The sequence below is a fragment of the Dendropsophus ebraccatus genome, chromosome 1, assembly GCF_027789765.1.
Source record: "Dendropsophus ebraccatus isolate aDenEbr1 chromosome 1, aDenEbr1.pat, whole genome shotgun sequence".
Lineage (NCBI taxonomy): Eukaryota > Metazoa > Chordata > Amphibia > Anura > Hylidae > Dendropsophus > Dendropsophus ebraccatus.
Window position 1 is genome coordinate 53,363,870 of NC_091454.1, and position 72,089 is coordinate 53,435,958.

The 72,089-nt window shown below is 41.1% G+C and overlaps 1 protein-coding gene across 1 annotated transcript; it reads left to right on the forward strand.

Annotated features, from left to right (window-relative positions):
* Positions 1–1,436: 1,436 nt before the first annotated feature.
* Positions 1,437–59,646, forward strand: TGFBI (transforming growth factor beta induced). Its single transcript, XM_069970772.1, has 17 exons — positions 1,437–1,660; positions 1,915–2,013; positions 18,458–18,522; positions 22,134–22,291; positions 22,434–22,598; positions 27,874–28,020; positions 28,730–28,874; positions 30,067–30,279; positions 30,510–30,647; positions 34,911–35,056; positions 37,677–37,813; positions 39,617–39,747; positions 46,053–46,177; positions 47,236–47,335; positions 56,825–56,901; positions 57,866–57,890; positions 59,085–59,646. The coding sequence occupies exons 1-17, from the start codon at positions 1,542–1,544 to the stop codon at positions 59,135–59,137; spliced, it is 2,043 nt and encodes a 680-aa protein (XP_069826873.1). The 5' UTR covers positions 1,437–1,541; the 3' UTR covers positions 59,138–59,646.
* Positions 59,647–72,089: the final 12,443 nt, after the last annotated feature.

Here is a 72,089-nt window from a genome sequence, read left to right on the forward strand (position 1 = left end):
ACAGTTATCTAATCCACTGAATTAAAGGAACTTTTAGGATTGTGTTTGTCATAAAGCTTGTTGACTGTCTCTAATAGCATCCAGCAGAATAAGGAATTCAACAGAGGTCTACGGAGTCAGGATTAACACAAATCAGTAATTTATTGAAGTTGCATCTATGTATGAACATACATTTTTTTTGCCCATTAGTTTGTGTTTTTGTGGAATACATTATATTGTTTTAATGTCATTTTTGAACTTTGGGGTACACATCAATTTTATGAAGGTTTTTTTTTTTGAACAGTGTGTGACTTTAAAAAAAAAAAAAAAAAAAAAACATCTACTTTTCAGCTAATGCATTTGCTGTAAAGTCCATGGGGAAAATCTGCAACAATCTACATATAACCGAGTTCTATCAACTGTAGGTAAATTTTTCTACTGCTTTTTTTCTGTGTGTCATAGTGTCATAGCTTTCATAGTAACCCATCAAATTGTGGGCATGCCGACTGCCTAAAAGGGGGAGCCTTTTCTGTCTTTTGAACTCCTTAGATGCCATGGTTGATATCGACTGGGGCATCAAAGGAGGTAAATGGCTGAGAGTTAATTACAATACAACCTATTGCAGACAGGTGTCAGCTGTACAACACAGCCAGCATCTGCAAGTTATGTGTGAGAGTGCCATAAGAATATCAGTTCAGGAATTGCAAAGTTGTATGGATGCACTATGGTGCAAAGCAAGAAGGCACTGATGAATGCTGTGTATTATGTGTTTTATAGTCAAGTCCTTTTGTGGGATATGATTTCATGTATGTATGATATAAAGCTGACGTACAGCTTTCATTGACATTCATATGGACAAAGAGCAGGATTCTTACTATTGAGAAGAGCTTGTTTTGAAAGCCAAATGGAAGGTTGACACACTTTTCAGTTTACTTCACAGTCCATTAGTGGAAAGCCTTCCCACTAAGCTGAGCATTTGCTTACACAGATTCTCTGGGACTCCCCCCATACACACACATCTTACTTGGGGAATATGTTTGTTTGTTTACTTATGCATATATCCTCCACTAAATAAACCATTCGCTTGTAATAGTTGTGCTCATTTCGCACATAATACAAAAAAAGAAGATTAAAAAAAATTCTAAAGTAAAAAAAAGTTCATATAGAGCCTGAAGGGACTGGAACAAGATGGAAAAAAGGCCAGCCTAAGCAAAACATTTTGGAAATATAATCTGAAACATTCATGAGAAGCATAAATAGAAATATGCAATGCTAAATAGTGGCTGAAATAATGGGCACATTCTACACAAGGGGTGACAGCGGGCAGCACAGGCCAGTCCTGAGAATTGTACCTCTGAATTTCTAAAACTCTTTCAGACACACAGCCAAGAGGTTACATATTCCCCAAAGAGTCAGCCTGGAAAGTCAGGCTCAGATTGCAGCAGTAGCTTGTTTTCTCCACCCATTCCAGCTCTCGGTCTATTTAACACAGCACAGTTTATGTTTCCTGGCTTTTAGTTCAGAGCAGTGGGAGTTCGCAACCTGCACTTACTCCTCTCAGAATGAATCGCATTGTGCTGCTCGCCTTGACTCTTACACTGCTGACCACATTAGTAACTTCAGCAAGGTATCCGTATCAGAAAGTTCTGCAGCACAGCAGGATCAGGGGCAGACAGCATGGGTAAGACCTGTCTTATGTTAAGCCTATGGTATATGATCCCAATAACTACAATTAGAATGTGCTATGAATGATTAACTGTAACAATGCTAGAATTGGCTATTGATAATGCTTTTATCTACTTTTTAGTAGTTTTATGTTTTGCTGCTTTACTTGGATCTCTTATGGAATAATCTTTACTACCACGATGTGACGTTGGCATGGCCTTTTCCTATGTTATTGTATTATTTACTTTCAACCCTTTGTTCTTATCACAGGCCCAATGTGTGTGCAGTGCAGAAGGTGATGGGGTCCAACAAGCAGTATTATACTAACTGCAAGCAATGGTACCAAAGAAAGATATGTGGCAAGTCAACGTAAGTCATCTCGTGCATTGTGTTAAGTCTCTCATTGACTTCTAAGGCTCTTGCCAGACTATCATGTGATCACTTTCTGCAGAGCTGCTATGCATGGTGGGAGATATGGCTACTGTTTGCTGAGTGCTTGGTGCTAGGGAATTTGGACAGTAGCTGTGGAAGTGCAACTACAAACACCATATTAATGCTAAAAGCCTCACTGAGAGGACAGCACTTAACACTGTCCTGGTAATAAAAGTTCAGCAAAATTGGTAATATGAATGTTGCAGATGACATTGAATCTGTAAGGAGGGGCTGTGTTTTATATTAGCCAGCACATCCTTACAGCACAATTTATTACATTACATTGTAAGAAATATATTACATTGCATATAATGAATACTGTACATGTAGTTTATTCATATGCTGTGCAATACTCTAATACACCATTGTCACATAGTCATTTTTTAAAGGAAATCCATAAGAATGCACATAAAGCTTTCACCAGTGTATTGTTACAGCTGTGTATACATCACACAACTAACATACAGAACTTTAAGCTATGTACATAGTATTCTACCTACCCTGTAAACTATTTGTTATACAGTATTTGAGTGATGATCTGGGGCAAATTTTTATCCATTGGTTGTAACCAATGACGGTTCATAGTCAATAAAGGAGACAACAATATTAGACACTGCAAGGAGTTAATACTGAAAATACTGGATATTACATTGATAAAACAAAATGGCTTACTTAATATAATAAATCTGACACAAGACTAGAGTTTCCTCTCTGTCACCAAGATAGAAAGCAGAAAAGCAGAAGAAATTTAATTGTAATGTCCCTTTTTGACAAAAATTCTTATACATTTTGCTTACTCTTACTAGACCCTTACACCTTACTATTGCTTTAGAGAATATAGGTAACTTATATATCCATTGTGCATCAAATATACATATTTCAAAAACCTCTTTGTAAGGAATTGTATGAGACTGGAAAGCCACTGCTGTTTCCTCCAAAAAAGGGTCATTCTTATTCATATGAGAGCCAGCCCTTGAACAGCAGAGGCGCTGTTTTTGCAAGTAGGCAGCTTTATTTCTAATCTTATACAGCTCTTTTAGTCCTTTTTCTTGTTTCTATTAGTGAGCATAAGCTTATATTGCTTTTACATGGATGAAAGCACTTTCTACTATATACTAAATTAACATCATACTATGCTAAAACTAAACAATGTGTTATACATGGTTTTTCCATGGCTCATTGCTCCTTGAGAACTTACAGATATGTTGTTGTATATAAACAAGCAGGGCCAGTGTTCGCTAGAATTCATTTGACTAACTGGTATTACTTTGGACTGTGAGAGGAAACTTGAGAACTGAGAGCACAGCCATGAAATTTCAAAGGGAGAATACAAAAACCCCATGTATTTACCACCCAGAGTTGAAATGATCCTAAGTGACTTGGGGTCAAATTGCTGTATTGATGTCTTACCCTGTTGCTCCACTCCCTTCAGAAACAGACAGCTATATTCATATGAGGAGGTTGGCTTTTAATTGCAAAAGCTGACTTGTGCTATATCTTCAGTTTTACAGCTGTGATAACTTTCCGTATATTTCGGCTACATACAAAAACAAGACAAAGGGTGTCCAAATAGTAATTCTCCAATATTTTTTATTAGAATCGGTACTAGGCTCTTTACATTTTTATTTTCTGCCCATTGTTTGATACCTTAAACAAGGGCCGTTGTTTTGAGTATCAAATAACGTCCGTGGTTCATCAAGCTTCAGTGCCCGTCAGTGCAATGATAGCCACTGTAACATTATTCTACTTTAGGTGGACTAATTGCCCTTTGGGCGTGTCTTTAATTTAATTGTCTTGAATTTAATCGTAAATGACGGTGGAAAAAGAAAAGAAAATTGTGAACAACTAAATAATAATGTTTGTTGTTTGCAAAAGACATCCACGAATAATTGTCATGATCATTCTTTTGACGTCCACGCAATTAACGTTCGTTATTTAATATACCGTGTGCATTGGGCGGCCGTCATTTCATTGACTTCAGTGCATTGCTAGAGGATAATTAAAATGCAGTTATAACGAACCTTATTTAAAAAAGCGGACACCATTTTTCTTTTCTTTTTTTTTTTTTACTTAGTGTGTGCCAAAGTGGTTATGCACCTTGAAAAGTTGTCCTCCACATTCACCAAACCAAAACATTTAAAGTGTAACTTCTCAATGAAAAGAGGAGGAGTAAGTTGCTGTCTCATAGCTCTGGCAGTGGCTTACTTCACTGAGAACAAAAGGGTCAAGCAGTCCAACATGTCTGAACATCTTCTTCCCCAACATCATCTGTCAGAAGAGAGAGGTGGGAGGTCCCAGCACACCTTAGATCACAGGTGTGAAATAGCCCTCCAGCTCTTGCAAAACTACAATTCCTATCATGTCTGGACAACGGAAGCTTAAGCTTTGAAGAATTGTAGGTTGACAACAGCTGGGGGGCCCTTTCACACCTGTGCCTTAGATAGTTGACCAGTCCTGAAGGAGTTGGGGGGCTTTGACAACTTTCAACTAAAGTATATGGGTACCCTAACACAGCCAGACATAGAACCCTACAGAACAGATGCACGAACTGCACACATAAACTTCTATATGGTATTATATTATATTTCATAATATGTTTTCTCTATAATATTTTATATGGCTACCATGTGAGTACAAATTGGTATAAAACCTTCTATACCTTACCTATTGTGTGCTGTTACAGGCAATAGGTAGAAGAATCTTCTGTATATTTTAGGCATATTGGGGCATTCCACCCAAATTGTAGAATTACTGTATTAGGAAATCATAAGCTATTGTCAGAACTTAGTACATTTGTTTCATTTCCAATCAGAGATACTGACATTTCACTAGATAATACTAGTAGAAATTATATAAATGTTCCTATTCTGATGAATGATCCTCTATTACCTGCATGGCATATAAAGTATTAGAGAGAACATTCTTGGGTCAATGTACTTCTCATCTTAGTTGTGACTTCTTGTAATGTGCAACATTTTTCCACTCATTGCCTACTGGACCCGATCCAATACTGTAATCTCTTTGTCAGTTCAGAAGTAGAGAAAACCTCAAACTATTTCACAAAGGGGATTTGATTCTTATTTTCTTTGGCACACATAGGATATAAATATTGCTCTCTAGCTGATCTGTTTACTAAGCCGAGTAACTTGCAAGAGACTTTTCTACCCATTTAAATGGAAACAGTCCATATTTCTCCCATACAGTGACAGCCACAGCTTCTTAAAACCACTGCCAGACAGAGCAAGCCATAATACATACTCAGGGCGCCAAACAATGACAGTTATGTTACCACAAAAAGTGACATCTACATTCCCTATGCAGTGACAAGCACAGGTCCTGACTTATCACCTTTACCATGGTTGTTTTCTTCTACACATTACCTCTAGGGTCTCCTTTCTGCCATATAAGAACCATTAAGACTTGTGAAACCTGGAACTGTCCAGCTTGACTATAGAACATGAAAATTCCATATTAACTTTGTCGACTAAATTCTCCTTTACTTTCTCAGTTTATATCAAAGGGTTGTGACAAGACTGATAAAAATGAAAACCCTGTAGAGATATCAACCATATTGCAGAAGCAGATGTGTCTACATTTGAATATATGCATAGGGCTGGATTTCTTGTATTCAACCTAAAAAAACAAATGAGGAGCCATAAGGCAGAGTAGTGCTACCGTATACTTCTGTTAGCCTAATATTCAGCGTAGGTGTAAATACTTTTTATCAAGAACACGAGGGTGCTTAGCTAAAATCATGAGCAGTGTCGGACCAGAGAATCTTCCGGAGGGCCCCACGCTTCAGAGCCTGTCCTAACAGTGACTGACGTCATTTCTCACTGGTTCTTCGTTGGTGGGATCCAGATACCCCAGTCCGACACTGATCATAAGGTCATGGGGTCTGAAGTTACCATACACTACTGTAAAAAATAATAATAATAAATATAAATATATATATATATATATATATATATATATATATATATGCCATAATAGTTCATCAATAGTAAGTACTTGACTGTAATTATAAAAAATTAAGAGAATATTTAATAGCATCCACTGTGGTGGACATAAAATCTGTTAAGATAAGATAAGATAATGCTTTAATAGTCCCGCCATGGGGAAATTCAGTGTGTTACAGCGGCATGGATATTACACATACTAAAAGGTAAAGTAAAGGCATTACGATTAAAGTAGATAAAGAGAAGAAAAGGTAAAAAAAGATACAATAAAAACATTAGACTATTTTAGTTCTTTTTGTAGAGTGATCTCTGCATAGGTCGGTGTAGGTTGTACAGCCTAACCGCTGCAGGAAGGAAGGACTTCCGATATCACTCCTTCTTGCAATTTGGGTGAATTAAACGGTCACTGATAGTACTGCCCAGTGCTATCACGGTCTCGTGCATAGGATGGGAGTCATTCTCCAGTATGGCGCTGACGACTAACAAAATCCTTCGCTCCCCCACCACCTGCACCGGTTCCAGCGGGCTTCCAAGGACAGAGCTGGCCCTTCTGATCAGCTTGTCCAGTTTGTTCCTATCGCTGGTTGATATGCCGCTCCCCCAGCAGGCCACTCCGAAGAAGATGGCTGATGCCACTACAGAGTTAAAGAAGTGCCCACTCAGACAATGAATGAGAAAACTATCCTGTGTTTATAGAGCTAAACTTTAGAAACAAATGCATAATATCAAAGCCTCAGAGTTAAATGCAGAGTTAACATTGCCTGATTATCAGGTAAAAGAGCTGCACCTCGCCCTGATCAGGGATAGTTCGGCCTGGCCGTGCAGTTGATTATGCCTTTAAAGGCTCTACGGAGAGACACCAGTCAGCAAGTAAGGGCGCTCATCATAGACAACCCATTGGCCCATTATAAAGGGTCCTTAGGAAAAGTTAAAGAGGTTTTAAAGCCTTAGAAAAACGATGGCTTTGGTCATTCAGAAATAGCACCACTCTTCTCCAATGTTTGGGTTCCATTAAAGTGAATGGATACATATATTATTTCATGCACAGGAAAATCTATTTTAAAACAGAAAAGAGTACATCTTTGTGAGTTGTAGTTATTGCTGAACCACTATGATCTTCTCTATATTATGTTTAACACAGTGTTGAATAGGAGCTGGAGTAATGCACCTTAGGATTGGTCGCCCAAATCCTGTAAGTGAACCTTGAAGGGTTCAAGAAGTGCACATATGTAAAAAAATAATGCTAAATTATATTCAAAAACACTGATGCTGTATAAATTTGTAATACTGCCATGTAATCTGTGTATGTAGTGTCCAAGAAAGAATGCCACACAGTTTCTGTACGATGATGTTGTACTGTTTTCACATAGTACTGCCATAAAGTTATTAAGTAATGGCACCATCATGTTAGGCTGCTTTCACACAGCATTTTTGCAAAAAAAACCTCAGGCATTAGTGTGCATCTGTTTGGGTCCATTTTTTCACTTCTTTATTAAAAAAAATAAATAAATAAATCAAAAGTTTTTTTTAAGCGTACACAAAGACATGGTTTTGATCCGGTTTTTTTTTTTAATGGAAGTCAATGAAAATATACATCTAAACAAATGCATTAGTTTTTTCATCAGTTTTTCTCCATTAAACGGGTATTAAACAGACAGCAAAAAGGCAGTGTGACAGGGTTATCCAGTGTGGCAGGGTTATCCAATCCAAAGAATGAAATGCTCCCAAGCTGTTCTTACTCACCATGTCCACCTGAGTATTTTGAACAATCTTCCGTCTTTCTAAAGTCCCATTTATACAGGGCAACTGTGAGGAGCAAACAAGCACTGTCAGCGCTTGTTTGCTCCTCGTTCCCCACTCACTGCTGCTGCTATTACACACGGCAGCAGCGAGCAGGATAGAGCTGGGGAGGCTGCCTGGGTGATCGCTAAATCATTGGGGCAGCCCATAAAGAATAGCGGCGGTCTGCTGCCGCCGCTCCTATTCCACTAAGCGATGGCAGCAGATCGTTGCTATATGAGTCCTTTGTCTTTCAACATGCTGAAAGACAAACAACTACAATGATCAGCCGACATAGTTCATGTAGGCTTATAGTTGTGTTCTATTACACAGGACGATTATCGGCCGAATACGGCTGATAATCATTCCCTATAATAGGGCCTTAACTGCAGCAGTTCCTGAGTTACAAGTTTTTCTAAAAGCCAGTCTAAATCCAAGATAAAAAGAAAGGTCAGTAGGTCGGTTAGCGCCTGGTGGCTTTGTGGGGGTTGCATTTTATAATACATAAGCTGTATATTTTATTCACGTATAAGAATTAAAGGGAGTATTCCTATCTGATTAAGTAATCCTCTATCCTGTGTGGCGACTTAATTGGTCCCATAATAAATGGTGGTGCACTATGTATGTATGGACAACATTTCATTTATTCTCTGTGGGGGTCACTAAACATTTCTAGGTGCCAAACTTGGCTCCATAGAGCTTGAACGGAGAGCTGGCTATGCCATTCATTCTAGGAGCTGACAGAAACTGCAGGGAGCATGAAGGAATGAGCAGGGCATATGTGGGCACAGTATAGCAGCACTCTCTTTCCAGGGAGCGAGGGGTTACAGCTATGAAGGGATTACCTCCACAGTCCTGTCCCCTAATGCAAGCCCCAGCCTGAAGTGGATCTGCTATGATTTGGAAGGTGAGGGAGACTTCCTGGGTCAGAGTACAGTGCTGTAGACCATGTTATGCAGCCCATACCCCTCCCCCTCCCACCCACTACAAGGGAGCTCTTAAACCGAAGCAATGCTCTTAAACCAAGTTACAATTTTTAAAAACTGTGAGCTCTTCTTGAAAAGAGCTCTCAATCCAAGTTACTCTTAAACCGAGGTACCACTGTATTTAAAATGGTGTAAATAGTTTTACAGTATATAATAGTATGAGATGCTACATGACTTTTATGTTGTTTTATAATAATGTAATTATCAGAAAGGATATCAGATTTTTTTTTTATTGTAGCTTTTATAGTCAGTGGCCCACATTTTAATGCATGAATTTTTAACAAGCATCTTGTATACTAAAAGACAATTTACTATTATTTATTCTGCAGCCATTTATCCTGTCTGCTTGAAAACATGAAGTAATATAAATACATGTATATTAAGCATTCTATAGATGTACTCTGTGTTCTGTCGAACTGAGCTGTCCCCATAGACAATGAAAATTATTTCTTTGTGCAAGCATTTTCCACACGGAATTTTCAATGTCTAGACTAAATGAGTCTGGTTTTGTATTGGAGTTTACATTATGAAAGTGTGACACATACATTTGTGTCTGCACCACAATGACTCAGATAGTAGGAGCACCAATTACATAATTTTTTTCATCATGTAGACTAAATGACTAGAAATCCAGCAAAAGTTTATTAACATGAGTTTACTATTGTAGTAATAAAAAAATTTATATCTTTTAAATATTTTCATGAATTCTTGATACGACACTGATACACTTTAACAAATATTAGGTAAATATATTTTTATTTTATTTTTATTAAATTATTTGTTGAAAATAAATCTGTCATTAAGAAATGGTAAAATGCCTGTTAGTGATATACATGATCAATAATCTTGACTAGGAACAGGATGTTCATGACGAAAGTGCTCTTATTGGGGTCGTTAAGTAGTACAATCTAAGAGAGTTGTACTTTTTGCGGTGTGTGACATAGCCTTATTTTCAATGGGATCCCGGCCGGAGCGTACACACATCGTATACGCTCCGGCCGGGATCTCGTGCAGGGCCGCAAATAACTGACATGTCAGTTTTCTGCGGACGCAATTCAATGAATTGCGGTCGTAGTAAACCCTGTCAGTTCACACAATGTGCGCTATGGGAAGCTCTGATGCGGGCGCGCGCTGATGCACCCGCATCAGATCTCTGCGGCCAGAAAGATCACCTGGCCGGTACTTAAGTACCGGCCGGGATGATCCGGGCAGAGACTGGCGGTTCCGTGACCCAGCCGGGATCACGGAACGGCCGGTTGTTCACGTTGTGAATTAGCAGTGTTCGATATGATTCAAACAGCCTTGCCATCGATGTCATTTGATCACCCCATATATACATGCTTGGCCTAACCTACCATGCACATGCTTTCAATAAAGAGATGGGGTAAGCCGCTGCCAGACTCCTCAGATAGCAGCTTAGTACCTGAAAACAGAAGGATTGTTCTATTGAAATCCAACTTGCTCGACCTTTATCTCGAGAGAGCCGGAGGCCATCTTACACTTTATACAGTTGACCGACCTTGTCAAAATCAGTGTTTTGCCTGACAATTAGCTAATGTTTCACAATTATATGGTTATATTTGTATGTATCCATATCTGTTCTTACCCTTGAATTATCTTAGCAATTCAAGATAAAAATGTCTCTGGAAACTAATAACAGATATTTTTTTCAGCCTATTTTTTTAGTTTCAACAGAAAGTGACCCTTTGGTTAATTCAGGTTTTTATCTTGAAGTCCCATGAAACAAAAAAATCAGAGGCAGGCAGGGGGGTGCGGAATCATAATAAAGAAAGTATACTTACCCATCCCCATGTTCTTGCAGCGATGCCTTCCTGATATCTGCTAGCTGCCTGCCTCCAGCAGCTCTTTCTGTTGCAATGACACATAATGGATTGCCTGATCAGCCAATCAGTGACTGGAAAGAGACACTGCTGCAATCACTGGCTGGCTAAGCGGGCAATCCATCAGGAAGCTATGGAGGCACGGAAACAGGTAAGTATACTTTGTTTTATTATGTTCATGCACCCCCTGCCTGTAGTGATTTTTTTATTTTCATGGGACTTCCTCTTCAAACAGGACCCCCGGATAACTGGAGCACCAAATTTTAGGTTTGGTAATCCAGATTCCAGCCTTTCCCCTCCCTTCACAATGACATCTGCACAGGGCATCCAACACATACAACTAATGAATATCTGCCCTTTAGTGTATTGTTCCTATGTACAAAAAAAACTAAAACATAAAAATAAAAAATAGGTGATACAGACTCTTTCAGATATTGCAACTACAATATTTGTTATTATAAAAAAAATCCTAGTGGACATACTGAGATCATTTACATAATTTATTTTTTACTTTACAAATGAGTTTCTTTTATATAATATCATTTATGTAACTAATTATTAGAAACTGTAAGCTGTTTATAACCTCCTAAATATTTACCCCCCAAGCTTTAAGAATGACTGTCAGGGTACAAACCCACTTGACGTATTTGCTGCGTGAATCAGTCTTAAAAATAAGCAGGCAAAACGCAGGTTGGCTTTATACAATTGTTCTGTGTTAAAATACGCAATTGCGTATTTTTGAAGCATGAAGCTACATGCGTTTTTCGCACAGGTTGTTAACAACTGATGCTTTGCTAACAACAAGCTTCACGCTTCAAAAATACGCAATTGCGTATTTTAACGCAGAACAATCGTATAAAGCCAACCTGCATTTTGCCTGCTTATTTTTAAGACTGATTCACGCAGTAAATACGTCAAGTGGGTTTGTACCCTCAGTCCATATTTGAATCCAAACCCATGTCTATTTGGGCAAATACATCTATCAATACACTATACAGTAGCGAATAGTAACACTCATGTATCCTTGACTATTTGTTAAACTTTTCTTGACATATTGAATTCATTTGGTGACACACAACTAGAAAAGAGGATTGCTAAAGTATTCTTGACAAAGCTTGGAAAATTCTACTAAAAATTCGGATAGTTTGCTATAAACAGATTGTAAGTATGAATAATTCCCTAGAATATAAAATACAGCAATGTTTATCTTTCTACCAAAGTGTAACAATATGCTGGGGGCGGCATGCTTACAGTATTACCTCAAAGAAGGACTCCAGGATCATTTATTATGCTTATGTAGTACAGCATAGGCTTTTGTTAGATAATGTGGGGGTTCTTGCGTATGCCTTCTGCTGACCTGTTTTTATCAATGGGGCAAGCATAGGTTATCATCCATATTTACTTCATATTTCTAAAATGATTTGGGCTTTGCAGAGAGAAGGTGGGGAGTCTCATCACTAAAATTCTTTTAATGAGCTCCAATAAGATCACCTGGCTATCTGGTGGAGTCCATAAGTGAGTCGGTGCCAGGGCCGTCTTAACAGCATTATGGGCCTCTGGGCAGAACTATAAACTTCCCGTACCCCCCCCCCCCCTTTCCAGACGCATCCGAAGCCACTCTGCTCCTTCCCCTTGACCGCCCTAGCCAATAAAATCGCAATAAAAAATGCACATGTCACACCAGGCCTTGCCTGCTCGCTTCCCTGCATGGCTCTAGGCTATACCCTTTCACTGATTTTGAGGACCTGCGTGGTGCACGCATTCACAATGAATATGATTATGTAATTAAGTGCAGTGTGTGGGTCTCTCGGCCTCTTGTTGCAGAGATTTGTGACGCACAGCACAGCCGGCCTAACCCTCCTCTCCCTATAGTGAACAAAGGAATGCTTGTCCATGCTGATCGCTCCTGTGTATGGGGAGGATGGGGGGGGGGTGCAGTTATTGAAGGTATATTGGGGTTTAAATGGGGATGATTTGGAATACTAGCCAGAACCCAAAAGAGGACAAAAGAGGTGCTGATTTCTAATCTTGGACACTTTATCTTGGACATTTATTTTATGGATATGGTCATGCACTGCCAAAACAGAAAGAAGCTGTAAGAAGTGCCCCATTGGCTTACAATAAATGGTTGATGGTCAAAAGAGTCAGATGCCCTTTAAATAATGTACTGTAGTAAAAATAGATTGTTCAAAACAGTCAACAACTTCAGTGTCTTTCTTGAACTATGATATCAAGAATGTCACAGCTACATTTGCTTTCAGATTTGTAATCAAAGACAGATGTGTACTCCATAGAAATCCTATTATTGATTAATTGTACTTTTGTAAATACACCTGAATTGAGAGGATGACATATGTATGTACATTTATACTGATTGGTATGAATGCATTCTGTCACCTCCTAAGAAAGGCTATGCCACATACTGGGATAAATAAACTCCTGTGAGTTAGTTGAAGTGCTGTCTCCAGACCTATTTCTTGCATTTAATAGACTTTGGTCCAATCTGGTGAGGAATGCATTCATGTTGTGTTGCTCTACATAGCGTGTTTCTTGAGCTGCTGTTATTAACCTTTTTAGATGCAAGCATCAGGAGGAACAGCTAGTACAGTAGATTACAACATATACAGATAAAGTGAACACATAGAAAACTTTCGAAATATCATAGAGACATGTAAAACATTTGATCCGTCCAGTTCTGAGTGTTCTGGCCCATACTAATCCCGTCTCTGCATAATCAGTCAGGCTCCATAGACTTACATTACATAGCCTTCTCCCAGGCTCATTCTCCCAATCGAACATGTCAAAAATTGTTATGGTGATAGTGACACTTTAAAGTAGACACAGGTTGTGGCATTCAATACTGTAAATAATGCATAGTTCAATACTGGACCTGATCTGTAAAGAAGCATACAGTAAGTATAGAAGCCTATTATTAGTATTACAGGTCTGATGGGTACTGGGTTTTGCTTCAAGCACTAAGCCTTGCACATCAATAATGCAGGGCAAGGAGGCATGAGAGACGGTGGAGACATGCATGCTGCAGCTCAGCACGGCCTTTATGACCCTTGAGCTTGGAAGAAAACATCCTTTAATAACTTTGCAGGAAGCCATCAGTTAACGGACAGGTATGATTTGTTTTATCTCTCAGTCAGCTATCTGCCCATGACTGTCGCTCTGATATATGAACTAGGAGGATTTTATTTGTCTAAAAACATTTTGAACACTAAAAAAAGAGCAGAAAAAAACCATTGTAGCAAAATACTAATTAACATAGTTTGAGCTTCCCCTTTTTAATCATATGAGAAGGTGATGCAATTCATAGAAGAAAAAAGGGAGACCTTATCAGTTTTAAAAATTCTCAGGATAGGTTGTCAATAATAAAAAGATGTGAGACACCCTCTACCCTATGATCGGCTGGCTGAAAGGGTCATCTGAGGTTTATTAGACATAGCCATATATATATTTTGACGCTGACATTACAGCTTTCTGCAGATCAGTTTCATTTAAGTGAATAAGAGTGTCAGTAGGCATACCCCCACCAATATTATACTGATGACCTTTTGCAAGAATAGGCCATCAGTATCCCGGAAATCCTTTATAATATTACAGATATATAACAGACATTGGCCATTATGTAAGGTACTGTAAAATATGAGCTAGCAATATGTAATTGTGCCAGAACTAGGGCTTGTGTAGACCTGCAGTTCCCAACACAGCCATTGGTGCCCGCTTTAACCTGAAATAATCAGGACATGAACATGTGTTAAAATAGTGAGATACTTAGGGCATAAATTTGTCCTTTCAAGCTAGTGTTGATCTAGAGACTGTGTTATGTATTAAGTTGTCTGCACCCTGATCCCTCCTCCCCTATCATCCATGAGCTTTAACAGAGAACTTCTAGCAGGCAAAAAGAGGTGCAGTATGTGCTTCTGAAAGGTGAGTAAGGTGCCATTCCCATCTATTAATTCATGTTACAAAGTTTCCTTTTTTATATGTTCTACCAATTTCTGAAGCAAAGGCTTAAACTGGGCTGTCATAAGGTGAAGCTGAATTTTGCAGAGTTCTATAGATCTTGGCGGCTACTGTTCTAGGAAAAGGGTTACATCATAAGTGCAATAAACTAGGTAAGGTAGCATCTTTAAAGCATCTTAAGCGCAGCAGGAGGGACCTACTGTTGGAGCCTTTTAGGTCAAAGGTTTGAAACCCCATAGAAAGTAATATACCAAAAACTTCAGCTTTATGCCAGAATCCATACCACTCTGAATGCATTAAACTCTCCTTGAGCTGTCATCTGTAACTATTTATGTGCATGACATACTGTAGAATTACAGTTTTACCCAAAAGGTTTAAAGAGGCCCGGATTAAATAAAACAGAGTCTGTTGGCGTGCATTGCAGCCTTTCGTCATTTGTCTTTCCCTCCACAACAGAGCTTAATGTTAGTGTTAAACACATCTCAAGAAGCGAGATCTCATCTAAACAATGAAATGTTTATGCACACAGCAGGCCACTTAGTAATATGTAATGGAATCTTAAGTCACATCTCTTCCAACTATTATTCATCTTCCATCATAAGTTTGCTCCACTTTTGGCAGCAAGTTAGAGTAATATTCAATACCTTATACACATGTGTTAAATGTGATATGGATATTGGCACTGATTCCACGCCAAAATCCATGTTGAATCCAATGATAGTCTGTATTCCAAGCATGTGTATAGAGTTTCTGCAGCCTCATTTATATGCTTTTAAAAATATCCGTGCAAAAAAAAAAAAAAAAAAAGTTGCAAGAGTAAGTACAATGCAACTTATTTCTCTGAACTCCCCTCTACTGATCTTGTAACAAAGTACTGGCTGTCAGATACAGGACTGAAAAACACAAGGCAGGTGAGGCCCTAGCACTGACACCCGCCTCACTGACCCTGCCTGCTTACCGCAACTGCCCTAAGTGGTAGCAGATAACTGGGTGACAGTTCCTGGCCTGGCCTGGTGTAACACAAAATGCAGAAAAGATGAACAAACACAATAACTCGGAAAGCAAAGTCATTAACAAGCGGACAGCGCAGTACAAAATTGTTAGTCAAAAGGGGAGGAAGTAAGTCAAAGCCAAAATCGGAAGCCAGGAACAGCAATCAGGATAATTGCTAGGTCAAGGGACACTTGGGTACTGAGGCTCTGTCGCAGGCCAGGAGGAAGGGGAATAGGCAGGTTTTATGGGAGGTGAAATCCCAGCCCCAGAACTGATTGGGGCCTCAGATTCCATCTTCCTAAAGAGATCCAAAGCTAACTGGCAGCTGCACCTGCCAGTCAGCATAACGGTAACCAAGCACAGCTGAACGCTCAGCCGGGGAGTGGTGCCCAGTGTGGTAGCTAAGGACGTGGCAGGCGTTCCCCCTAGCAACCATCAGGGCTGATTACCAGGAAGCTGTCTCACAGGCTAGAAGCACGCTCTAGCAGAGCCAGGAGCTGAGCGTGCGGCCCAGCTTATGACACTGGCATGCTAAATTTTAACAGAATTATTTGGCAGTTGACGACATTCTTGTGTCAGTAAACCCAAACAAATGCTTACCTATGGATCTACTGTATGTTAGGAAAAGAAATCATTTTAAAACTACTTGTCAAATGTTAAGATCAGCTAGGGTCTCAGCAACGGAATTTACTACACAGTTTGGTGCTAAGTCCGATTGATCATATGAGACAGATTTATATTGGAGCCTGTCTCCTGCAATGAGTCAGTTTGGGCAGCCAAGATTGGCACTCTCTGTGTGACATGTCAAAAGTTAGTAACAATGTACTTGTAATATCCAGTGGCGTAGCTACCATAGAGGCAGGGCAGGCAGTTGCTATGGGGCCTGTGCAGGAGGGGGGCCCCAGGGGAGAAGTTAAGAGCATTTGTCCTTCTGTTTAACCACTTATGTACTGCAGTGTGTACGTGACCCAATGTTTACTTACATGCTGCAACACAAAAAAAGGGTTAACAAGCAGAAGACCGAGATCTCTGCTTCACTGATCTGATAACCCCTGTGTGCAGTGCTTTGTGTTGTGTTTAGGGGAGGAGGGCCCCTTAAAGATTTTTGCTATGGGGCCCCGTGAATCCTAGCTACGCCCCTGATAATATCCCATTCTTTCCCCAAATACAGTCCAGTGCATCTCCTCTAACCAGGGTGCACCTGAGGTTTTTTAGAACAACCTCACACTTTTATATCATGCAGTATATTTTTTCCATCTTTAAAAGACTTGGACCTCTAAATATTTTAATAAAAACACATTAGGAACTTTTTGTGAGAAATATAATAATATATAGAAATATAGAAATTTATTGAAGCTGGAGGACCATGTAAGCAATAAGCCAATACATTTTTTTTACTGTTAAGGGTGTCCCTGATTTACCAGTAATTCAGATGGCTTGTTGAAGAATGTGCCATTAGCTACAAACAGCATGTCAGACGTGATGTTTTCCCAAGAAAATTAAGCTGCAAACTAAAAATCAATGTTATAGCTGCTAAAAAAAAAATGAAGTTGTTTTGTTCATAATTTTTTTCATTGCTACAGCTGTCATTGTATAAAACTTTGGTCCTTGAGTGGAAACTATATCCTCGACCTGTTTGTGTCCAACTTTTCTCAAATAAAAAAGAGCATTTCAATAAATTAAATAAATAAATAAAATAAATTGTATTCCAAGTGTCTTCTGTATTTGTTTTGCCCCAGACTACAAGCTGATGTATGTTTGCTGTCTGGGAATTTCAAAGCAACCACAAAGAATTTGAAATATCCCTGGCTTCATTGTTGTATTCCGGATTACTTAAATACAATGCCTCTCCAATAAAAATGTAAAATATTGTGCAGTATAAACTCTCTTTGTAAATACTTAGCTTGACTTATCCTGTCATACTTTGGATTTACATGATGCAAAGTTAGACAGTTAGAACCCTTGTATTAGGGAGAAGTAACATACCAAGAATGATGCTGTTATATTATGTTTGTCAGTGTGGAGTCAAACCTCTGTCTGGTCTGATGTTTTACCATTAAAATGGACACTTTTATTGGTTGCTCATCCAGTTGTTCACATGTGCTTTAGATCCTGACTGACTGTCTGTAGCATTGTATGTTTAGTCTGCTCTCAAGTTACAATGGTCCAGAAAATTGAACAGTATATTGAATATAGTGTAACCTAAGGCCATTGTAAGTTCCCTCAACTTAAGCCCCTATTACACGGGGCGACTGAAAGAAGCAAACGAGAGCTGACAGCGCTCGCTTGCACCTTGTTTCCCGCTCACTGCCGCCGCTATTACTTGGTCGGCAGAGAGCGGGTGAATACAGAGGGGGCCGCAGGGAGGCTCCCCGGGTGATCACTAAATCGTCCAGGCAGCCTATAGCAGATAGCAGCTGTCGTTGCTACTGTATAGTAGTCATTTGTCTTTCAACATGTTGAAAGACAAAGGACTGCAACGATAAGCCGACATTGTTCATGTCGGCTGATCGTTGCCTTCTATTACACAAGACGATTAACGACCGATATTGTCCGAATATGGCAGATAATGGTTTTGTGTAATAGGACCTATACAATGCTTCTCACCTCATTTTGATAATGAGGTGAAGATTATAGTGCAGTGTAGATTATATCATATAATCAGATTATAGTGCAGTGTAGATTATATCATAGTTTTTTGATTCATAAAAAGTAATAGTTTTGCAAATCTCGGTCATTATGTATGCTGTGACTTTTATGTGTATGTGTACGGGTTATGACAATAATGGAATCGTCTTGTATTCTAAATATATTATTTAAGTAACATCAACTTATTTTTCTATCTTGACAGTGTAATAGTCTATGAATGCTGCCCTGGATATGAAAAAGTACCAGGAGAGAAAGGCTGCCCAGCAGGTACATCAATAAAATCATCTCTAATAAATGAATCTCCATTTATTCATACTAACATCTTATATGTACTGTTCCGTTTAATAAATTCTATATATTAGAACCTCTACAACCTCTTATTGAGATGAAAGGCCATCGTTTTTCACATCTTGGATAACCCCTGGATGTTTTGAGTTGCGAGATATTGGGTAACTAATAAAACACCTAGGTTATGGTCAGGGGAGGGTGTCGGAGTGTGCAGTGACTGGTCTGCTGAGGAGATCTGTGTACCAAGAGTGATTGTGTAACACTAGCTAAATAAAAATCTAAAGCATAATTGTAATGTTAGATGAAACATTATTATAGTGCAGAACTGTCCACAATATTCATTTTTCTAAATTGCTTTTACTTAATATTCAGCTTTTTAATAGGTGTAAGAGGCAGCTGTAGTCTATGCCACTCATAAGTATGCATTAGGGGAGGATATTGTCTGCTTTTTGCCTACAGCACCCATAGCCAATGCAAGACCTTGTGACATTGAATTCTACATTGCTGGATCTCATGCTGGCTACAGGTGAAAGAACAGGTCACTTTGTCTCCTAAGGCATAGTTATAAGCAGCTGGAAGCACAGACACCAGGCGCTCCTTACACCTGTTTAGAAGCCACACAATAAGTGAAAGTAATACAGGAAAAAATATTGTTTACTACAATCATTGGTTGGTTCTGGACTATACAGTAATTTAGGAGAAGTATTGTTTAGTTTTCATTTGGACTTTTGCTGCAGAGGATGCTTATTTCCGTTATCATTTCATTTGTGCTAAAGACAAGCTGCATTGTCTGTCTGAAATGACAATAGAAATAAGCATGCACAAGCCCAATTATTCACATGTCAATACCAGTGGCTGAAGAAGTGAGATGCAGCCCCAAGGCTGCCTGGAAAACATGGATACAGCCATAGGCTATGTTCACACTACGTAAAAGTTGCCATCGGCAACAATGGCTGAGTGGAACAATGCCTCTGCTTCAATAGGATCCAGGCCGGAGCGTATACACATCGTATACGCTCCGGCAGGGATCCTGTGTGGCGCCGCAAAGAACTGACATATCAGTTTTCTGCGGCCGCAGTTCAATGAATTGCGGCCATAGGAAACCCTCTCAGTTCACACAGTTAAGCGAGCTGCTCCGGCCGCTCCCTTCACTGTGTGCTATGGGAAGCTCTGATGCGGGCGCCTAAGTACCGGCCGAGATGATCCGGGCAGACACCGGCCGTTCCATGACCCGGCCGGGGTCACGGAACGCCCGATCCCTTACGTTGTGTGAACATAGTCATAAGCTGTATCCATGCTTTCCCAGACTGAATCCAACTTCTTCAGCCACTGGTTTTCAAGCACGGAACGATTGGACTCGATCATGCTCAAGTTGTGCTCATTTCTAGGCAACAGCAATCATATAATATATTGACTACTGAAGTATAAATGAGCTAATTCAAGGGATTATCCAGGGAGCAGAAAAGGCACTACCTGTTCTTTTCCGCAATGCTCCACTTTCTCCGCCTGGATGTCTCATAAGTGAGTCAAGGAGGGTAGATGCATGTTAGCAGCATTGCATGTAAGCTGAAACAATATATTTGTATGTCAGACGCTGGGGAAATTAGAGCACCAGAGAGCAGAACAGTTAGGGCCTTCCCAAACATCTCAAGTGAGAAACTGCTCTCTATGTTCATATGCCCTAGTATAGCATATGGATAGTAATTGTTCTCATGAAACAACTCCTTTAAACCATCCACATACTGTACATAGATACTGTACATGCCCTTTGGGTGCTTATTTGCCCAACAGCTGCTTCTCCAACCATTGTGTTCCACAAGATATAAGGCAATCCTACCATATTATACAGTATGGACCACAGTGCACAGTGCTACATCTGTATGTAAGATAAATTAGCTAACATTTTAAAAGCATGTAAACAATATATATGGTGCAACCCTTGCATAGCATAAATATCTTTATTTTACATGTAAATATATATGTAGATAGAGGAAAGCATTGCCTGGGAGCTATAGAAATCTTTGATTTATGGTGTATAAACAGCTTGATGAATTAATATTGATTTTGGAATGTGAAGCATTTTAGTGAAACGCAAAATAACTTTACTGTTTATTTGCATAAAGGACCTAAATGCAAATCCTAGACCTGAGTTAAGCAGAGCAAGATTAAAGGACTATTCATGCTATGATTGTAATTTATGTTGTAGTACTAAAATATTACCCTTTAGACATAACTAGCCAAAGTATGCATAATATTGGAAAGTCCCCCCTGAAATACGCTATTCATATCATTGTTTGACACTGTTGCCACTTTACCACCCTGCACAGGTGTTCCAGTACTTTGTGTGCATGGACTTCACTATTCTGGTGGCCCTGTATGGCCTCATTCAGCGTAAAGTGCAACTCAACTCTTGCCACAGGGGCCACCAGTGAGAAAAAAAACTCAGCTTATTTATTAGATCTTTAGGAGATATGTTCATTCTACCCAGTAGAACTGAAGACATTAGGATGTGTATAGGAAATGTAGTTGGACAGAACAGGTGGACAGAGTTTACCTACCTCTCCCTTGTGAAGAAGAAAATGTTATGGAGCAGCAGGGGCATAACTATAGGGAGTACAGAGGGTAAGGTGGTATCTTGGCCAAGGAGCCTGTGGCCTCTCTTTCCTATATGAGTAAACCATTTCTAAAAAATTAAGCATTATAGATGGTCTGCTGGATGGATGCTCTGTTACTTATTTTTAATTGGGACCCAGTAACTTCACGCTATGCCCCTACACAGGGGTGGAGATTTTTTTTTAATAAGAGAATCCATATAGCAGGTGATTGAACACACAGCAAGTGAGCTTATGTCAAAGTAAAATATATTAGGAAAAACTGAGGCCCATCCTCAGAGGATCTCATTAGCCCCTTTCAGTAGGGTTAACCTGAGCCATACCTCTCAACTTTTTGGACGACCAAAGAGGGACACTTGTGGTTCTGTCTAAAATTTTACAGACATTTCTATACTTTTTAAGGTAAGGATGCATACACACGTACAGTATACAGGACCTGCTGCAGAGTGATGCATTTAGTTACATTGAGATCTGCAAATCTGCAGCAAATCCTGTATGTGTGACTGCATGAAACGTATACGTTAAACTGACTGCAAAAACGCAGTGTGAACCCAGGCTTTCTGTCCACATATGCAAGGACCAACTGATTCAAATAGGTGATTTTCATTTTTTTGGGGCATGGATCACGTCCCCAAAACAGATCTGTAACACCTACAGATGTGTGCATGGGGCCATTTGAATTGCATGTGTGAAGGGACCATAATGTCTCTTGATTCATCTGAATATAACAATTTTTGTTGCTGGAATAATATGCAAGTTTGGGTCTCGCATATTAAAAGTTAGTTAAAAAGAGGGACATAAGGGGCAAAGAGGAACAGAGGGACATGGGTCAAAAGTAGGGACTGTCCCTCCAAAAGAGGGACACTTGGGAGGTATGCTGAGCCCTGGTCTATTGTTGCAGAATATGCAAAAATATGATTTCAAAGGCAGCAGAATTAGTATAAAAATCATATCATCTACCTTTTGTATCTTCTACAGCCCTCCCTCTTTCAAATATTTATGACACACTGGGAATTGTTGGAGCAGCTACAACACAACTATATTCGGACAGAGCCAACTTAAGACCTGACATTGAAGGACCTGGAAGTTTCACTATTTTTGCACCAAGCAATGAGGCCTGGGCAGCTTTGCCAGCTGTAAGTATGGAAGTCTGTCTCTAGAAGGGATAAAGTTTGATTATTGTGCAGCGAAAGGGAACAAAATGACTTCAAATAACACAAAACATCTGTACATTCTGGAGATGTGTCTGACATATTTATTGCTAACAATGTCTTACAGGAAATATTAGATGCTTTAGTGAGCAATGTTAACATCGAGCTTCTTAATGCATTGCGATATCACATGGTGGACAAACGTCTTCTCACAGATGAAATGAAGCATGGAGTTACTGTGCCATCAATGTACCAGAACCTGGATATTCATATACATCACTATCCAAACGGAGTAAGTGACTTAAAAAAAAAGAGTAGTTATATAAACCAATTTAAGTCGGTCTTCTCTTAGCTGACGGTTAGAGATGAGCGCAACTCGAGCCATAGACTGTATCCATGTTTTCCTGTACTCCCTTGGGCCATCTTTACATGGCGTAAGACACCGTCCATTCTGTGACCTGGCCAGGTCACGGAATGGCCGGTGTCAGAGAAGATTATCCCGGCTGGTACAGCAGTACCGGCCCGATCATCTTCACTCTTGATGAATTGGGATGCGGGCGCATCCGTGCACTACCGCATCCCAATTCACTGCTGCACACAATAGAGCGTGTGGCCGGAGCCGCACGATTCATAGTGTGCACTGACAGGTTTTCTGTGGCCACTATTCAATGAATAGCGGCCGCAGAAAACTGACATGTCAGTTTTTTGTGGCGCCGCTAGGGATCCCGGCCGGAGTGTATACTGTGTGTATACACTCCGTCCGGGATTCCATAGACGGCAAACCTACGCTAGTTCCGTAATAATTACGACCGTTGTTGCCAATAGTGTTGCACGTAGTGTGAACATAGCCTAAGTCCGCATCCAACTTCCTTCAGCCACTGTGATTCAAATGACAGACGATCAGACTCATGGTCGAGTTGTGCTCTTCTCTACTGACTGTCTAACACTTAAACTGACCTTATTGACTTTTGTAGCCAATCAAAACTCATTGCAAGCATTCATGTCTTAAAAGAACAATAATTTTACCAAGCTCTAAAAATACACTACCGTTTAAAAGTTTGGGGTCACCCAAACAATTTAGTGTTTTCCATGAAAAGTCACACTTATTCACCACCATACGTTGTGAAATGAATAGAAAATAGAGTCAAGACATTGAAAAGGTTAGAAATAATGATTTGTATTTGAAATAACATTGTTTTTACATCAAACTTTGCTTTTGTCAAAGAATCCACCTTTTGCAGCAATTACAGCATTGCACACCTTTGGCATTCTAGCTATTAATCTGTTGAGGTAAGCTGGAGAAATTGCACCCCACGCTTCTAGAAGCAGCTCCCACAAGTTGGATTGGTTGGATGGGCACTTCTGGCGTACCATACAGTCAAGCTGCTCCCACAACAGCTCAATGGGGTTCAGATCTGGTGACTGCGCTGGCCACTCCATTATCGATAGAATACCAGCTGCCTGCATCTGCTGTAAATAGTTCTTGCACAATTTGGAGGTGTGTTTAGGGTCATTGTCCTGTTGTAGGATAAAATTGGCTCCAATCAAACGCTGTCCACTGGGTATGGCATGGCAAAATTGAGTGATAGCCTTATTCAAATGATAGCCTTCCTTATTCAGAATCCCTTTTACCCTGTACAAATCTCCCACCTTACCAGCACCAAAGCAACCCCAGACCATCACATTACCTCCACCATGCTTAACAGATGGCATCAGGCATTCTTCCAGCATCTTTTCATTTGTTCTGCGTCTCACAAACGTTCTTCTTTGTGATCCAAACACCTCAAACTTGGATTCATCCGTCCACAACACTTTTTTCCAGTCTTCCTCTGTCCAATGTCTGTGTTCTTTTGCCCATCTTAATCTTTTTCTTTTATTGGCCAGTCTCAGAGATGGCTTTTTCTTTGCCACTCTGCCCTGAAGGCCAAAATCCCGCAGCCGCCTCTTCACTGTAGATGTTGACACTGGTGTTTTGCGGGTACTATTTCATGAAGATGCCAGCTGGGGACCTGTGAGGGGTCTTTTTCTCAAACTAGAGACTCTAATGTGCTTATCTTAGTTGTGCAACGTGGCCTCCCACTTCTTTTTCTACTCTGGTTAGAGCCTGTTAGCAATTTCTCACATGGAATAGCCTTTATTTCTAAGAACAAGAATAGACTGTCGAGTTTCAGATGAAAGTTTTCTTTTTCTGGCCATTTTGAGCGTTTAATTGACCCCACAAATGTGATGCTCCAGAAACAAAATCTGCTCAAAGGAAGGTCAGTTTTGTAGCTTCTGTAACGAGCTAGACTGTTTTCAGATGTGTGAACATGATTGCACAAGGCTTTTCTAATCATCAATTAGCCTTCTGAGCCAATGAGCAAACACATTGTACCATTAGAACACTGGAGTGATAGTTGCTGGAAATGAGCCTCTATACTCCTATGTAGATATTGTACCAAAAACCAGACATTTGCAGCTAGAATAGTCATTTACCACATTAGCAATGTATAGAGTGTATGTTTAAAGTTAGGACTAGTTTAAAGTTATCTTCATTGAAAAGTACAATGCTTTTCCTTCAAAAATAAGGACATTTCAATGTGACCCTAAACTTTTGAATGGTAGTGTATATCCCAGTAATTCTGCTTTTATCTTCTTTTCTTTGATTCTATTTTGTTGTATATAATTCAATGAAAATTTAGAAAAAAAATATATAGTTAAATCGTCTTTATTTCCTCAAGATTAGCCATTTTCCACTCTACTGCTTCTCCTTAAAGAGGTTGCCCGGCAAGCAGAAGACAGCTAAAGCCTTATGTTCACAGGCTGTGAAACGTTTCCCCCCACCTTCCAAGATGGGGGTGGGTGAGGCTAAGTTGTGATCATTGTGTGCAGACGAAACAGAGTAGGCAAGGAAAGGCTTCTGAGATGTGGAATCTAAGAAAGAGATCCCAGGGAGCAGAAGGCTTCATCCATCTTCTGCTCCCCGTACAACCCTGCTAAGGTCTTGTGTCTGGCTGTAAGACACTGTACTTCCCCTCTTTTTCCCTTTCTGCTGAAGCAAACAAGGATAGCTAAGACCCTTCTGCTAAACTAAGCCCTGCCTAACCTGAAATACTAGCTAAACATTGTGAACAAGGGTAGTTTACACTTTATACATTTTGGAAAAATAAAAAGGCAAGGCAAGTTTTAGCAATTATCTAATAAATTTCTATAACTTTCACAGTTTCAGTTATCCATGGAAGCCATCTGTAAATGGGAAGACTTCTACTGATGGCCCTGATTTATGGCGGCCTATAATGTGCAAATGGGACAGGGACTATAGACACCAAGCATGGAATTAGAGGAAATTCCCCACACATGTTATTTTAGGTCATACAATAATTATAGTATGGATTAGGGCACAGGTTTGCTATTCACTGGAGGTATAATTACCATAATGGGCAACCTAGTGGTACATATTTATCAACCTGCACCTGTGTTAGAAAACTACTTATTTATCAATCCCTGTGTCACTTCAGTTTTGACACGTGTCAATGTTACATGAATTACTACTTATTCACACATACTCCCACCTGTATTCTACAGAGAAAAAATGTGAAAGCTATGACTAGAAAACGTGCTGAAGCTATGTAGGTGTGCTGTAATTTTCCATGGGGGTGGGGGTAAGGGGTACACCAGTACTCATAAATATGGTTTTGGTTTTTTTTATTCTGCTTTATTCTTTTTCACTATTCAGAATTTCTATTTTTTACCATATTGTTTTGTTAGTAACCAACTAAAACCACTACAGAATTGGAAAAGTGTAGAGAAATTGTATATTTGGTGTACTGCTGAATTAGAACTGCATATAGCCGCACTTACAGCAGATTTTTATTTTGTACTGTTAGGGGAACAGGCGGTTAATAATCTGTACTAAAGAAATATAGCACCAATCTTTAGAAAAGTGTTATGGAACAGGCTTGATTTGTAATGGGGATTATAATGGAAAGTACTCATTAATCTTTTTTAATCTCAAAGCGAATGTATCATCAGGCATCCTTTTTTTGAACCGCGGCCCAGTTTCCGTGCACAATGCCAGTCTATTATAGAGCACTGGTCCAGGCTGAAGCACTGCAGGCGGGCTGGCCCGCCCCCAGTGGGAGGAAACCCCAGCTCCTCTATTACATGGCTCCATTAATTATAACGTCAGAGGGGGCGGGAAATTCTCCCACTGGGGCGGGCAGGCCCACCTCCAGTGCTTCAGCTCAGGCCAGGGCTTGGTAACAGACCAGCTTCCCCATGCCAGCACTGTTCTATTTATGTGCAACACTTAAAGCAAATGTACCTGATGGTACATTCGCTTTAAATATCATGTCATCGTCTGGAGATGGGAAGGTATTTTTACTATAATACTTTTCACGTTTTATTAATGACTTGCTTGCTTCAATTCTAAAGATGTGGATGTCATGAAATCTGTATAAATCGAATACTTAAACCATTGCATGCCCCTAGAACAAATACAATATGTTCCTCATAGAACATATGTTTTACATTTATTCCATATGGCTCAGGAGTACTTTTCCGAAAGAAGGTTAGCTAAAGAACAAGAGGGCTTAATCTGAAACTGGTAGGGTGAAAGATCAAGGGTAATATTAGTAAGAATTATGCATGGGACCATTGGAACAGACTTCCAGCAGATGTGAGGCTTTTGTTTTAAATCCAGAATTTCACATTTAAATAACTATGTACAGCAATTCTTATTGGCTTGAAAACTGGCACGCAGAGAGATATAAATGAGGTGACTGTCTGGGATATTTCCAAGAAAACCATTTTTAACCAGAGTGTTTTAATAATTCAGTTATATTTTCAGGTTTTGTAACAATACAGATAAAAAATGCTAAAAATAAAGGCTAACTGAAACATAGGAAGAAACCCATATCTTTGCATAGCAACAATAACAATAACAATAAATAGAATAACAGGGAGTAGAAGAGGGAAGTTAAAGATGTGGGGGTTCATAAGAAGAGTTCTCAAGGTACTCTGTACAGTACCCTGTAGTAGGCATCAAGTTCCATGAGAGGTACATGGTCAGGCCAAGAGGAGGGATAAATACTGTTCAAGAATTGCAAAGTCTTTGGAATTTTGAAGGAATTCAATTGCAGCAATAGTTGTTTGGTAAGATGATAAGGGTGGTTGCAGTTCAAGGGCCCAGAACTGCAGAGGAGTCGGAAGGACAGTATCATAAATTTGAAGTCCAAGCAGTATATGGGTCTATTCTGTAGACAGAATAGATTGTAAGTTCTTGAGAGAAGGGCCCTCGGTCCTCCTGTTTGACTTGATGGTTACATGTGTATCTATGTAATGTCTGCTTTTGTCTATGTGTGTAACCCCAGAATTGAAAGTGTTGCCGAATGTGTTGGCCCTATACAAATAAATATTATTATTAGACATTATATTATATGAAAAAATTAGCTAGGGAAATAGGGTCGAAGAAGAAAGGGAAAACAGAAAAGGTGGTAAGATCAATGATTTGTCATCATCTTAAAAGCTTTATACCATTCTGATGACTTCTCCCTTATTTTCTACCCTGCCCTTTTCCTTGGTTACAGATTGTTACAGTAAATTGTGCCCGGCTCATTAAAGCAGACCATCATGCTACAAATGGTGTGGTCCATGTAATCGATAAAGTAATCACAGCAGTCACAAATAACCTTGGCGAAGTGGTTGAAACAGAAGATAGTCTGGAAACATTAAGGGTATGTTCATGTTCAAGGTGTATTGCCAGATACAGTTCATAAAACAACATGTGTGGCTTCCTTAACTACATAACAGTACTATACAATTAGCCTTAAAGACAATTACATACTATGGTATCATAAATCTGTTACATTGTGCTGACATTAGTTGTAGGGTTTCCAGTAGTCTGACCAATGTACAATAAATGGACAACTCACAGCTAAACATTAGGTTGTGGTGGTTTACCGTGAGAACTGCTAGGAGCTGTCTGAGCGTTAGCCAAGAGAAGTCTGGAAGTCTGGCTTTTACAATAGCATTGAACTGCAGCATCGATGTCAAAATAAGCATCTATGTTTATAGTAGAATATGTAGAATGGTAAAATGTAATGTAACTAGAGATGAGCGAACTGGGTTCGGGTTCGAGTCGATCCGAACCCAGACGATTGGCATTTGATAAGCGGGGGCTGCTGAACTTGGATAAAGCCCTAAGGTTGTCTGGAAAACATGGATACAGCCAATGACTATATCCATTATTTCCACATAGCCTTAGGGTTTTATCCAACTTCAGCAGCCACCGCTAATCAAATGTCGAAAGTTTGGGTTCGGATCGACTCGAGCATGCTCGAGGTTCGCTCATCTCTAAATGTAACCATAAGCAAAGAGCAATTCACTTTTTTCCTAAAAATTTTAGATTTTTTGCATTTTTTTTACATAATGTTATATTTGCAGGCCGCTGTAGCAGCTTCAGGCCTTGATACGCTGCTACAGTCTGAAGATAAACAGTACACTCTGCTTGCTCCCACTAATGAAGCCTTTGAAAAAGTTCCACAGGAAACTCTCACCCGAATTCTTGGAGACCCTGAAGCACTTAAAGGCAAGATACCCATGCAGCACCTCTTTTTTTTCTATATATACGTACATGATCATACTTTTTTTTTTTTAAATCATAAATGAGCAAAGCAATACTTTTCAGATTTCCGGGCGGGGAAACCATCAAGGACAGGCATTCACCGTCCGTAAAATTTGAAGTCAGGAATCCCGGCCAGATTATACCTAGTATACACTCTGGCCAGGATTACTAGCGGCGGCAAGAAAAACTGACATGTCAGTTTTGTGCAACCGCTATTCATTAAATAGTGGCCGCACAAAACTGTCAGTTCACACAATGGAAAGTGCAGCTCCGGCTGCACTTTCAATTGTGTGCTATGGTGAATTGGGATGCTGGTGCAATCCGGTCCGCCCGCATCCCAATTCACCATAGCACACACCAACAGAAATGAAGTTCATCCTGCCGGTACTGCAATACTGGCCGGCATATATTTCACTGACACCGGCCGTTCTGTGACGCGGTCGTGTCACAGAAAGACTGGTGTCTTACTAAGTGTAAACCCGTCCTTAGAGTGTTAACGCTATTCCTCAGCAATGGCATATTAGGTCAATAGCATGGCTTGCAAACACTAAGAATCTCATTCTAATTGAAAATTTACAGTGGGAACTTAAAACAGTTGGCCCATGTTAAAGCTTCAAGGAAGTTAAAGGCAGCTTGATGTGGAATATTGTCTATGATTAGACAAGTCTATGCTTCAAACTATGCTATAAAGTACTAATTGGAATTTTGATGAGTCCATAGTTTTTTCTCTAGCTGATTAGGAAAAACATATGCTATTAATATTCCCTTTTATTTCATCAAGCCAAATTGTTCAGCTATTAAACATTGTTTTGTAGCATAGGAATTTACTAAGTCATATGAATTTGCTATGAAAGGCTGGTTGAACATTCTCTCATAGTGGTGGGTCCAATCTTTTTGCCAGGGGTTTTAATACCCCTCCCATACCCTTAAGCTAATCAGATACTCTGGATAACAGCTATGATACCGGAGACATGTGAATTAGGCAATAGGATGACTAGTTAGGATGACTGTTTGTCTAACATGAATTCTTTAAGAGTGGCAGTCCTACAAATAAAATCTATGTCAGATCTCAATAATAACATGAATATCCACCAACACCAACCACCAACCAGAACTTGCCATTTATATATAAAGAAATGAACCTTTATTTTTTCAGACCTCTTACATCATCACTTGTTACACTCTGCCCAGTGCTCTGAAGCAATTATTGCTGGATCTTCCATTGAAACCATTGAGGGAACTCCACTGGAAGTTGGCTGTCAGGGAGATGACCTCACACTCAATGGAAAAGCAATCATTTCTAAGAAAGATGTTTTGGCTACAAATGGAGTTGTTCACTTTATTGATGAACTGTTGATTCCAGATTCAGGTATGGTTAATAACTGTAACAATGGCTATTTCTTATTACAAGTCTATGTATCTGTATTATCCCAGTATAAATATCACTTTATATTACTTTACATTTAAGAGAACATTTTTTGTTAGTAACTGAAGACTTATATAAGATGATGTTAGTAAGCTATATATAATATGAATGTATAGCGTGTATAAAGATTGCCAATAGTAGTATGAGTGGACACCTGTAATTTTCTTTTACAGCTAAAACATTATCTGAACTGGGGAAAGACTCTGTAGCCTCTACGGCTATTGACCTCTTCCAGCAAGCAGGGCTGAACTCTCATCTTGCTGTTAATGAACGAGTGACGGTCATAGCTCCACACAACAATGCATTCAAAGGTTCTTTTTATTATTATTATTATTATTATTATTATTATTATTATTATTATTATTATTATTATTATATTGTTTTATTCCAGTAACTGAAATGATCAATGTGTCTAACATTGCTTTAACCATTTAAAGATCTGATTATGAGGTCTCCCGAATACCTAAACTGGTTGTTCCAACAGTAGTTTTTTTTTAAACGTATCACATTTTTCCTTGGCATCCCACTCTTTAGTGAGAACAGATTGTTATAAGTTTGAGTCACAAAAACTGTAGCTTAAAGTGATATTCCCAAATTGTACTTTCCTAAATGCTTATGGGCATCTTCCAGAGAGTTTTCTGCTGTTGAAAGTGTTGGGGAATCCAAATATGGGGAAGCCAGTGAATTATGCAAGTTACTTAACATTCATTGAAATTAATGGGAGTTGCACAAATGGTGTAGCCCCACTAGCTGTGCTATTTTCACAACACCTGAAGTTATATTAACAGCATAGCTGAAATGGCTACACCATTCTTAAGGGTTATTAAGTTATCAAGTTGTGTAACTCACAAGCTTTAGCTATTTTCAGCTTCCTGAAAACCTCCGACACCCACAATCTAGAAAGGCAGGACTAGGAAGCATTTAGGGGACATAGGAATACCCAATTAATGCAGTTGTGATGACTGGGGAGGAGCTACCACTTACTGGCTGATCACTGGGGAAGTATTTATATAAAAAAAGGTGTTGTCAAAGTTGTGTCTGTTTTTTTTCAGTTCAGTTTAGATGATGTACAGTAAGATATATTAAAATCTTGCTGTCATCATGAAAAACTTTCGATCAGTCCAGATCTTCTCCAGAGCTGGGAGAAGACAGCGCTCAGCAGTGTCACGTGATCTGTCAGGCTCCCACTCATAGTCTATGTAAGTCTATGAAGCCTGACTGATTTCACTGGCAGGGAGCAGACCACACTGTAGCATCGGCTTCTCTGAACTCATTCTCACAATCGCTAGAGGTCTTAACAATCAGACCCAGATCCAGGGGCTGGCTGGCAAATTTTAGCCTGGGGGGGCAAGCCCACAGCACTGGCCCATGAGTAGCGGCTAGCGGCCCATCCTTCAAGGACCACCCTGTCCCTTACCTATTATTACCCTCCCCACATCAGTGCAGGGAAGGTAGATGGTAACTTGGAACTGTACGTCCTCCAGCAGCCATGTTCCCACAGTTCGGATAACGTCTTCGGGCCTTCCACTCATTTGTAAACAGGGAATTCCAATTGCTCCCTGTGTCACTTTCCTGTATGAGGCTATGTTCAAACACTGTATGACACTGGCCATTTCGTGACCCGGCTGGTGTCAGATAGTATCAACCTGGCCGATACTGCAGGATGATCTTCAGCGCTGTTGAATTCAGATGCGGGTGCATCCGTGCGCGCCCGCATCAGAATTCTCCCCTGCTCACAATGGAGCATGCGGCCGGAGCCGGACGCTCCATTGTGTGAACTGACAGGGTTTTCTGTGGCTGCTATTCAATGAATGACATGCTAGTTTCTTGCAGCACCACTAGGGATCCCGGCTTCTATACGGGAGAGCACACGCTCCACCGCTGTCTCCACTCAAAGAAGTGACATGTCACTTCTTTGAGTGGAGAGCGGCGGCAGCGGAAGAGCGCATGCTCTCCCATAGAGAAGCAGTTTCACACTGAGACAGGCGGGATTCTGCGGTGGAATCCCGCCTGTCTCAGTGTGACTATTCCGCCTGACTCCACAGCCCTGGTGTAAACATACCCTAAGTATATGGGACGGCTCATCACAGAAACAGAACCGTCCCATAGACTTCTATTGACAAAGTGACTTCTGGCCCCTTCACACAGAGCAGTAGAAATTCCCTGGTCACAAATGACCAGAAGGGCTGGAGACGTTATCCGAACTGTCAGAACATCGCTGCTGGCAGAAGTACAGGTCCGGGGTGCTATCTACCATCCCTGCACTGATGTGGGGAGGGTAATAATAGGTAAGGGCTGGAGTGCTCCTTTATAGGGAACCAATTATCACAATTGTGCTGATGTGGTTTTCAGCTGCAAAGTATAGATCTACTGTGCAGCTCCCCGAGGCTACCAGCCACTGAGTATAAGGGTATAAACCCACACACCGTATACACAGCGTATTTACTGCTGCGATACGCAGCAAATACGCAGCAGATTAGATCTAAATAACTGAACACAGCATCAAATCTTCACCATCAAACTTTTCTCTTTTATCTGCTGCGTATATGGTGTGTGGGTTTGTACCCTAATGCTGCGTTTACACAGAGAGATTTATCTGACAGATTTTTTTAAGCCAAAGACAGGAATGGATTTGGAAAGAGGAGTTATCTCAATCTTTCCTTTATGACCTGTTCCCTGTTCATAGTCTGTTCCTGGCTTTGGCTTCAAAAAGCTGTCAGATAAATCTCTCTGTGTAAACACACCATAAGATGGTGGGAAAGCTGGGTAACCTCCATTATACTGACATACAGGATGCTGCGAAAGCTGGGTGACCTCCATTATACTGACTACAGGATGCTGCGAAAGCTGGGTGACCTCCATTATACTGACTACAGGATGCTGCGAAAGCTGGGTGACCTCCATTATACTGACTACAGGATGCTAGAAAGCTGGGTGACCTCCATTATACTGACTACAGGATGCTAGAAAGCTGGGTGACCTCCATTATACTGACTACAGGATGCTAGAAAGCTGGGTGACCTCCATTATACTGACTACAGGATGCTGGAAAGCTGGGTGACCTCCATTATACTGACTACAGGATGCTGGAAAGCTGGGTGACCTCCATTATACTGACTACAGGATGCTAGAAAGCTGGGTGACCTCTCATACTGACTACAGGATGCTGGAAAGCTGGGTGACCTCCATTATACTGACTACAGGATGCTGGAAAGCTGGGTGACCTCAATTACACTTACATACATGATGCTTGGAAAGCTGGGTGACCAGAGTATACAGAGAGGGGGCAGGGGATCCCCTCACCCATGTACTGTTCAGGGCCTGGCACCCATACAGACCCCCCTGCATATTTGGGCACCAGGCCCTGAACAGTACATGGGAGTGGGTACAGATCCCCTCTGCCCTCACAATACTGCTTACTAGGCCATGGTGCAGGGGAGAGGGGATACTGTATAATTCATAATAAACATCTTACCCATATACTGTTCAGGCCTAGTGGATGGGCCCCCGCCCGCGAAACTCCGCCCCCACAACTTTGGCCCCGCCCACTTTCACCCGCGACCCTTACCTAGGCCATAGTAGATGGGGGTCCTCTCCATCAGTCCCAGGCAGGAGGGGGTGGTCTGTCCTCTCTTCCAGGGCAGTGGGCAGGAAGCTGTGAGCTGTGCTGCCTGCTCCATGAGTGAAGGAAGAACCACACAAGTAAGCACCCTCTCCCGCAGCGACCGTGGCCCCGCCCCCGCGATCATGGCCCCGCCCACTCACAGGCGACCATGGGAGAGAAAAAAACCTTTTCCCCTTCCCCTGAAGGTGCCGTCCTAGGCAAATACGGCCTGAATGTGCTTTAGCTGTTCCTGTTGCCTGTGATATGTAGAAACGGCCCTGCACAGCAGCCTTACTGACATCCGGCTGCCGCAGCCCTTGGTGAGTTGGGGGGACCGGCCCGGGGGGCATATGCCACCCTGCCCCCCCGGCCCAGCCCGCCCCTGCCCAGATCGATCAAAACTTTTGACAGGTCAAACGTTTTTTATGATGACAATGACACTTTAAAAGAATTTTTTGGGTTGCAGGTTTAGATGGTTTCACCTAGTGATTCCAGAACCAGGAAGGCAAGCTGCTTAATTTTCAGGTTCCTTTGATACTGCCCTGGAACTCAATACGTATGTTGTAATCAGTGGAAGGAAGGTTTTTAACAGAGGTTATCACTAAAGTTCCCAGAGAAGTAAAGGCATTGTAGGTATTTAAATTTAAATGTATCTGAATGATACAGTACATTGTGCAAGAATCAAGCATTCCTTGTTAAATTTACAATCAAAATGTTGCCGTAGGTTTTGTTGTGTTGTCAGGGGTTCCACCTCTTTCACACAATCTTTGACCAGGATTATGTATGCCATCTGGTGGCTTGGAGCTGGACTCCTGTGTTGTGGCAAGTATTATGTAAGGTTTGCTTGCTTGCAGCTAAGAGTACTCGGGTTTATGAGAAAGGTAGGATATAATAGTATGTGGTCGTATGGAGGCACAGGGCAATTTCCATACTTAATGGTTGCTATCTTTTGTCTTTTTCTATTGTTCAGCTGGAACACCCGTGCTTGACAGAGACATGAAAAATTTGCTTCAGAATCATATTGTAAAAGAACAACTGTCTTCCAAATATCTTTATCATGGGCAAGTTTTAGAGACAATTGGTGGGAAAAAACTTAGAGTATTTGTGTACCGAAATGTAAGTACTGTACTATTATTAGTATGATTCTCTGGAAAGCATACCCATTTTCTGATCTATCTATCTATCTATCTATCTATCTATCTATCTATCTATCTATCTATCCCTGTTGTTAAATCTTATTATCTCTAAAAATACCAGGTTTAATACCCATATAAGCACTAGATACTCTTACAGGGCGCTTTATCAAACTGGTGTAAAGTAGAATTGTCTTAGTTGCCCCTAGCAACCAGACTAGACTAGACTGATTGGTTGCTAGGGGCAACTAAGACAATTCTACTTTACACCAGTTTGATAACTTTCCCCTTAATATTTAATGTATTGTCCAACTTTTACTGCAGTATTGTAAATGTTATATATGTACATCAAGTCTAAAATAAGAACAGGTAAGAAATGTGGCTGATCATAGTCATAAAATCAGCAACAAGTTGTATCTGGTCTAAGTACAAAATGTGCTCTAGCAACTTCTGCTCTTGTAAGTTTCATCTTGCACCTTACATAACTTACTCTCCATAAAAAGACAAAAGAGCCAATGCACTTGTTCCTCATGTGTCTATCATTTTGGATCATTTGGATAAAATTCCATCCCCAATACCAGAATACACATATAATTCATTTACAAGAACTTAAAGTGTACCTGTGGTTATACCTTTCAAAATCTAAATGAACAGTAGAAGTTAAATAAAGCAAGTTTGCAATAAACATTCATTATATTTTTTTTGCTGTTATCCCCCTTCCCTGCATCCATCCCCTCCTTGGTTGAACTTGATGGACTTCCTGGTTGTGCAGTTCCCAGAATGCAGTACTGGTTCCAGAATGCAATGCTTTCCCTCAGCTGTTCATCACAGTCCACAGTCCTTGCAGCAGCTGCTTCTGGCCGGTCAGAGATGGTGAACCACTCAGGGGATTGGGGGATCCAGCCAAGCCTCCCAGGGGCCGATTAACTTCACCATAGGCCCCGGGCTGTTGACCAAGCTTTGGCCCCCCCAACTCTACTGTAACTATGGCAACACTAGTGTGGGGTTCATAGTACAGGATAGATAATCTCATGATGCCTTGATTTGTGCAAAACTGTGGTAAAAAAAAGCTGCAATTTTTGCAAATCATGGCAGAACTGTAGCCAGGAGACAATACACCACTGAAAGTATTTTTGGGTGGCCATGGGCCCCCCAAGAGCTCAGGGCCCCAGGCTACTGCCCGTATAGGACCTGTTATAATCCGCTACTGAAGCCTCCTGTGACATCATGCCCTGCCCCCGTCTGCATCATCAGCCTGTACCTAGCAAACACACCCAATGTGAGACAGAGGCATGGAGTATTTGTCTCCTAAGGTGGAAGAGCAGAGGGAGCAGGGGCCTGAAGTACACAGGACTTCCTGTTTTCTGACTCTTTGAGAAAATAAGTCAGTCAGAAAACAGGAAGTGCCATGTTTTCCATTATAACTAAAAAAAAAAAAAAAAAAGAATGTAAATTGCAAAATTGCTTTATATCACATCTACTGCTTATTTCAATTTTGAAAGTTATAACAACACTTTAAGAACGCACAGATCTCTAAGATCTCTAGCATAAACTCAATCTGTGATCATTGATGTACCATTCCCACAGGAAATTGCTGCTCAGCATAGACAGCACCATCATCAGATAGAGCTGGAAAAACCATGCGATTGTGTGCCCCTTCCCCAACTCGCTTGCTCTGCGTAACACATTGGAGGAGAAGGTTTCCATAGTGTCTGTGTAACATGTTTTTTTTAAAACTGAAATATTGTGTTTGGCTATGTTCACACAACATCAAAAATAGAAAAAAGGCGGCTGATTTTGATATTTAAAAACACGTCCTTTATTGCCACAATTTAACTGACTACAATGGCAATGCCATGAAGTCAATGGAAAGACGGACGTCCAATGCACATAATGTATTGAATACAGGACGTTTTTACCGCGGACGTCAAAATAATGAACATGATCATTATTTTCGGACGTCTTTTGCAAAAAGCGGACTTTTTTTATTAGTTGTTCACACACAGTTTCTCTTTTGCTACTGTTTTTTCTCCATTTTTACCATTAAATTCAATGGACTTTTCAGTTAAGCCACACCCAAAGTCCAATTTGTAACCCCAAACTAGAGTAATGTACAAATACCAGTCATTGCACTAAGGGGAGGCCAGACAGCTAAATGATGTCTGTTATTTTAGACTCAAAATAACGGACATCGTTGTAAACGGAGCTGAAAAAACGTTGTGTGAACATAGCCATAACCTGAATTCTTTGAAACTGTGTAAAAGTATATTACTATGCAGAAAGAACAGCACTAACTTAAGATGTCAATACTACAGGCTACAGTTCTCTTGGAAAAGTTCCCTTTTCCAAAGTTTCTCTTAGATGAGGGAACAAAGCCTGCGACATGAATCCAAAATACAAATAAAAACAATGTAATGAAACATTTTGTCACAGCAACTCATGTGCCTTCATGTGAAAATTGGAAGCACATGAATGTACAGCAAAGGTCCATTAAATGTTAGGGGTGGCACATTTCAAGAATAATTCCAAAACTAAGTATGAGTATTTTTTGATACTTGCTAGTATAAATATTCATCCCAGTAATAGAATATAATTACTTTTAGGCCCTTTGCATTGAAAACAGCTGTATTGACGCACATGATAAGAAAGGGAGATATGGCACCCTGTTTATTGTCGACAAGTTGCTGACTCCTCCATCAGGAAATGTCATGGATGTCCTTAAGGCTGATAGTCGCTTCAGGTACAAGTTTACCCATATAATATTTTTATGCATAGTAAAGTTTTATTACTAAGCCGCATCACTGACACTGATGTATTCATGCGGTGGAAATATGTATGTGAAAAGTGTTTTCTAATATAGTTTGTTAACACTGACAAATATACACTATGGGGGGGGGGGGATTTACGAACACCGTACAAGTACAAGTACGCCTGACTTATATTAGGCCCCTTCCTTTTTTCCCTGCCGGATACTCTAAGAGGCGCACGCTTCCAACAGGTGTAGATTTTAATCAAGATTTACGCCTGCGAGCAGGCCTAAATCATGATAAATGAGGCGTGGGAGAGGCCACGCCTCCCCCTGCCTTATCACCCCCCCCCCCGCAAGCTCCACCAGCCCACCCATCGGGCGAGCGTGGCATACGAGAGGTGTACACCAGGGAGAAGGGGCGAATCTGCACCCTCTCCCTGGCGTACGCTTCGAAACTCCCCCCTATAAGGCTATTTTTACACAGTAAGTATTTTTTGCATAAATCACGACCGTTGTTGCAATTTGCATGTGACTGAATGGAATGCTGGCTGGAGTGTATATACACATTATACGCTCTGGACGGGATTCCCTTCGGCCGCACAAAAAACTGACATGTCAGTTTTCTGTGGCCGCTATTCAATGAACATGTCGGTTGGCACAATGGAATTCGGTGCATGTGGTGGACTTTCTGTGGATTCGTGGTAAGGACCATGGGGGGGATTTATCTAATCTTAGTGTAAGATTCTATTTATTTTATATAACAACCAATCAGAGCTCAGCTTTCAACTGGTAAAATAAAAGCTGAGCCCTGATTGGTTACCTTGGGCAGTATGATAAATTATCAGTTTGATAATTTAACCCCTGTACCATACATTTGCAAATTAAAAAAAAAACATCTACAACTACTGGTAAGAATTCTATATAGAATTCAGATCATGCTATACATATAAATGATAACAATATAAAGAAAATTACAAAGTAGGTGTTATTGAATGTGATTTTACTTTTCTGGGGCATTTTGGAAATGGTTGTGCACCTTGTAATAACTAAAGTAAAGACTGACACCTGGTGATATTCAGTAGTCTATATGTGCGGATGAGTTGTGACAAGGACATATAAGATAGCATGTGGGATGGCGGCACAGGCAACCCTGATTCTGGACCTCCAAATTACAGTAGCCACAAGCATGCGGTTGTGTTTGGCTTGCAATTTACTGAAACAGCAAGTGAAGCTACAGAAACAATCACAATTGCCAAAGTGTCTTGTTTAACCTAATCATAGAGAAATCTTCTGTGCTTCGGCACTAGTTGGTCTCTGGTTCTGGAGCAGTCTTTTCTACCATTGTGACAGCAGCCCAGAACCGACCGGTACCCATAAATAACCTAAAATACCCACCTGGGGAGAGTGTGTACAGGAGCTTTATCCCAGGCAGGTGATCAACCTCCATAGCCCATGGCAGCCATATAGACTTTGACCTCTGGGCATATGGGCTTTGACCTCTGGTCTTAAAGGGTTAACACCTGTGGAAGGGATCAGCCCAGACAACATCTTACAAGCTATAAGTAACATGGAGTCCCCAGTCTAAGGCTTTTTAAGTCTTTCAATGGCTTTTAAGGGGCCTTCTAAGCTTTACAGCATGTTCCGCTGTTCCCTTACAGAGAAATCGGTATAGCAGACCATGTAACTTTATATACTGTATGTAATTTTTAGTGTAAATGGACAAATCTTTGTTCTTGTTAAGTAACTAAAAATACATAAATAATGATCTTTCACATTTTTTTTCTGTCCTTGTAGCATGCTGGTGGCTGCAATCCAGTCTGCCGGACTTACTGAGACACTGAACAGAGAAGGAACTTTCACTGTCTTTGCGCCAACAGATGAAGCATTCCGTGCGCTTCCAAGTGGAGAACTAAACAAACTCTTAGGTAAGCATACTGTCTTTAAATCTCTGCATGCTACACAAGGAGCCATAAATGAAATAAAAAACATCCAGACCTATTCGAACAAGGAATTTGTGAATAAGGCCAATGGAATTTCTTCATAAACTGCCTGCATACTAAGTTCAGGAAGAGAAAAGAAAAAAAAACAATGAAAAAGAAAAGCATGATCTCATTTAAGATTGTGCAACAAATGTTTGTTGACTTGCTGTGAAGTTGGCTGCTTCAGCTTTATTACGCTAAGGCCTCATTACGGGTATTTTTTATAGACAAGTCCACAGAAATCAATCAAATAGCTGTAGGGGCTTCATGAGCTGCATTGGGAAAAACAAACTTGTTTGGCTGGTCTGGACAATACTTGTATTTTTTGCACTAGTTTTTTTAAACAAGAGCTACTGGTTTTAGATATAAGAGGTAGGTACCATAGCGCATATAGTGTAAAGACTCCCAGTTACTAAAGTATTCTTGCTGAATTTATATTAAGGATCTGTTAGGCTAGAACTTTCTGAGATCAGCTACAATTCTCGGATGCTTATCGAGCCTTATGATGCTGTTACAATGTTCAGTGCACAGTCCAGAGATCCTTCATGGTTGGGCATCTGAAGACATCTGAAGTCAAGGAAAACTCCTATATGCGTTTCTGAGACCATTCTTGCTTTCTTGCTAAATTATAACCATAATGCCAAAATGATCATATCATTCTCCTATCATGCTCGTTGTCGGCAATGTCTCACTGACACTACAAGTCCTTGCATTTGAAAAACTAATAGGAAAAAATTAAAAAAAATTAAAGAATGGTTGTAATGGGTCACACCTTTAAAGCGACTCTGTTCTCACAATCTGTCGTCCCCAAACCACTTGTACCTTCAGATAGCTGCTTTTATTCCATGATCTGTCCTGGGGTCCATTCGGCAGGTGATGCAGTTATTGTCCTAAAAAACAACTTTTAAACTTCAAGCCCTGTGTCAAATTGCCTTGGCCTAGAGTATTGGTGCCCTAACCTTGCACCACCCCTCCATCCCTCCTCCCCACCCTCTTGATCATTATGAATGCCACTGGCAGGATTTTTCCTATTCCTATGCAGTGAACACTGCACAGGTGCCTTAACAATTCAGCCCATGTGCAATACACACGCAGCTGATGAATAGGAGAAAATCTGCCTGTTGCATTCCTAATGATGAAGAGGGCGGGATGGAGGGACAGAGAGGTTGTGCCAGCCTAATGCATACACACTCTAGGCCACGCCAGTTTGACACAGGGCTGCAAGTTTAAAAGTTGTTTTTTAGGACAATAACTGTATTACCTGCCGAACGGACCCCAGATATTGGATTAAAAGCAGCTATCTGAAGGTACAAGCGGTTTGGGGTGGGCAGATTGTGGGTACAGAGTCACTTTAATTATAGGCCCTATTACACGGAGCAATTTTTGTTTAAAAATTCGCTATAACTATCAAAAATGAGCGATTATCTGTCCTTTTAATAAAACCTAGTGATCAAACGATGTATGAAAATTTGTAATGAAATTTTTGTCTTTCAACATTTTGAAAAAATATTTTTGGTAATTCTGTTCGTGTAATAAGTTGTCCGCCGATAAAACATGTTGTGCGGGTTTCCTGAGGAACGGTAAGTGACATAGTTAATAAGGTTGAAAGAAGACAAGAGTCTATCAGGTTCAAACCTAGGGAAAAAAAAACTACCGGAATCACGTATTTAAAATTTAACTTTTAATAACTAATTTAAAAGTGTTGTATAACCAACCTAGCTACAACAGCAAAAAAGGAGAAATTATATCAAAATACTAAAAGGGCACCTTACAACAATGCTGGAGTATTAAATCTCCAGGTACCCTGTTTTACTCGTGCTCAATGGCACTGATAGATACGCAAAACAGGGTAATCACTAATAGTGTACTATTTCTGTCTTTACGTTATGTCACGTTATGTCTCTTAGGTCTCTACGCGTTTCACCCAGAGGTCGCTCTGGGATCATCAGGAGACTATAGAATGACACAATGGTTCATCATAGAGATTAGTGAAGCAATTATAAATGATACAGAAATGCAGATGCAAAATAGGTTACCATGTATTAGGAGCCCAGCCGGGCAATATACATGTATAGGTGTATACATGTATATTGCCCGGCTGGGCTCCTAATACATGGTAACCTATTTTGCATCTGCATTTCTGTATCATTTATAATTGCTTCACTAATCTCTATGATGAACCATTGTGTTCTTAATCTCTTAAGATATAGGCTTCAACATTCCTTCTACACTCAAAACAAATCTGAAGTGTCTCTAAAGGAGATTTTCACCCTGAAGGGCATTGCTGTTTTACAGTCTGCAATAACTTTCCCTGTCAGCTCCTCTTTAAGGATTCAACGATGTAACACATACCCAAGCATAAAGGCCATAAAACCAAACCATAATTTCAGTTTTAGGAATGCAAAATATGGAAAGAGTTTTGTTAATTTAATAATATTATAGATTTCTATAATTATAGTCTATAGAGACCAAAAGAAGGATGGAAGCGTTTGTGTGCATGTCCTGTTTTATCACACTTTCAAGGGGCAGTACAATAGAATTGAAAGATTTTTACAAGATATTTTGCACGTTATAAATAATAAATGAATGAATGAATAAATAAATAAATACAGTTGCCGAAACCTCCAAACTAAAGCCTAAGCACTATATAACTCTGCCAGATTAGCACTTTACTGGAGGTCTGAGCATGTTTCTAAATATATATGTTTAAATATGTTTAAAAAAAAATATATATATATAAATATATACACATACAATTAAGAACACATAGGAAAAATCTGAGCTTTAAACAAACAATCAACTATGCTTAGCCAATAAAGTGCTAAGGGCGTGCTCAGTAATTGACAAAAATAGCAAAATCACCCATAAAGAAAAAAAAGTATGCAATATGCAGTATCCAGCACACCAAGCAAAAAATATAAGTAATAAATGCTTTATTAAGATATCAACATATTTCAAATCACACAAGACAACCTAAAATCAATTAAAACCACAGGGGGCACACATGTATAAGGACATTAAGTTATGCACCGCCTCTCGTGACTCAGGACTGTGATAAGCATAACGCTTGTATCAGTTTTTCACTTGAGGCACCACTAACATACACAAACACACATTTTTGACACAGACACTGACTAACTGCCACACACTAACTGACTGCCACACACTGACTGACACTGACACACAGCACTTACAGCTCAGTCCTCTCTCTCTTCCTCTCTGTCAGGCTGCTCTCCACGCTGTAAGGTTGAGGACCTTCAAGTCATGTGATCAGGTCCTTCACCCTTTTCTCCCTCTGTGCAGGTCCTGCTCCATCTCCTGTGTCTTCTGATGTTCACCCGCTCAACCTACTTTACATTGAGCAAGCTGAACATTACAGCACCAGGCGCCTTTCCCTCTCTGGACTCCTAGAGGCACTGTGGGCTCTGGCACTTTCCTAAGTAATCCCTGTGCTGACGCCGGCTCTGATAAAAGGAGAACTCTGAGCTTGGATTATTTTTAGCAAGGAGCTGGGGAGGATGTAGAGGGGTCCCGCCTCAGCTGCTGACTGGCTGAGCAGGCCTAACACATCACCTCCAAGGTGCGGCCACTCAAACCCAGAAGTGGCCAGGACCCAGGGACCAGAGCTGCGGGATACCAGCACATGCACCAGAGCAGGGGAGGTGAGAGCAAGTTACTTCTTTCACCCCCCCCCCCCTCCCCAGTACTCTGCCAAAAATCACCCCTGTCCAGAGTTCTCCTTTAAGTATTAACAGTGCAAAAAATCATACATTGGTAGTGAAAATGATCAATATAACCTTATAGACTGACTCGGACCCCACAATCATTTGATAGAGCTGGAAGAAGCTCGTGGTTCACGGTGTTCCCCGTCTTGTTGCAGGAGATATGCAGCATTATAAGTCTGTGGAGTGCACCTGCTGCTGTGAGACGGAAAAAGTGTCAACATGTAGTATGATGCGCTAACTGCACATTTCTTCCATCTTTGTCTATTGATCAGTGGGGGTTTGAACACCCAGACCCAAATGATCAAAACTTTTAACATGTCTATGTGACTATGTCAAAAGTTTATTTTAAAACTGGCAGGGACACTTTATCATCTGAATGAAATACATGTGGCTGTTTAAATGCGCATACGTTTTAAGGTTATGAGTGACTTTTCATGAGAATATTTTTATGGTGTTAGGGAAAATACATTCAACATTTATAAATAGATATCCCCTTAATATTAAAAAAAAACACTACTTATGTGTATTGCTAGCAATTTTATATATTCATTAAAGAGAAACATATGTAGGCATAAATCTTGACATCCCACATCCACTTTGCTTACACACCAGCTATAATACCTAATTTACCAAAAGGAAAACATTTCTAAAATTATATAAAAAAGAGAGGTTGCTACAGCCCTGCCCATGTTCTTGGCATCACTAAAAAGTGAAAACAGCCTCAATCATAAACTGATGATTTTGAAGATCCGCTGGCAAGGGACCAAGAATAAAAATAGACAGGAAGTGAATAATGGAGTTTGTTAATGTAAATCATTATTGTATTAGGGTATGTCAGCCTTTTCTACTTAGGGAAACATGGAAATGGATTCCAGGCAAAAGGGTGGGGGGAATATTAAATAAATATGTTTAATATAGAATAGACCTTATGATTATTGTTTCCTTTAAATGCTTTATAATCTTAGTTATTGTGATAATCTGAAAGTATCACTGCATAGTGGATAGCTGCCTTACGGACAATAAAAGGTGCCATAATGCACAGTCGAGTTGCATTACTGTGACCACCAGCTAATATCCAGACTAACCACTGTGTGCAGCACATACAGCAGCTAGCCAGGCTGCAAGTGATTTAAAGGGTACAAACCCACACACCGTATACGCAGCAGATTTGATGGTTTAGATTTGATGCTGTGTTCAGTTATTTAGATCGAATCTGCTGCGTATTTGTTGTGTATTTGCTGCGTATTTGCTGCGTATCGCAGCAGTAAATACGCTGCATATACGGTGTGTGGGTTTATACCCTTAAGGTTATGCTAGGTTGTCACGGGAGCCATGCTGACAGCAGAGTGGTCACAGCTGCTGGAGGGTGCATGGGGAGGATTTATAGAGCAGAAATTAGGGGACCAGGGTAATAATCTGAAGTCTTCATGCTCTTCCAACCAATGTGTACATGATCAGCAAAGATGGATTCATACTCAAATTTGATTAAAGTGCTTTCCATATGTGTAGTGCTGTGACCCTGTACTGTATATTTTGTTGGGTTTAGTGATGGATCACCTAAGATGTGTGCATAATGTACTGCTATGTTCACATATAGTATTTCCTTCAGTCTTTTGGTCAGTCTTTTTTCAACCAAAAACAGCAGTGGTTTGAAAAGACAGAAACTGCGTAAATCTTTCCATTATAATTTTACTCTGTCAGCTCCATCGCTGATTTTAATTGAAAAAATGCTGTTCAAAATACTGACAAAAATACTATGTGTGAACATAGCCTTAAACAGTTAATCTACACTTTTCTACTGTTATCAGGAAAGTGCAATCAAATATTACACACCTACACATTTTATTCTCTACTGCTTCCTCTGGTGGCAAAAATTACGCTCATAAACTTGCTCTTTTACTAGGAAAGATTATAATAATGTGAGTCATCTGCATATGTACAATACTCCCAGGCTGCCCTATGGATTGCAGAGAAGAAAGATAGTGTTAGGTGACCTAAACATTTATATTGCTTATCTGCACTTTAACATATAAATATATATATATATATATATATATATGCAAAAAAGGGGTCCGTGGAGCCTCAGTTACGAGTCTCAAAACACGGGAATAGCCAGATATCCCTCTCTCCAGAGAACGAAGCCCATTGCCAAGGGGTGCCTCCTAGTGGGGAGAGCACCAAACCACCCTGATACGTGTTTTGAGACTCGTAACTGAGGCTCCACGGACCCCTTTTTTGCATATTTACATTTTGTATGGGACAATCAATGGAGACTCGTAAATGAGTACTCCATTGGAATTTTCACTGTTCTCCCTGAGTTCAGTGATTGTTGTGTTTTGTATATATATATATATATATATATATATATATATATATATATATATATAAAGTATTTTTGTCGATTTTAATTGTCACCATTCAGCATTATGTGATACAGTTACATTATCTTGACTTTTTTTTTCTTGTTTTGATGACTTAAATTACTAAGTACACTAAGTACTAGCTACATATTTCCTATATGTTTAGGTAATGCAAAAGAACTATCTAACCTTCTGAAGTATCACATTGGCGATGAGATTCTGGTCAGTGGAGCTGTCAGTCAGCTTGTAAGGATGAAGTCACTTCAGGGAGAAAAACTGGAAGCTATGTCTGTAAGTGGCTAATACTCATGTTCTGTCTATACTAATGTGACACTCATCATTGGTGAGATATGTTTTACGTTTATTTTTTAATTCTTGGCATATATTTTACAGCATTTAATAGGATTTCTGTGCACTGGTACAACTGCATAGAGAGATTACTTAGAGAGTATTACATAGAGAGTTACTTCTAACTCCTAGGCCATCAAAGCAAAATCTGTAACAGGCCGCCCACCTACCATGTGCCTTTTATGATGCCTTTTGGATGTAGCAGAGGGGCATTAGTTCCCACTCAGTCACCAGGATGTGATTGCTTCATTTGTATCCTGTATACTTACATAATACCTACTGATATTGCACTGAAATCTGCTAAGATCAGGCTCTATTCACACATTGCACATGTGGTAAGTGTAAGCTAAAATTATTTTTTATTTATTTGCCTATAAGTCAGAGACTGCTAATATACCCTCCTGCAGACTTGGGGGGATTTATTAAGACCGTCATCCTGGTATGCCAATCTTAAATTAGGCCCCGCCCCATTTTTCCCATCCAGATTCACAAAGAGGCACCTCTTAGTAAATACATCCGTCCGTGTGCCTGAGCCTGCAGGCAGCACAACAAATCTACACATGCTGGCACAATTTTTTATCCCCAATCCTCAAAATTGCATCTGTATTGCATCTGTAATATTTGCTAATCACAAAATTAAAAAGTGTACTTAATAATAAACTAGTCGCTATTTGCGGATTGTGGATCCATATTTTTTGCGGATTGCGTCCGCAAAAATACAGTTCCCATAGAGTTCTATTGGTGTGTCTGTGGAAAAATTTCAGTCTGCATTAGGGTCTGTCCTTTTTTTTGCAGCACGGATCACGGCCCTGTACACACCTATGGATGTGTGACTGGGGCACTTAAAATACATTGACCCTATCTGTCTGTAATTGCAGATCCGCAATTGCGAACGTGGGAATAGGGCATAAGGGTTTAAAAAAAATTAACATTTAGATAGACAGGATGTCAGTTTTCATACTGTGGGTCTGTTTATACTGATAATTTATGATTTATTGCAGAGAAATTCAACTTTATTTGTCAATAAGGAAGCTGTTTCTGAAGCTGACATGATGGCCACAAATGGCGTGGTTCATGCTATAAACACTGTGTTACAGCCAGGTAAGATTATGTAGTCCTTATTATACTTAAAGTCACATAATATGCCTGTAAAGCCTATGTCTACCTTTGCAACCGAGGATGTGTCTAAACATTAACTTTAAATCCACTAAAATTATAATATTATCTCATGACAAATTGCATCATAAGGTGGAATGTATTGGACAACAAGGGGTTACCTACCAAAAGAACAACCAGTAAACTACCAACATGACCAAGGGTAGTAAAGATTAGTTTATCTGGGTTAATTCTACAGAAGATATACTGTAGCACGATTTGTTAGAAGTGCATGGTATGATAAATACATGTCAGATCACAGACTGCATTACCGCTTGTTCCATATGGGGATGCGAAACCACAGACTGGTCAGAGTTCCTATGGTGATCTGTCCAATGCTTAAATTACCTAATAAGGGCCCATGCGCATTACAGCTGGGCAATGGAAGAAGGTGCTCTGATCTGATAAGTCAGTTTTTTAAAATAGTATGTGCCTAGGAAGAGATGTTCTACAGGAGTAGGTAAAATCTGCAAATGCAGTGTAGCATTCTGTGATATACAGTATCAATGTTCCAATGGGAAACCTTGAGCATTTATGTGGATCTTGGAGACCAAGTACACTCCTTCATGGCAGCATAATTTCCTAATGGCATTGGCATCTTTTGGCAGGATTCTGCACCCTACCAGAACAGGAGAGATGAAGCGTTTAGCAGAGTAACACTCAATAGCCAGCAGGGAAATGAAGAGTCTGCTGCTTTTTATCTGGAATAAGGGACTGGGTCCAGCAACTGATTGGATCAGCCCTGATCCCAGCACCCAGCTCAGCCGGACAGGTCTTTAGAAGGAGTAACCCCCGCACTGCCAGAGTGTAACAGGCAATGCGGGTGTGGCTGGGAAACTAAGACAGCATTCAAACAGAACTGCAAACAAAAAACAACCAGAGGCTCAGCGCTTCCTCGGTCGCCCAGCACAGACCGAGGAGTGCAAAGTCACATTCCTGACAGTACCCCTCCTGACAGGTTCCTTATTTAAAGGACCCGGTTTAGAGGGGTTATGGTCATGAAACTTCCGGATGAGACGTGGGGCATGTATATCCTTACTGGCAACACACATATTTTCTTCAGGACCATATCCCCTCCACTGGACAAGATATTGGACGGAATTTTGAATTTGACGAGAGTCCAATATCCTGTCCACTTTAAACTCCAGCTCCCCATGGATGACCAGAGGAGCAGGGAGGACTGAAGGAAGCACAGGATTAACATATTTTTTGAGAAGAGACTTTTGAAATACATTGTGAATTCTCATAGACCCAGGTAATCATAATCTGAATGAAACAGGATTAATAATCTCTGTGATAACATACGGACCAATGTACTTGGGTGCTAGTTTACCAGAGGGAACCTTGAATTCCAAGTTCTTAGTTGAGAGCCATACCTTTTCTCCTATGCCGTAATCTGGGCCAGATATGCGTCTTTTGTTCGCCTGTTTCTTAGCTGTCTCTTGGGCTTTGACCAAGTTCTGAAGAGCTTGGGCCCAAACTGTGCATAGTTTAGAATAGAAACGTTCAGCCAAAGGGTTTACGGACTCTGACGCATGTACAGAAGAATATCTGGGATTAAAGCCATAATTACAATAAAATGGCGACATCTTGAGTGACTGATTTTCACGATTATTTAGAGCAAATTCCGCTAAGGATAAAAACTCTCTCCATTTATCTTGGGTCGCTGCAACAAACACCTCAAAAATGGTTCCAGAGATTGGTTCACCTTTCTGTCTGGCCATTAGATGGTGGGTGAAAAGCCGACAAAAAGGATAATGAGATTCCCAGCCGACCACAAAATTCCCTCCAAAATCTGGAAACAAATTGTACCCCCCTGTCAGAAACTACATTTTCTGGAACACCATGCAAACTTAAGATATGGTTTATGAACAATGTAGCCAAGGTACGAGCATTAGGGAGCTTACGCAGGGGAATAAGGTGACACATCTTAGAAAATCTATCAACAACCACCCAAATGACTGTTTTACCCTTAGAGTGTGGCAAATCAGTAATAAAATTCATAGAAATATGAGTCCAAGGTCTGGTAGGCACCGGAAGGGGATGGAGGAGACCTTCAGGTAGTCTACGCGGAACCTTGGATCTGGCACATAGTTTCACAGGCGTCGAAAAATTATTTGACATCTCTTGCCCATGAAGGCCACCAATAATGCCGTGAGAGTAAGTACTTAGTACCTGCAATTCCCGGGTGACCAGCCAGCACAGAATTATGAATCTCCTCCAAAACCTTAAGACAAAGGTTTGGAGGAACAAACAGTTTGGACCCAGGAGTGTCCTGGGGAGCCAGAGACTGAGATTCCGCAATCTGAGCTGGCAGATCGGGTTGCAAAGTGGCCACCACCACCCCGGGTGACAGGATGGTCTTTGGTTGCTCCCTGGGAACCGTGTCGTAGTCAAAGCTGCGCGATAAGGCGTCATCTTTAACATTTTTAGACCCAGGTCGAAAAGTAATTTCAAAATTAAATCGTGTAAAGAACAAAGCCCATCTGGCCTGACGAGGAGTGAGACGTTTGGCTTTATCCAGATATATAAGATTCTTATGATCTGTTAACACCTTGATTCTATGTTTAGCCCCTTCCAGAAAATGTCTCCATTCATCAAAGGCTAATTTATTGGCCAGAAGTTCCCTTTTACCTAGGTCATAGTTGTTTTCAGCCTTGGAGAACTTCCTAGAAAAGTAGGCAATGGGTCTGAGGTTTGTGAGGGTCTCTGAACCTTGTGAGAGAACTGCTCCTACCCCAACCTCAGATGCGTCAACTTCAATGACAAAAGGTTGTTCAAAGTCAGGTTGAGTTACACAGGAGCTTCCGCAAAACACCTCTTAAGCTTGTCATATGCCAGGATAGCCTCAGGACTCCAATTAACCAGGTCTGCCCCCTTTTTGGTTAGATCAGTTAAAGGTTTAGCAATGACAGAAAAACCCTTGATGAACTTTCTTTAGTAATTGGCGAATCCCAGGAACCTTTGTAGGGCCTTAAGGCTACTGGGTCGCTCCCAATTTTCAAAGGGTGTCACTTTAAGGGGATCCATACAAAATGAGTTGGAGGTGATCTTATACCCTAAGAATGAGACCTCCTGTATCCCAAACTGGCATTTTGACAGCTTGGCGAAGAGGTGATTTTGCCTTAGCAATTCTAACACAGTACAAACATGCTGAACATGAGAACACCAATCAGAAGAAAATATCAAAATATCATCTAGATATACCACCAAAGATGTTCACGGAACACGTCATTAACAAAATGTTGGAAGACTGCCGGAGCATTACATAATCCAAAGGGCATAACGACGTATTCGAAATGTCCCTCAGGAGTATTAAAGGTAGTCTTCCACTTGTCTCCCTCCTTTACTCTTATTAAGTTGTATGCTCCCCGCAAATCAATCTTAGAGAACCATTTGGCTCCCACAATTTGGTTAAACAAGTCTGGTATGAGAGGCAGAGGGTGTTGATTTTTCACGATGATGTTATTCAATTCTCGATAATAATTACAGGGGCGTAGACCACCGTCTTATTTACCCACAAAAAAGTATCCCGCCCCCATGGGAGAAGAGGAGGGACGGATGTGACCTTTACGCAAGCTATCCTTGATATAATCTCGCATAGCCTCTCTTTCCAGACAGGACAAATTAAATATTTTATCCTTAGGGTACTGGAATCAATAGTACCATCATAGGGACGATGGGGAGGTAATCCATCCATCCACTGATCTCCCATCAAACACATCAGCATAATCAAGTAGAAACTCTGGAATCTCCCCATCAGAAGAACATTCAGCAAGCGAACCAGTCCCCTGTTGGGCCAGTCAAACACGGGGTTATGCTGGTCCAACCAGGGTAACCCCAGAATAACATCAGCAGACAAATTTTCCATAAGCAAAAAGTCAAGCTTTTCAAAATGAACTGATCCCACCTTTACCTCAAGATGGGGGTAATACATCGTATATTACCCTGAGCAAAAGGGGCAGAGTCCGCTCCAGTCACATTCAACGGACATTTAAGCTGAAGCGGACATGCCCACAGACCAGGCCAGAAAGCAGTATTAATAAAGTTAGCAGAAGCCCCAGAGTCAACCTGGGCATATCCGGAGATAAATTTATCTCCCAAAGTCAAAGAAATAGGCAACAGCAACTTCTTTTTCTTGTTGAAGGTTACCTGTGCACCTGAATGACCCACTCGATAATCATTCAGGCGCTGAAGTTTTCCGGCAGTGAACCAGGTCTAGCGGTACATTGTCGTACTTGATACCCCGCCTTGCCACAGTAGAGACACAGATGGTTCTGTAGGCGATATGCACGTCTGGCCTTGGCATCAGTTGACCCAATCTGCATAGGTTCGTCTTGCGGAGGGGACACAGGAGAGGAAAAAGAAGGTTTAGGAGGTAAGGTCAAAGGACATGAACCAGAAGGAAATTTAGACGTCTCTTTCTCTTTTCGTCTGTCCCACATACGCCTATCTACCCGTATGGCTAAGGTCATAGTTTCCTCCAGAGTCTCAGAATTAGGATAGGCTACTAACAAGTGCTTCATTTGGTCAGACAAGCCCGCACAAAACTGGAAACGCAGAGCTGGGTCATTCCAAGCAGAGGGTAAACACCACTGCCTTAAGTCAGCACAGTATTCTTCCACTGGTCTCTTACCCTGTCTGAGTGTAGTCAATTGGTGCTCTGCCTCTGTTGCTCGGTCTGAATCATCATACAGAAGGCCCAAGGCTGTATAAAATCTGTCAACAGTCATCAAATCAGGGGAGTCAGAAGGTAGTGAGAATGCCCATTCTTGGTGTGGGTCCTGCAGGGTGGACATAATAATGCCCACCTTCTGGGTCTCATCTCTGGAGGAGCGAGGACGTAGCCGAAAAAATAATCTGCACCCCTCCGAAAGGTCTGGAAATTTTTTCTGTCCCCCTTAAATTTCTCAGGGAGCTGCACAGGGGGTTCAGGAGCCTGCGGGGGTGGGGGGGTTGGGGGTTAGAGACATCTGCCTGGGCAAGGACTCTTGTTCCTGCACACGCTCAACAAGGGTCTGAACCAACGTATTCAGACCCTGCATCTGGGTCACCAGGGTGTTCATAGGGTCCATGATGCAGGTGACCCAAAAAACTTTTTGGGCTGGCTATTCTGTCACAGAGGCGCCGGACGTAGATAGGGAACAGGACAAGACAGTGAGCCCTAACCACTAGAACCTACCTACTTGCCTCAATGGCCCTAAACGGCCGCGGACAACCATGGTGTCAGTCCCTGTCCTACACCAGGTGATACACAAAACATGACAGACGAAACAAACACAATAATGAAGAGTCTACAGTCCGGGTCGGCAACGGCGGTCAACGAGGTACAAAAACGTAAGGCAGAAGAAGAGTCGGGGACAGGCAAGGAGGTCAGGGCAGGCAGCAGACAAAGCAGGTTGGGAGATCAAGCAATAGGTCAGGCAACAGAAGTAACAGAACCAGGAGAGATGAAGCGCTTAGCAGAGTAACACTTAATAGCCAGCAGGGAAATGAAGAGTCTGCTGCTTTTTATCTGGAATCAGGGACTGGGTCCAGCAACTGATTGGATCAGCCCTGATCCCAGCACCCAGCTCAGCTGGACAGGTCTTAAGAAGGAGTAACCCCCGCACTGCCAGAGTGTAACAGGCAATGCGGGTGTGGCTGGAAAAATAAGACAGCATTCAGACAGAACTGCAAACAGAAAACAACCAGAGGCTCAGCGCTTCCTCGGTCGCCGAGCACGGACCGAGGAGCGCAAAGTCACATTCCTGACACATTCTCTTTTAAATAAAAACTCCCACTTTGTAACTATATGAATAAACTGTATATCTTATATCTTAGAGAATATGCCATGTGTCCACCATTGAAGCAGAAAATGTCCCTGTATACGTGCCATTTTCTGCCCTCATCATTTTAGGAATCTTGCTGCATAGACTAAAGTTTTAATACACAGAATGTGCCATGGGTGTCTATTTCTTTTCTTCCACAGTGTTAATGTTGACTGCACTGAGAAATGACTTGGCTGACAGCTCTGCAGCATATGCTGAAGTCATTTGTCTCAATAACTCTATGCACTTGGCATTCTCCACATAAAGTTTGTGAATCAATGTAATCTGGTTCAGTCATAACACAGGCAGATGGACTTAGGAGATAATACAGGATCTTTAGGAAACATCATAGGTATGATCTTTATTAAATATCTATGGTGCATATTCATTTGTACACGTGTTAGATCGTAGGTCCAACTTTCCAAGGTATTGTCTAGAGATCCAGCTTTAGAAATTTTATTAACTATGGAATGGCAGAGATTTGAGGCTATAGAAGACTCTGTTGCATGGGAAGTCAAATTTGTCAGGATGATAAAAAATGCATTCATATGGAAGATATTTTATGCAATGTTACTATAGCTACTGTATATAAGTATATGGCAACTGTATCCATGTTCAATGCTTTTAAAAGGGGACCTGTCAGCAGTTTAGACAAATCTAACCGGCTGATCGGCTCCTAGTGGGCACAGGGCGCGGAGGAGGAAGGTATGTCTCTTACTTTTCTTCTTGTGCCGTTGCCATGCCCCGCTCAATGGGGAAGCACTGTAACAGCACAAAGGAGAAAGGTAAGAGACATACCATCCACCTCTGTGCCCCTTGCGCAATAGGGGCCTATCAGCATGTTAGATTCATCCAACCTGCTGATAGGTCTCCTTTAATAAATTTTACAGTGGCTTTATATAGACCTCTGCAGTTTGCCTCACAGTAGTGATTGTATACAGAGGTGAATAATAAAAGAGTGTTGCTTGGCGTCACATAAAGTTGGATGAATGCACCTTGGGGGCTAAATGTGGAATGTGAGCCATTCATGAAACAGAAAACTACAAATAAGAACCCAATATTGATCCGAACAATTGCAATGCTTGCACACAGACACTGGTTGAACTGTAAGACTTTCTGACCTATTAAAATTAAACTAAGAATGGATATTTTGCACACAAAGGTGGAGAGAGGGCAATCCATTTCTTGTATGCTTGATATACTACTACTAATAATAATAATATGAATCGAGATACACAATCCATAAATTACAACTTTAGTTCCAGTTGTACTAGACAGTCAATAAATCTTATCTATTGGTAATGTGAAGTTTAAAGGGGTATTCTAGCCCCTAAAACTCTGGGACTGAATATTCCATATACTGTGACAAGACCACTTTAAAGGGAACTTAAATGCACTTCAGTCTGTGGACAACATTTTACAGTATATTGCAGGTGGAGCTAAGCAGTTCGAGAAGACTGTCAATTGCTAATGAGGATTACCCACTGGACTCCTAAAACTGAGCAGAGGTTTAGAACAAAAATGCTACTTATACTAAACCATTTCTATATACAGTATATATATGCACTGCAAAGCTCCTTCTGTTCTATAACATGATGCCTACAGACTGAATTGCATTTTTAATAAGACAGGTTTCCTTTAAGTGGAATAAAGTGTTCTTGACACTTCACACATACAGTAAAACAGATATGAAGAATGACTTTTGTTCCTGGCAAAGGTCAGAACTGCCTGACTGAAATGTGTATAATTGCTTTATCTTTGCTGTATGGAAATGCTATATAATTGATAGACATGAATTTAGTGACTTGGAGATAATGCATTTCAGATGTTACACACCATACCAGTCCTCATCCCTAAACGGTCCCAGATGCCTCCTTCATCTTTTAGACCTTAACGCTACTTAGATTCAATTAAGCTGGATTTATATTACAACTGCACAATTATAGCTTTGCATCAGAATTGCACCACAGAATACAGCCCACAATGGGGTAACACATAGTACCTGATGAGTTGTACAACCTTATAGAGTTTCAGCATAATGGGGACATTGTCATGCAAGGGATTTGCCACAGAGCCATGTTACATAAAGTATGTACTGTAGTTCCATTTATTTATAAGCCAATTCTCTAATGCAGATCACAGTCTTATTTTAGAGCCACATTTAAATTAATCTAGAGCCAGTTACATAGACTAAAACTATGTGCAATTTTGAATTGGTCACTAAAAAGGGGGAAAAAAAAAATCTTAGCGTACCCTGGTCATTCTACAAATGCACCAGTTTTTTAACAGTGGCTCAGGCAATTTATAAACCTGATGCTCCTGCCGGCCACCGGGCTGCATGAAGGACGTTCCTGCAGCCCATACCTCTTTTTTTTAACACTGACTGTTGGGTGTGTCTGCAAATAAATTAACCATCCAATTCAATGTAAAGTGGCGCCGCCCCACATTACATTGTGTGAACAGCTATTATTTCCGGATGCTGTTCATTGAATAGCATCCTGAAATAACAGGCATGTACATTATATTAATGCCCGTTCTAAAGAACGAGCATTACCAAAACGCTGTGTGAACACAGCGGCGGTATTGCATTGACTTTAATGCAATGCCACCCCTGCAGTAAAGAACGGATGCTAATTCGATTGCAATCAGCATCCGTTCTTCACTCAAAAACAATGTAGTGTGAGCATAGCCTTAGGTTGTATAGTTTTAGGCTATGTTCACACAACGGAACGGCCGGTCTCTGAAAAGATCATCCCGGACGGTACTGCAGTAGCGGTCGGATGACCTTTCGGGCTGCAGAGTTCTGATGCGGGCGCATCCGTGCGCGCCCCCATCAGAAATCCCCACATCACACTAAAGAGCGAGCGGCCGGATCCGCTTGCTCCCTAGTGTGCATTGACAGGGTTTTCTGCAGGCGCTACTCAATGAATAGCAGCCGCAGAAAACCGACATGTCAGTTGTTTGCGGTGCCGCTAGGGGTCCCGGAGACAGCGTATACTATGTGTATACGCTCCGGCCGGGATCCCATACAATACAAGGCAACATATATTTCCGTAAAAAGTACAGCCTTTGTTGCCGATTTCAGCCGTACTTTTGTGAAAATATACATTGTGTGAACATAGCCTTAGTTTGCACCATCTTTAATTTAGCTTCGTTTTTGGTGCCTTTAGGCTGGTGCACACAGTGATTGCTGATCGTAGGACCAGGAGCCGCTGTTTAATGCTGCCTGTCAAACAACCCTTCACTCATATATGTAAATGATGCCATGACCCACAGTCTAAGATAATCCAGTAAGGAGAGATGTGTAGCCCCAGTCTTAAGCCATGACACCTTTTCTGAAAAAACACATCCATTTGTTAGGCTCCTAACCTGTAAGGCAAAACTCTATTCTTTTTCTCTGGTTTGTTTCAAAAGTATGATGACCAACAGACTTTGCACCAAAATTCCTACTAGCCATGGCATGGTGCCCTTATTTTTGCTTGATTGCTTAAACTTAGAACTTCCAGTGTAAAGCACTAAAGTGCTGTACATCTCATTGTACTGTTGTTTGGTTGGGCTTACCTTGTGGATGTGTATGAATGTGTGTTTTTGTGTATTGATCTTAATTTTTTCTTTGTTATTCCAGCAAAATCCCAAGAAAGAGGAGATGAACTCTCAGATTCTGGGCTAGATATCCTGAGACAAGCTGCTGCCTATTCCAAGGTAAGATTTAAAGTAAAGTTGATAAGTACAGCCTTGGTAGAGAGGAAGACTGCATGGAGACATTGAGTCACCTTCAAGCCACCCACACACACAGACCCCATACCCTTTAAATAACTCATAAAAGTCTAACTACTGAGCAAAGATTGCCTACAAATATAACCTGTTGCTCCCTTCCTGGTATTGGACCAGTTACCATAGTACATAGTAGAGGATTTTGATCCTAAGTAATGACCCAAGCAGTAGGGCCAAAAAGTGATTTATAGGGTTGTCTTCAGAAGAAACGTCCATGTTCATCATATCTGATGAACTGGCCTAGTAGCCTCAAAAGCTTACACGTACATTTTGTCATCACCTGTTCAGCCATTAAAATGTATCAACTACTGAAAGTTCTCAATTTTTACGACTACTACATTTACATTGCTGTGGTTATGTCTGGAGGTTTAAATGGACTGCATGGAAGAGGTAGGATGGGGTGGTTTCATAATAGCATTCTCAGCTTTAGGCTGCTTTTACCTTGCCTCAATTTAGTTATTTAGACAAAGTAGCAAGTATACACTTTGTAAGTAGAGGCTTTGTGGGGCTTCTCCAAGAAAGTCAATCAAATGTGTCTGTGTTTACTTAGCAAACCTTAGTCACAGCATGGGGCCCCATACGCATTGCCCTAGAGTCTGGTGCATTATATACTATAGATCCCAGCTGAAAAATGTGTAAATAAGCTTCTGTTTGTTATGCTTAAGCATCCTCATGGCAAAGACTGTGCTTTGTTGCAATGTTTGAACGTCTACCTCATGCTATTAGCTGAGGTTTGTAGCATGAAATTTATGCATTAAGAACAAAGCTATAATTGATCTTTCAAGTTCTTTCCCAGACCACAGCGAAAAACAATATTGAGTCATCAATCATGTGACAGGACATTGTTGTCTTCTGGTTCAAATAATATGATTGTCTTTTTTTTTCTTTATAGGTGTCACAAAGACATGCCCGATTAGGTAAATATGTTGTTACAATCGCCTAACACTGATGTGTGTGATTGTTTAGAATGTGAGATAAAACCTTTTAACATTAGAGGTGTATTCTACTATTTAAAAATTCTTTAATTTCTGGGACCGTGAAAACATAGGGAAAAAAAACTAAACTCACTTCCTCAGGTGCCTCTGCAGGTTCCACTCTAGCTCCAGTTTCATCCGCTTCCAGTCCCCTGCCCCTCCTCTTGTCAGCCTGCATCCAAAATGAGAGCTTGAAGCATGGCCTGCTTGCTTAGCCAATCACTGGACGCAGCAGTTTCCTCTTGGTCAGTGATTGGCTGAATTGTAAGGTCCCGTTCCAAGCTCTGATCTGAAAAGTGAGAAGGAGAAAGTCAGCGAAGAAATAAAACTGTCAGAAACAAGATATTCAGCAGGACCTACCGTCAGAACTCTTTTCTTTTTCCCCCAGCAGTTTAGAAATTTTTAAATGCTAGAATGCTCCTTTCTTCTGGGGATAAAAGAAAATAAAAGAGTTGGGCTTCATAAAGCTCCATTATAAGTTTGTCTCTCTTTCTAACAGGCTGGAGTGCGTCTTTTCCCCGCTTGTTCTCCCGATCAGTACAGGTCTGGACATAGTCTCAGATCTCAGATGATTCATGTTAGTTCTCAGATGTTATTTTTTTCAATTTCTCTTTAACTTAAAGAGTACCTGTCACGAAAATAAAACTTTGGACATGTCGGGGATACATAACCGAAATTAAGATGAGTCCAACAGCACCTCTTGAGGTCGAAAAATTGCATTGCTGTAGCTGTGGATGTAAATAAAGCGTAAAAAATTTGATCACCTATGAATCACCTATTGTCTTCATGACAGGGAGACATGTCAAAAGTTTTTATTGTTCAGGGTCTGAGTGTTTACACCCTGATCAATCAGAGGAATGAGCTGGGAGAGGCTGCCCCACTCTGTGTTGAGTTATGTACCCCATAGACTTTAATTTTGCTGCCATCTCCTCACATAACACAATGCCGAGAGAGGACTGTACTGGTTATGACTTCTCCCCAGCTTGTTCTCCTGATTGGTCATGGTCTGAATACTCATATCGCAATCAATCAAAACTTTTGATATGTCTGTCTGACCTCATTAAATCATAACTTAAGGTGTTACGTTAAATTTGTCATACAATATTATTGAGACGTCCTCCCTTTTCTCTCTTTCAGCGCCCGGATATTCCATGTTAATGTCAAAAATGAAACCAAGATCTTCAGATTAAAAATTGTGCAGCGGTCATCACCATTGGTGCCTCTTTGTTTTTCAATAACATGATTCACATTTTGTAACAATGTTCTTGTAAAATAATTTTGTATGTTTCCTGTTGACAAATTGAGAATTTTGGCAACATGTTTCAACTGTTATCCTTGCTTGAGGCACTTGTTCTAGCTGCACACGTTAACATAAGAAACAATGCTTGTTGACAATAAGTGGTTTATTCCTAGGATAACATTTGGTCTATGCACTGCAGCCAGGGAACCCTTGAAGAGACAGTAGCTCTTCAATAAGACGAGCAGGGCTGTCAGATAAAAAGTGACACTATGCTTTTTAAGTATCATTGCCACTTTCTTCTAGTGATTGGTTGGGGTCACAGAGCAGAACCCTAATGATTGAGTATGGATAGAATATCCTGGATATATGCCATTAATGTCTGCCCTGCAGCAACTCAAAATGTGGATTCATTACTATATCACTGAGACTCTGCTGTGTAAGTTTGGTAACTTGCAGTTCCATAGAAAAATAAAAATCTTTGCAGAATGATACCAAGTACACAATAAGTGAAATCCTAAGAAGACTTTTCCATACTGCGTGACAATGGCAATATTAGCTTAGATGGGTTTGTGTATTATGTATTTTTATATCTGTGTTTTAGCCTGTGTCACATTAACGTTATGGTGCAATGTTGAGTTGATATTATAAACATGTTTCTATTAGAATCTTAATGGATAATGTGATTGTTCCTTTATTTGTCCATTCGCCACAAAGTCATTTTGAAATAAAGCTTTGTACTTTCAACATCAGAATATCCATCACAGCGTACACCCACCAGTCACAGAGTGTACAAAATAAACACCACCTTTTAATAAGTGCTTTCTTGTTTTTATTTTTATTTTTTTTTAGTGTGTTTCTCAGTGCCAAGCTAGTCCATATTGGAAACACAGGAGAGAGTTAAACTGATTTTTTTTTTTTAAGCAAATTAAAGTTGTTGTTTTTTCCTGTTCGTTTTTTGGAGGGGCTGATAAGTGGAGAAAGCAGGCTTAATCTCTAAAAAGTTTCAATACAAAGTTGCTTACATTTGCTTTTACTATTAATTTGTGCAACATTTGTCAAAACAACAATAGTTACTTACAGATGTAGCCTGTGTTTACTTGATCACAATGACGCATTTAACTCAACTTTCAAATTGACTCAACATACATGACACAATTGTTGCATCAGAGATCATGTTAACCCTGGCCATATCTGTAGTTGATAAAGTTGAAAAAAGACAAGAGCCCATCAAGTTCAACCTATAACCCAACTAAAAGGCCACGTTGTTATTATTAACAATAGTTAAACAGCGACACAGTTTGGTTGTCCTTGTTTTTTGGTTTTCCATATTGAATACAGTAGGTGTCATTTTGTAACAAACAATATGCAAGTGACATAATGCAAACTGCTAGTCCATCTGGATGACAGAGTAGTGACAACAGGTTAACAGAATGCTGCCTGCTCAATATGCTAACAAACCTTTAAGTAAGCTTTACTTACAATGAAATAAAATTTTAGTGTCTCATTGCAATATTCACACTACTAAGACTTCCTCTTATAACAAAGGATATGATGGAGTTTCTGAAGGTACCTATAAACATTCATGTACTCCTTGGTAACAAAAAAAACTATTCCAAAGTGATTTCCAATAAATTTCTCCTATTATCGTTTTTTGCAGACTCAAAAAGTAGTTTCTGAGAGTTGATTTTCTCTATTATTGACCAGAAGACAGATAGTGGACCCACTGCAATGATAATAGATTTGACTTAGGACTGGGCCATACAAGGGAGTCTGGCAACATTGGACTTGCAGCTAGTTTGAAAAGACAATGCACCTTACTAGAACTATAGACTGAAATACTAGTAGGCAAGCACAGAAACATGAAAGCAGTGAACAGATAGGACTGTTAAGAGTTAATCTAATATCTAAAGTAAAAAAAAAAAAAAGTAAAATCAGAGACAGGTTTAAAGTGTCTCTATAATTTCAACAAATTTCTAACATGTCATAGCGACATGTCAGAAGTTTGTAATGGTGGGGTTCTGAGTGCTGAGACCCCAGCGGGGTAGAGTGTCCTAGGAGGGTATATCATTACAAGAGCCACTGCTGTAGAATCACATTACGTTCCGCATTTCTGGCTCCCCTACTGGATATAAGAGCCTAGCAAACAGAGCAGAATCTGGTACATTGACATAGATATGGACATTGGATGATTTGTGCTACATTTAAGAGCCGGTTCACACTGAGAAAATGGCGCAATACCACGGCGGAGCTCTCCGCCGCGGAATCCCGCAGTGCTCAGTGTCCTGCTGTTAAGTGAATGGAGAGGGAGTGCACTCGTCCGCTGCCACCGCTCGCCGCTCAAAGAATGAACATGTTCATTCTTTGAGCGGAGGGGAGAGGGAGCGGACAGGCGCGCGCTCTCCCATTCGCTCAAAGCAGGACACTGAGAACGGCGGGATTCCGGGAGAGCTCCGCCATGGAATTGCGCCTTGTTTGCTAAGTGTGAACCGGCCCTTACGGAGAAAACATGAAATTCTGATTATTTACAAAAAGCGCTTATTGTGCACAGTTTTTGCTGCACCATTTTCTCTATTAAAAATGAGGTATACTTTAAAAGAATGCTGAGCTCTGGTTGCTAAGGGTAAAAAGGTCATTTTTCCTTGGAAACGAGCCTAAAGTTTACAGCCAAAACGTGGAGCTCAGACATTTGGTAAGATGAAAGTCTTTGAAAGAACTAAAACCAGTTGGACTAAAATTGGAATCCTAAGTATTTCTCTGGCAAAGCTAAGGTATCTTCTAACTCACCCAGAAGCTAAGGCACTCTCTCAACTTCCTTAAGAAAATATGCTTGCATATTTATAAAATGAAGAAAAGAACATGATTTGTGAAATGTAGAAGAAGATCACAAAGTTTTGGAGTTTTGGAAACAACAGGAAATTACAGCCTAGATTCCCTTGCAGCCTTCCAACACAGGGGTTATCTTAAGTGCAAGATCAACATAGAATAAAAACATTAGGAAATGTGTTTACATGGTGCATTCTAAATCCAAAAGCCATGTCACATTATATGAGCTGTGTTTTCATTTAGTTTATCCCTTTATGTGGTTGTGGAAATCTTTTGAAACTTACATGTAATTCTAGTCTAGACTATTGATTATACAATGCAAACACCTGCATGCTATAACCAACAGGCTTTCTGTAAGTAAGCTTTAAATGGAATCTCTGATTCTCAATGTAAAAAAAAAACATATGTTCGATTTTAGACAAATTGTATAGACTGCATTTTATTACAGTCACTAATCCATGATACATATGGTCAGTGTTGAACTATGTCCAAAGCCAAAATGCTTAATGTTAGCAGATTAGCTTTCTTTCTTGACAAAAATGAATGTTAGTTACATTAGATTACTACGTAAGATATTATCCAGGATTCTAAAACTGATGGCCTATAATAATATCAACAGTAATAATAGTAATAATCATAATTAATAATATTATTGATATTTATCCAAAATTAGGATCATGTATTAAGCCAAGGTCTTTACAACAGAAAGGGTCACTGAGGAGAACCAGAAGTCTAAACTATTAACTGGCACAGACGTGCTCATGAGAAATTAAACGGAACTGTCAGCCCTCTGTTAGGCCAGACATTGGGGGTTCCTATTTGTCCATTGTTTTCTGGGACCTTGGTAGCAATTTTATTTACCTTAAAGCTAAAGTGCCACTAGGTACATTGCTTTGGGCTTTTTACATTAACAGACCGTCCCTAGCACAGGGATGTCAATGGCTCGGTCCTTTTTTTGAACCATCGCCTGGTTCTCGTGCATGTTGCTGGTCTATTACCAAGCACCAGCTTGCATGAAGCACTGAGGGTGGACCTGCCAGCCCACATTGTGACGATTGATTCTAATGGAGCTGCTTAACAGAGTGAATGGAGGTTCATCACACTGGGGCCCGTCGGATCTGCCTCCAGTGTTGCCCAGCTGGTGCTCAGGAATAGACTGGCACCCTGCGTGAGAACCGGGCGGCGATTCAAAAAAAGAACCGTGCCACCGGCATCTCCACCCCGATGCCAGTATGCCAGGAACTGTGATACCAGAGAAACCAAGGATAATATACAGATGAGCCAGAGCAATTAAAGGTAAGCTGTTGAGAAGTTATCTAAAATGATCTGAAGACAAGGAAGGGATAAGATATTCCTATTCATGTAAAATAATAAAAATTGTGTAAAACACTGGAAAAAAATAACTGTGAAGGGTGCACTGTGGCCCCGATACAACGGTCGAGGTGTACCGGTCGGTCCTCCATGGGGGTCCGGTAACCAGATTGTACCAGGGGACAGTGCACCCTGAGGCGGGTTAAGCCCGTTAAGCCCGGGGACGGTGCTCCATGAGGCGGGTTAAGCTCTGTGAGGCGAGTTAAGCCCGGGCTTACCCGCCCATGGTGCATCGAAACCGGGCGAGAGTTAAGCCCAGGGACCGGTAGTCAAAAATGCCGAAAATCAAGCCAAAGACGAGTATTAAGCCAAGGTGGACTATTAAGCCCCCCGGTGTGACCGATCTCCGGTGGAGTTGAACTGGTGAAGTGTGAGCTCCTGCATCTTAGGGACTGGTCAGATCCCGGAAATGCACCCGCCTGGGTCCAGGGGAGGTTTCTGGAGCCAGCCCGTGCCTCAGGAGATCCGGGGGGATCCGTTGGTCCCGGTTTTGGAGGAACCGGCCGGACTGGGCTGAAAGTTTCTTCAGCCCATGGCGACTAGAGCCCCGAGGAAAGGTCGGTGGGATGCTCGGGTGCTTTCAACGTAAGTATACTTGCCTGAATGCGAGGATACTCGCCGGCTAATTTGCATATGGCCGTGGCGCCAGCCAATCAGGAGTTCGCAAATCGTCTGACTTTGGGGCCGAATATCTCGGAATCCGCGGGTCACAAAAATATGTGGGTACCATCATTAGAAAGCCTAAAGTGTCCTCTACTAGCCCTGTGAATTTGGGGTCTCTAACTCTAACAGCCTGCACTCGGTACCGGTTCAAAATGACATCGCCCCGGTGAACATTTAACATTGGTTCCCCCATAGAGGACCGCATGAAAAATTGTGTCAAATGCATTGAAATCAAATGCAAAAGTGTCAAATGCATTGAAATCGCCATAGGGAATTTTGACCGACTTTGCGGCTAAGTTTCTCCCGAACGGTTCGGGTTAGAAACCGGCATGATAGAGCTTAAGGTCTCCTCTACATGCCCTGTGAGTTTGGGATTTTTAGCCCGTAAGGCGGCCGCTTGGTACCAGGTTAAAGGGAGCCACCGCTGAGGGGAGCCGGACCTAATGATACGTTCCACCCGGAACATCGTGGGAAGTTCCTCGGCGCGTAAATACCGAACCAAGGCACCTAGAAACTAGCGACTAGCATCCTCGATGTGACGGTGGTCTCTCCTGTGACCCCAGAAAGCCTGGGGTCCCTGTCTACAAAGGCGCCGGAGCAATGCACGATCTCATCTACCCCCATTGGGCGATACCATCTCCCTGCATGAAAAATCGTCTAAGTGTCAAATGCATTGAAATCACCATAGGGAATTTCGGGCTTTTTTGGGACACTATATCTCGCGTGTCTTTTGGGTTAGAGACTCGGTTCTTGGTTCCCTGGATAGCCCCACTCCTCCTCTACGAGCACAGTACCGGGAGAAAGGGACCTCGTCCCGGTGAAATTTAACATTGGTTTTCCCATAGGGAAACTTTAACATGGGAAACTCCATAGGGAATTTGGACCGACTTTGCGGCTAAGTTTCTCCCGAACGGTTCGGGCTTGTACCGGTATGTTATAGCTCCAGGTCTCCTCTACGTGCCCTGCGAGTTTGGGATTTTTATTCCGTAAGGCAGCCGCTCGGTTCTTGGTTCCATAGAGAGCCCCACTCCTCCTCTATGAGCCCAGTAAAGGGCGTGTGGCTACCAGTTATGGCCGGGTCACAGTACCGGGAGAAAGGGACCTCGTCCCGGTGAAACTTAACATTGGTTTTCCCATAGGGAAACTTTAACATGGGAAACGCCATAGGGAATTTGGACCGACTTTGCGGCTAAGTTTCTCCCGAGCTTGGACCGGTATGTTATAGCTCCAGGTCTCCTCTACATGCCCTTCGAGTTTGGGATTTTTAGCCCGTAAGGCGGCCGCTCGGTACCTGTCCAAAGTGGACCTTCGCGGCCAAAAGTTGACCTACTTTGGCCCTGCGTATCTCCGGTTCTCTTGGGGCCACACTAATGGGACTACCATCGTTCGAAAGGACACATATAGGGCTATCTACCCAGAAAGTTTGGGGCAAATCGGACACCAAGTGCCGGTCCGAATCCGCCGGACCGCACTTTGGAACTCTGCCGCTCCGCGGCCAAGGCACCTAAAGATCCGCGGATAGGCTCGAGGAGCTCCCAGGACACTTGACTCTTACCCCTAGGAAGCTCAGGCTCCGCACTTGCACGGCCGGGGAGCACCTGAAGGAAAACCGACGTGCCCCCCCCCCGCGAGGTGCCTCCCTGAGGTCACACAAATACAAGTCCGGGCTCTTTCGAAAGCTAAGTCTATGTAGTTAATGTGTGCCTAATTGTGTCAGGATAGGTCTTAAGCGGGGCCCGTGGCCGCAGAACAAAGTCGGAGGAACCGCATGAAAAATCGTCTAAGTGTCAAATGCATTGAAATCGCCATAGGGAATTTCGACGGTTTTGGGGCGCTATATCTCGCGTGCTTTTTGGGTTAGAAACTCGGTTCTTGGTTCCATGGAGAGCCCCTCCTCCTCTACGAGCATGGGAAAGGGCATGTGGCTCACTATTATGGCCGGGTCACAGTACCGGGAGAAAGTGACTTCGTCCCGGTGAACATTTAACATTGCTTCCCCCATAGGGAAAAGTATGAAAAATCGTCTAAGTGTCAAATGCATTGAAATCGCCATAGGGAATTCGGACCGATTTTGTTTCTCCCGAACGGTTTGGGTTAGAGACTCGGTTCTTGGTTCCCTGGATAGCCCAACTAGTGGGCGTGTGGCTCACTATTATGGCCAGGTCACAGTACCGGGAGAAAGTGACCTCGTCCCGGTAAGAGGTGGCCGGCTTGGGTGGGCTCTTTCTCCGGGCCCCTTGGGGCCACGAGGTCGATTCATGGCTCGTTGGAAGGCCGTGTCTTCCCCTACGAGCTCCAGAGGGTTTGGGGCCTCTTTCCCCAAAGGCCTGCCCGGGAGGGTCGACCAAAGTTGGGTACTCGATCCGGGTGTAGCTCGGGGGCCACAAGGGCCACATTGTCAGTCAAGAGCTCGTTGGACACTGAACGAGCTACTCTACCGGCATACCAACTTTGGGGCTTCTAGCACTTAAGGCACCAGAGATAGACACTTGTGATACATGGGCTCGTGGATTGCCACTTTCTTGCCCAGGCTCCCACGCGGCTCCGTGGACTCACAGGACGTGTTGTGGCTCGCAATAAGCTTGACAACATGCTCACAAAATGGCTCGACCATCAAGTCCAGGCAACACAGTGAAACAGCGTGCCCGAAGTGGCTCACAATGAACTTCAGCCGCAAGCTCAAAATAGGCTTCGGCTGGAAGTATAGTCGACACTTAGACAAAAAATGCGAACGGTAATGCGAACTTGGGCCTCCATATCTCGGGGTTCACTGGGCTTACACTCTCGCTGGTAGGCTCATTTTAAACTTCAGATGCCCGGCTACAACATGAGCCATCAACCGCGTACCTGCCACTTACCGGCCAGCTGCAGCAGCCCGCCAAAGTCATGCCCCTAGCATGATCATGGAGAACCGACCGGGTCATACCGCGCGCCTGTACCTGGCCATTGAGACCCCCCATGGAAGTCGGTTAGGACAATCAGGGTACCGGGAAACGGTTCTAAAATGCACATGCGGAGGACCCGCGACTCGCGGGCTCCGGGAAGGTCACCGGATCTTACCGGGAAAGGGTGCACTGTGGCCACGGTACAACGGTCGAGGTGTACCGGTCGGTCCTCTATGGGGATCCGGTAACCAGATTGTACCCGGGGACAACAGTGCACCCTGAGGTGGGTTAAGCTCCGTGAGGCGATGTCCCAGGCTTACCCACCCATGGTGCATCGAATCCGGGCGAGAGTTAAGCCCAGGGACCGGTAGTCAAAAATGCCGAAAATTAAGCCAAAGACGAGTATTAAGCCAAGGTGGACTATTAAGCCCCCGGTGTGACCGCTCTCCGGTGTCTTTGTACCGGGGTGCCCATGTGCATTGTAAGGTTATGTTCACACAGCGCATGCAACAGACGCCGGTAAACTGCTGGCCGCCAGGCTGCATTCAGCATGTTCCTGCAGCTCATACCTTGTTATCGGTTGCAGGAACGTTCTTTCTTTACAAATGACTTGCGGGCACCGTTGGGTGTGCCCCCAAATCAATTAACCATTCACTTCAATGCAAAGTGCGGCCGATTCTGCACTTTGCATTGTTTGAACAGCTTTCATGGAACAGTTTCCTGAAATAATATGCATGTACATTATTTTAACGCTTGTTGCGGCCAGAGCGGTTGTTAAAATAAAGATGTGTAAATACAGCGGGCGGCATTGCATTCACTTCAATGCAATGCTGCCCCTGCAGTAAAGAACGGACGTGGATTCCATTGCAGTCAGCGTCCATTCTTTACAGAAATATAACGTGTTACATAGCCTTGGGGTGCATTGTTATGTGACTGTTACGTGCTGTCATTATACTAGTTCAATGTCACAATTGCTATTGATTGTGAAGGGTTTAATAACCAACATCAGTGTGATAGCTGATGTCAGTCATAAGTGCTGTGTTTAGAGTGGACTCTGAAGTGGATTCTCTTACGTGCTGATTGGATGAAACTTCGGAGATTTATGCATTTAGAAGACAACAGGCATATCAGGCATTTACTACACTGTACCACTTTTGAGTTTTATATCCCCCTCCGCTGTTAAATATTATCCTAGTGTCCTAGCATTTCATTATCGAGCTTTGTTTTTTGATTTGTCGTTATTGTGGCTTCTTTATATGAATATTATCCATTCTGTATGTTTATCTAAATCAAGTATTATTGTGATTTGTATATTTATATGGCGGTTTCATTTGCTTCTTTGTGGGATTGTTATATTGTTTGTAGGGCAGCCCGATAACATCTTTGCTGCGGTCATTGTTAGAGGATTGTGGTTTTTTTAAGAGCAGTTACATTGTACTATTTGTTGGATTTTTTTTTTACACAAAGTATTATTGTGTGAATTATGGTGGGCAACCTTCATATGTATTTCAGTATAGAATACATATGTACTTTGCACAAAAAGACACATGATAAAGGGTCAAGTAAACATAGCATTAAGTTTTTGTGTATATACAGTAATATATCTGTGTATACAAATTATTTAGCAGCTGAATATTACGGTATACAACCATATAAAATCATACTATATAACTAAACAAAAACATCAGAGCTGCATAAATACAAATGAGAGACACAAGACATGTCACTTAACATTTATAAGAAGTAAAATAAGATGAAAATGAGAAAAAAACATGGACAGCTGCTTCCCAGGAAGAAACTTGAAAAGACATCTTGTTTATCTTGTGTGACATTACAGTACATTTGTCAAGCTGCCCCATGCTGATGGAAACAGCTGTAACATTATATATTTTTTATATATGTGTTCATTTTCCCATATGGAATAGCTTAACTGCTGCAAAGAGCTAAAATGTTTTAAGCACTGCAGGGTATTTATGATGAACTAAAAGTAAAAGATACATTTCTATATAGAAATCCCTAGTAGGTCACATTCTCAGGGCTATGGACTTTATAAACGTCACTAAAAGTGTCATTTATGTTTCTAATTAAGTCAATGTTCTTGGTTTCTCACTCCAATGCATGCAGTTAGGATCACCTGGATCAAAGAATTTCTGGGCCTCTTGTGTAATCAGAAGCACATCCATAAATGTAATATAAGTGGACAGGCACAATAAGGGGAACCTAAGCAGGCATGAGTGGCTGTGATTGGCCAATGTGCTCACATAGAGGACACACCTTTTGGATTTAAATAATACACTGGACAAAGAGGGGTCCATAGAGGCTGGATAGGGGGTAAATAAGAATTTTAAGGTATGTGTTTAACATATGTCATAGACTACTAGTATGCATCCACAGGGAACACCACTTAAGTGGGGACAGATCCTGAGTGCTTGGCTGGGCCAGGTATTGCTACAGCCAGGTATGGTCCAGTAGGCTCAAGAGATACCACAGGCAAAATTTGACAATATGATCAGTCCCTCATAGGGTCCCTTGATTCCTTGTTCGACCTATGCTAGGCTAGTGGTAACAGGATCAGCCTGCAAACTCTTTTTCATCAAAGGGCAATGTCTTGGCTTCCAGCAGTGTCCCTGGTCGTTGTAGTCCTCACTGATGCTATATAGTAAAAGTCAAGCCAGTCTTAGATTGGATAGTGCATTGTAAGTTGATATCTCCCATATGAAGTCCTGTCATACAGTACACATAACTATACCATAAAATTTAAAGTGTCACCGTCAATTGGAAAAACTTTTAACATGTCACAGAGACATGTCAAAAGTTTTGATCAGTCTGGGTTTGAGTGTTTAGACCTGTATCAAACTTATGAACAAGAGGGGAGAGTACTTTGCTGCACGGGTGATCTGCTTCCAGCTCTGTGTCAGTGAGTCTGGCTCCATGGAGTTACTGTAAATTAGAAAACCGACTCATCATGTGACACAGAGCTGAGAGAGGTCCTCTTACAACTTGTTCTCACAATTGGTAAGGGTCTGGACACTCAGACCCAGACTGATCAAAATTTTTGACATGTCAAACGTTTTTCCAAACAACATTGACAATTTAATCTGCAACACACAGGATGGGGCCAAAATAATCAAGCTAGTTGTGTAAGTAACTTTGCCATAACCTAAGCACCTCACAATACCTTAGTAAGTACTACAATGCAGTGCTGAAATACTTCCGACATAAGGTGACTTACGCTTCCTACCTAAATCAATATGATAAACAATGTCTGTGACAGGGCTAAGAAATTGGAGTCACATCACAAAAGGGAGGGGGTTTCATCACACTGGGGGCTGATTGGCGGTGTGCGCAGGAACCTGGCCACAATTCAAAAAAAGAACCACAGCACCAGCATTCCGGTAGAGTACCAAAGCACCATAAGGGTGAGCTGAAAGGGGTTATTCAGCGCTACAAAGACATGGCCACTTTCTTTTAGAGACAGCACGACTCTTGTCTCCAGTTCAGGGGCGATTAGCAATTAAGCTCCATTCACTTCAATGGAACTGAGCAGCAAAACTCCGCCCAAGCTAGAGACAAGAGTGGGGCTGTCTCTAGAAGAAAGTGGCCATGTTTTTGTAGCGCTGGATAACCCCTTTAACACTAATATTGATAATTATACCTATAGTCTGTTCTTGAATTGCCTTAAAGTGTACCTGTCGTTATTACTTTCAAAATCAACAGTAGATGTGAAATAAGCAAGTTTGCAATATACATTCATTTTTTTTTATCATCCTGTAAAACAAAGCCAAACTTACCAGAAATCCAGGTCCAGTCTATAAAGAACACAGAAAGGAGTACAGTGACAGGTGATGCCAGTGTATAGATAACAGAGGAACACATAGCTGCTGCTAAAAACTCCGACCCCTCCCCTGACTACAAAACATGCTCACAAATGTGTCACATACAAAGAATAGGGTCTGGAAATGTTCATTGTGTCTATGTCCATGAGGCTTGCCTTAAAGGGAATGTGTCATCAGAAAATGACTTATAGTGTTTAAAAAATATCTTTATGTTAAACATATTTTTTTAAATAAGCAATTTGGTGACTTCCTGTTGTGTCTGTAGTGATAAGATTAGAGTATTGTATCAGTATAAAGATAGCATCAATACAAGACTCCATGTGAAATTATCTTTTCAAAGGTCAAAGAACACGCTCAATTATTTTTTACATTTATCTCAAGGTGACAGACTCTGTCTATTGCCCTCTATGTCCTTGAGTCTTGCTGTAAAGCATGTTACTTAATGCTGTTAAGAACAGCCCCAGCAAAATATGGTAGCCCCCATAACAATATAAAAAATATGAAAAAAAAATGTCAGAAAAAAAAGAAACGGATTAGAATAAAATAACAAGTTTTAGTATCTGACTCTAAACAGTAAAAGAACATTTAGGAGACACATTCTCTTAAAAGCATGTCACTCAATACTGTTAACAATAGCTCTGACAAGATGACAGCCCTGGTAATAATGCACTATGAATACAAAAAAATTACAATTAGAAAATAGACACAGATTAGAATAAAAGAACATGTTCCAGTGTTTGGCTACAGTATAATCAGTAAAAACTAATCTAGACAATACATTCTCTTAAAAAACTACAGCGGCATGCACAGTCATATGAAACAGAGGTGAACGTTGCATACCTATCCATAAAATAAAGAATGTTTCCTACTAAGCTAGAAAGAGTGAAATGCCACGTAACAACCTTTTCTGAAAATAAAGGATCTTATGCAAGTCAGTCAATTGCACTTTTCACAACACAAAAGTAGCTATGCAACTATGAAATCCTTCCATCTCAGATTCCACCATCAGTAGATGACATCACCATCACGTAATCCTTGTCCTTATTTGTCCTCCTTTATTAAGTAATTAAAGTTTCTATTCAGCGGTTTCTTAGTAATATGATTCTTGGAGAGTGAGGTGACAACTACAATCTAAACACAGTTATTCCTAGGGAGATTGTCACCTAGCTTTCCTAGACATCATAATGAGGGAGCTGCCATGTATCATCCTATAACTGGGATTAATAACAAGGCAGATTTGCCCATTCATAAGATAGAAAACCTGTGTGAAAATCCCTGTGGGTTGTATAATGGCAGCTATATTAGTTGTCTGAAAAACGTATAT

What these genes read in the sequence shown, in the direction of transcription:
- TGFBI (XM_069970772.1), top strand. Translation starts at nt 1,542, where the DNA reads ATGAATCGCATTGTGCTGCTCGCCTTGACTCTTACACTGCTGACCACA. An exon ending in AAGCTGCTGCCTATTCCAAG is followed by an intron (nt 56,902 to 57,865) that starts GTAAGATTTAAA and finishes TTTTCTTTATAG; the next exon opens with GTGTCACAAAGACATGCCCG. An exon ending in ACAAAGACATGCCCGATTAG is followed by an intron (nt 57,891 to 59,084) that starts GTAAATATGTTG and finishes TCTCTCTTTCAG; the next exon opens with CGCCCGGATATTCCATGTTA.